The sequence below is a fragment of the Pseudophryne corroboree genome, chromosome 5 (genome assembly GCF_028390025.1).
Source record: "Pseudophryne corroboree isolate aPseCor3 chromosome 5, aPseCor3.hap2, whole genome shotgun sequence".
Classification (NCBI taxonomy): domain Eukaryota; kingdom Metazoa; phylum Chordata; class Amphibia; order Anura; family Myobatrachidae; genus Pseudophryne; species Pseudophryne corroboree.
The window spans coordinates 86,513,484-86,585,572 of record NC_086448.1 but is presented as its reverse complement, the minus strand read 5'-3'; the positions used below and the strand labels follow the sequence as shown (position 1 = coordinate 86,585,572).

The 72,089-nt window shown below is 45.7% G+C and overlaps 1 protein-coding gene across 1 annotated transcript; it reads left to right on the top strand.

Annotated features, from left to right (window-relative positions):
- The first annotated feature begins 30,209 nt into the window (after positions 1-30,209).
- LOC134928803 (uncharacterized) lies at positions 30,210-65,519 on the top strand. Its single transcript, XM_063924794.1, has 4 exons — positions 30,210-30,324; positions 63,858-63,917; positions 63,993-64,205; positions 64,820-65,519. Exon 4 carries the CDS (start codon positions 64,831-64,833, stop codon positions 65,485-65,487), a length of 657 nt encoding a protein of 218 aa, XP_063780864.1. The 5' UTR covers positions 30,210-30,324; positions 63,858-63,917; positions 63,993-64,205; positions 64,820-64,830; the 3' UTR covers positions 65,488-65,519.
- The last annotated feature ends 6,570 nt before the right edge of the window (positions 65,520-72,089 follow it).

Here is a 72,089-nt window from a genome sequence, read left to right as displayed (position 1 = left end):
TAGACAAGCCGATCATATCCAGCTCACTCTCTTCAACGATTCTCATCACTGATAATCGGGAGCTGGATATTCAGAAAGGCGCATGAGATCGTTCCCTTTGTGCGAAAGTTTTCTCCGCAATCATATTGTCTTTATTGTTATTGTGAGCCATATCTCTTTCTCTTTCTCTCTCTCTCTTTCTCTCTTTCTCTCTTTCTCTCTTTCGTATTGTATTTTCCTGTGTAGTTATCTGGTTAGTTAGTCTATGTTATATTGGTAGTGTATGACTTGTATTGTATTATTCTTTTGCAAATATAACGTTCATATAAGGTGTTAGAACCTAAGGTCGGTAACTGTGTATTTCTTATATTTCTAAGTATTCTCAGAGCGTCGGAGACGCTCGAACAGCTTTTAAGTTAATAAGGTTACACTGTGTTACATTTACACTCTATCACTACACCAAGGTTTACTGCATAATACACTGTTTTATGGTATAGTTATAAAGGTTTAACATCGTGAGCGTCTGCGCCGCTGGTGATCTCCTCGTGGTCCCGAGCGTCCGCTACGCTAATAGCGAACCATTACGTTAGTCGGCAGCCAATAGCATGCCTGCCTGTGATCTCTTGGCCGTGAGCGAACGTGACGCTTGAGCGTCTCGACTACGTCTAAGCGATTGTTACGCAACGTGCGTACCCTTACGGTATTCCATACGTCAATAACGTACAGTGTTCTTAGACCTCTTAAAGGGTTTTAAGTAAGATAAATATTTAGCTTTATCAATTGGCGGCTCGTCCGTCCTTCACATCTGTACTAGGTAATTACAGCAGACATTATCCATCAGCAAAGGGCGGGAGATCATATTCCTCGTAGTGCTGCCTGGATAAGCGTCTGCTTCGCTTAGTAAAGGGTGCTGAGGGAATCCGGAACCGGAGGTAAGAACAAAACGCTAGTGTCTTTTAAAACGGTTTATTTCTGTTTTGCGTACGCACGCACGCATATATCTGCATTTCTTTTCATTCGTGTGTTTTCATATCACTCTCCTGTTTGCCATTTTATAATTGATAAACGTGCTAAGAGAGATTTGTCGCTATTTAATAGTTAAAGAGTAAAAGTAATACATTAAGGTGTAAATTGTAAAGCACGCACACAGCTCTGCCTAAAGATACAAGGAGAGATCTGTGTGGTGCTCGGTAGATGATCAAGGATCGTCTACATTGATAAACGTGTAAATTGTATTACGGTGGATATCTGCATTGTGTACACGTGTCTCTAACAAAGGGCTGAGACTCGCGTGCGCAACCCAAAGGCCGACGCACGCAGCGTATATTACGCAACGGAGCGTCCGGGTACGCCCACGTAACTCAAATCACACGATAGTGTTATTTTAACAGGCGAAAAGGTGGCAACGCGATAAATAGCGCAAGTCGATTTTAGTGTCCGAAATTTAAGCTAATAGATCCTTCTCCAATTTACAACTCATCTGGTCTAAAGGAAAGAAATTTCTGCGCAGAAATAGAAATAGAAACAAAAGTGTACATGTGGTGAGTGAGTGTTTGCATATATAAGTTCTACAATTTTTGAGGTTGAACCACAAGAAGTCGAGTTCTCGTGAGGTACATACATGTAAGTGACGTACATGGTGGCTAGGGAGGCATCCCTTGTTAAACATAAAATTTGAGCATTAGAGTGTAGCAGACCAGGAGGTCATACTGTAGCAACAGACCAGGAGGTCTTATAACAAGACCAGGAGGTCCAGTTACAGCAGACTAAGAAGTCCGCTATAGAGACAAGTAGCACAACACCAGGAAGGGTTGGTGCGGAACCCATATAGGCCATAAAGCTCTGGCTGAAGGAATTTGCAGCCGAAATTTTCGATTCCGTTGGTCGCTCCGTACATAAGATTAGTTGCTTATGTACTGAACGATTGTACCGCACGTAATTGTGTGCATTAGTTAGTAATCTGACCTAGTGCCATTTGTGTACGAAAGGGGTCATAAACACTATTTGTACATTCTAACGTGATTTGTGTAATTTTTTTTATTTTAAGGGAAGTTCGCTGGTCACTAAAGAACTATCCAGCAACCAATAGTTACTGGAAAGAGTAAGTGCTCTGCGGATCACCCTCGCATGTTCCAGTAAATAGAGGTTCAGGTCGCAGGGGCCCTGGGTCGAGTACACCAGCACTAGGGCAGTGTGTAGGTCGTATTGGTCGGCGTGGGCGAGTGAGTGGGGTACTCGGTAAACCGCCACCGTCAGCCTATCTTGAACATTTTGGTTTTTGTAAGGGTTCGCTGAAGAAAGCAACACCTGCAGGTATGGGGGCCAATTGTTCAGGTAGGAGGCGATCAACCTCGGTTCGGGTTGATTCAGTAAACCGACCAATCGGGTCGGCAAGGTATGTAATGTGTGAAAAATACGGTTCACACACAGAGGTTTTATGTGATGAATGGGAGAGAATGACGGTACATGACGGGGAGAAGTTCCCAAGAGTAGGCAGCTTTAGCCCAGATGTGTTACTGAATCTAAGGAGGAGGATATGTCTCATTAAGTCAGCAAAGAGACGGATCAAACATTATGATTATTTGCAGTTATGGTAACAAGAGGGTGAAATACAGAGAGGATTGGCTCAGGCGGCGGGATCTAACCCTATCAGGAAACTGATAGACACGGCACCGCCGCCACCATATATATCGGGAGAGAAATTGGTTGCGGAGAATGACGCACTAGGGTGTAACAAACAAACACTTAGCAACTGTATAAATGTTAAAGATAATGTTAATAAGTTAACCAATGCAAATATTAACCCGTGCAAGTTGTACCCTGTTTTAAACTTTCCCCAGGAGTGTGATCAAGAGGACGAATCGGCAACAATATCGGCGCTCTCTCTAGCAGCCACCTTATCAGAAACAACAGTAGGCATGGCCCAACCCTTAAGATTAGTAGCAAAGGCCCCTAGCGGAGGGACAGGTGAGGTCGTATCAACGGGTAAGTACGGCACCTTACACTATTATGAAACCATTTCACCACAGGCTGTAGAATCTAATCAGAATGATGTTGTTAGGCTTAATCCCGTTAGGGTAATAGCTGCGCCAAATGGGAAAACTGACACTACAGGAGTCACTCCTATCAGAAACATTGCCATGTACAGCCCATTTTCCCGAATGGAATTAAGAACCATAGTGTCTGAATTCCCTGATCCTAGAAAAGATCTAGGCCCTCATTCCGAGTTGATCGCTCGCAAGGCGAATTTAGCAGAGTTGCTCATGCTAAGCCGCCGCCTACTGGGAGTGTATCTTAGCTTCTTAAAATTGCGAACGATGTATTCGCAATATTGCGATTACAAACTACTTAGCAGTTTCAGAGTAGCTTCAGACTTACTGGGCATCTGCGATCAGTTCAGTGCTTGTCGTTCCTGGTTTGACGTCACAAACACACCCAGCGTTCGCCCAGACACTCCCCCGTTTCTCCGGCCACTCCTGCGTTTTTTCCGGAAACTGTAGCGTTTTTATCCACACGCCCCTAAAACGCCGTGTTTCCGCCCAGTAACACCCATTTCCTGTCAATCACACTACGATCGCCGGAGCGAAGAAAAAGCCGTGAGTAAAAATACTATCTACATTGTAAAATTACTTGGCGCAGTCGCAGTGCGAATATTGCGCATGCGTACTAAGCGGAATTTCACTGCGATGCGATGAAAATTACCGAGCGAACGACTCGGAATGAGGGCCCTAGTTGCTAGCCAGAAATACATCAGAGACCTAGGGAACACTGTAGAGCCCAATAACAAAGACTGGCAGATATTGCTGAGGGCATGTTTACCCTCCAATGTCGACTCGGCTCAATTTTTAGCTGACTGTGGATTGGATCAGGATGTACCCCTTACAGATGTGTACAACCAAGACAATGTAAAAAGAATAAATTTACAGTTAAAAGAGTATTTTCCAGCTGTAGTTAAATGGAACAAAATTTTCACCATTAAACAAAAGGAGTCAGAAACAGCTGCAGAATATTTTCACAGGGCATTACTAGATATGGCTAAATACACAGGCATAGAGGACATTAAAACCAACATAAATCATAGAGAAGTAGCAGTATCTGTGCTAATGGATGGTTTAAAAGAAGCATTAAAGACAAGGGTACAGACCACGCAACCATGTTGGCGAGGTCTGTCGGTGGCTACTTTGAGAGAGGCAGCTATTGATCACGATCGGAATATCACCAGACACAGGGAATTACAAGGTGATAAGTTAATGGCCGTAAGTATACAGGCCCTGACCACAAGGCAGCCTTTGTATAAATCACCAAACCCTGTGGGTAAGTCAAATGTGGTAACTTGTTGTTCTTGTCATAGACAGGGACACATGGCACGAGACTGTAGAATGAAAAGTTCACAAAAATCATACCAACCCCCTAGACCACGACATGACACACGACATTGGGATCAGGGTCCGCAGAGACGGAGTTATGAGCCACATACAGGGGAAACAAAAAGATATCCCCCAAAAGGAGACTGGCAAGCTTCTGGCAGTTCCCAGTTAACCCCTTCACAAGTAGTTGCTGCCAGCGGGATTCAGGGAGGTCACCATACCCAATAGGGGTGTGGCCATACCTGTAATCTGCAGCCAGTAAAATTGATTGCAAGTCTTGGAAGTGAACCCGAAATTGCAATTAATGTAGCTGGTAAATCATTAAACTTTCTTGTAGATACGGGGGCGGCCAAATCAGTGATAAATTCGACAGTGGGCATGAGAACCACTGGTAAGACAATTCCAGCCATGGGAGTAACGGGAGTAGTCCAGCATTACCCTGTTAGCAAACCAGCAGAGATTACAATAGGGCCTTTACATACCAAGCATTCCTTTTTGCTGGCTGCATCGGCACCGACTAATCTCCTGGGAAGAGATTTATTGTGTAAAATGGGGTGCGTCATTTATTGTACTCCTGAAGGTGTATTCTTGGACATACCTGAGAATCACGCTCAGGAAGTGCGAGACATGTTAGACTCCCCATCAAAATTAATGACACATACCGTTATGACAAATAGGACTCCATCCCAAGTAGAAGAAATGACATCCCAAATACCAGAGTCACTTTGGACTAAAGATGGACAAGACACTGGATTAATGGCAAACGTAGCTCCGGTAGTTGTGCAAGTAAAAGATGGTAGGATAGCTCCAAAAATCCCACAGTACCCTCTGAAGCCAGAGGTAGAGTTAGGAGTGTATCCCGTAATAGAGCGCTTGCTACAACAGGGCATTCTGGTAAGAACATCCAGCACTGCCAATAGTCCCATCTTCCCTGTTAAAAAGAGTGGGGGGAGGGGTTACCAGCTAGTGCAGGATCTAAGGGGGATTAACAAAATAGTTGAGTCAGTTCCCCGTAGTGCCGAATCCAGCTGTCATCCTTATGCAAATCCCTCCCACTGCGAAATTTTTCACTGTTATTGACCTCTGCTCCGCTTTCTTCTCGGTACCTCTGCACCCTGACAGCCAATATTTGTTTGCATTTACATACAGAGGAGTCCAATACACATGGACTCGATTACCACAAGGTTTCATAGACAGTCCAAGTGTATTTTCCCAGGCTTTGCATGATTGTTTACAGTCTTTCCAACCAGAGAGTGGATCAATATTGATACAGTACGTGGATGATTTACTACTGTGTTCAGATTCATTGGAAGCGTCCCTGAAGGATACGAAACAGCTCCTGTTTCATCTTTCAGACACAGGACACAAGGTTTCCAAAGACAAATTACAATTATGCCAAACTAAAGTAAAATATTTAGGACACTGTCTAACACAAGGACTGAGACACCTGACCGCTGATAGAATTCAAGCAATTAGAGACATGACTCTGCCACAAACCCAGCAACAGATCAGAACGTTTTTAGGAATGTGTGGGTATTGCCGTAACTGGATCCCAGGATTTTCCATTCTAGCGTTACCTTTGCAGGAGATGGTCTCCTCAAACAAACCTGATCGGATTTCGCATACAGACGAGTCCGAGATGGCATTTGAGAGACTTAAACAGTGCCTAACGCAGGCACCAGCATTAGGTATGCCAGACTATGGGAAACCCTTTGAGCTGTACGGAACAGAAAGTGCTGGTTGCGCGGCAGGCGTCCTAACCCAAAAGCACGGTGATGCCAGCAGGCCGGTAGCATACTACAGCGCTCAGCTAGATACGGTAGCGCGATCCCTCCCCACATGCTTGCGAAGCGTTGCTGCGATAGCATTGCTAGTAACAAAAAGCGAAGATCTAGTGCTAGGTCACAACCTCACAATTCATACACCACATGCAGTGTCAGCCTTGCTAAATTCTGCCCAAACCAGACACGTCTCATCAGCGCGGTTTACAAGATGGGAATTGGCACTAATGGCCCCCGTAAACATCACCATAAGGAGATGCAGTGCATTAAATCCTGCAACATATCTCCCAGGTGTGCCTGGACAGGCACAAAGGGTGGAGGATGAGAGTGGTGGGGAAGGAGGATTTAATACAAAGGAGGACACACATGATTGTATGGAATATTTGACCCAAAATTTCACGGCAAGGCCTGACATCAGTGACAACCCACTGGAAGATGTAGATCTTACTTTCTACACCGACGGTAGTTGTCACAGACAGTCAGACTCGGGAGACATGTGTACTGGATACGCAGTCGTAGATGACCAAGGCACCATAGAAGCTGAACCGTTAGGCCCACCTCACTCAGCCCTGGTTGCTGAACTGGTGGCCCTAACCAGAGCATGTGAATTGGCTAAGGGCAAGTCAGCCAATATCTACACCGACTCTAGATACGCATTCGGGGTAGTCCATGATTTCGGAGCCCTATGGCGCCTCAGAAATTTCATGACGGCAGCTGGTACACCGGTAGCGATGCAGCTCACATCAAAAGGCTTCTAACAGCGATACAGGAACCCGACAGAGTGGCTGTTATCAAGTGTAAAGCACACACATATAGCCAGGACCCAGTATCACTTGGTAACAGCCGAGCAGACGAAGCTGCTAAGTTAGCAGCTGGTACCCCCAGACAGACAGACACCACACAATTGATGGTATTTAATACCATCAACACACAAAAGTTGTGTGAAATGCAAAATTTGTGTTCCACACAGGAAAAGGCAGTCTGGAAGGCAAAAGGATATGGCCAGGAGTCCTCAGGACTCTGGACGGATGGACAAGGTAAACCAGTGGGGCAGCACACGGGCTGACTCATCTGGGCAAGGAAGGAATGTGTAAGTTGGTAAGAGCATATTGGTGCGCCCCAGGATTTTCATCTCATGCAGGTAAAAGAGCAATGTCATGCCTTACCTGTTTGAGGAAGAATATCGGAAAGGCAATACCAACAGAACCATCTCGTATCCCACCTACAGGCGGCCCTTTTCAGGTAATACAGATTGACTTTATACAATTACCCCCTTGTCGAAATTTGAAATATGTACTTGTTTGTATAGATGTATTCTCAAATTGGGTCGAAGCATTTCCTGCGGCCACAAATACCGCTATGTTTACTGCTAAGAAAATTGTGCAGGAATTTGTATGTAGATACGGTATCCCTAGAATTATCGAAAGTGATAGGGGTACCCATTTTACAGGTGATGTCTTTCAAGGAATGTGTAAGTTGATGGGAATTGATAGTAAGCTGCACACTCCGTACCGCCCCCAGGCGAGTGCGAAGGTGGAAAGAGTGAACAGCACTATTAAAAATAAACTGAGCAAAGTTATGGCAGAGACAGGATTGACATGGCCAGAAGCTTTACCCATTGTACTATACAGCATCAGAACCACTCCCAGGTCCCCTCTTAATCTGTCTCCCTTTGAAATCTTGTTTGGTCGACAACCGCATGTTATGATTAACCCTCAGGATGATTTGAAGTGTAACAATGAAGTGACTGTAAAGTACCTGGTTAACATGAGTAAACAGCTAAGGAATCAAAATTATAATTTGAAGTTAGTGATTCCTGATTTACCAGATAGTAATTGTCATGACATTGAACCTGGGGATTATGTAATGATACGGAATTTTCTACGCTCAGGTTGCCTTATTGACAGATGGGAAGGACCATACCAAGTCTTATTGACTAGCACTACAGCATTGAAGGTTGCCGAGAGAGAGACTTGGGTTCATTCGTCCCACTGTAAGAAGGTTGCTGATCCAGAGGTCCCGTGATAAGGAACAGACGGTAGAGGAAGTTGTATCACTGGAGTGTCTGTTCCAAGAGGACTGAGGCGGCACCTGAGCATTGAAAATCATAAGATCAAAAGCAGTTGTCGATTTCCTGTTCCCTTTTATTGTTTTTCTCCACTTCCCATCCCCTCTCCCTCAACTATTTTATTCCCCCTTCTCATTCTTCTCCGTTTCCTCCTATAAGATGGACTTGCCCCAAGAGACTGTGATCCGGATTTTCCTGTTGACCATGATGTTGACCAGAGCAGTCTGTTCCGGCGAGAGTACCATGGAGGTCGAGAGAGGTTCTGGAATGGGTTCTGATGACAAAGATGGAGGCGTAGTTTTCCAAGAACAACTTAATCAACAAGTAAAGGCGAGTATCAGAAAACGATCCAATAGCATTGACAATAGAAGGAATTGTGAAGGATTGTTAGCTGAAGAAAACTGTATCTGTAGGCTCTGTGACAATGTAGTTGAGGATGGGTGTATCAAGAAATGCCAATCCAGTTTTAATATCCACATGGACCGGCATCCATTGAGTGACTATCACTCCTTAGTGGGTAATGTGCTAAATCAGACAGATTGTTGGGTATGCTCTCAAGTACCTCAAGGCCATAGCAAATCAGGGCTAGTACCTTTCCCTTTAACGGTAGGAGAGGTACTTGAGCTAAAGGGTGGGAGACCGGTGGACAGGAGGTTTAATATCTCCAGTCCTCCTAGTTTGAAGCTCCACCAATATCATGTGGATAAGTCCCTAATATGTTTTAACATTTCCAATCCCCGAAAGCCGGGAAATTGGGAAGTGTCGTGGAGTAACCAAACCATGACCTTTTCATATAGAGCAGATAGAATGCCTACAGATACAGAGCTTATACGCCACATAGCCAGTAGAGAAAAATCTTTCCGATATAGGTATACCCTAGGAAGCAGGATTACGAGAGTTGGAGAGGTATCACCAGGATACTGTGCACATATCATACAAACTGATACGTGTACTAGACAGATGGGAGAATTAGGGTTAGGAGATTTCACATGGAAGATGTGTAATATGGTTATGTCCTACTCCGTCCCATATGTTCTCCCCGATGATGCATATTTCATATGCGGGAGGAAGGCGCATAAGTGGCTTGCCCCAAACTCTGAAGGATTGTGTTATATTGGAAAAGTACTGCCTGAAGTAATGACTGTATCACATGCCAAAATGAAAGATATACACCGTGGTGCCCAAGCTCCTTATACTCACACCCATTACGAGCACGTAGTTAAAAGGCAACTGACAGAAAGGACAGAGCATTCGGCCTCTGACATGATCCATGAATCCACCGGGATTCAGGTTCTACTTGCGCTAGATTTCACTCGCACCGCTAGAGGAGTGCTGAACTATAGGTATATCTCTGCGCTTGCTAATTTGTTAGACAATATCACAGAAATGTATGATGACACTTTTAGGTATACTGGAAGAGAGCTTCAAGCTTATAAAACAGAACTGGTTCAGCATAGAATGGTTCTTAATTATCTCACAGCAGTGACAGGTGGATATTGTGTCACACTGGCAACGCAGTACGGCGTGAAATGCTGCACATATATTACGAATAGTACCGAGGATCCGGTCGAGGTCATAGACCAAAATATGGATGATATTCTCCAATTAAAGTGGGAATTTCGCAGGAGACACAATCTCACCCTTGCTGCTGTGGGTAATGAGCTGACTGGTTTGGTGTCATGGTTGAACCCGCGAAATTGGTTCTCTGGTTTAGGAGAATGGGCTCAAGGAGTCATAATGGATGTTGGGAAGTTTCTCCTATGTATCTTGGGTGTTGTCATATCGATTGGCTTGATATTTAGATGCGGTCAGGCTTTAATGAAGTGCAAACGTAGTACCAGGGTAATGAGTCTAAGGAGTGAGGAAATTGTAATTCCAATGGATTTGATTTATGACCCAACGGTAGAGACAATGGCCCTCATTCCGAGTCGTTCGCTCGGTAATTTTCATCGCATCGCAGTGAAATTTCGCTTAGTACGCATGCGCAATATTCGCACTGCGACTGCGCCAAGTAATTTTACAATGAAGATAGTATTTTTACTCACGGCTTTTTCTTCGCTCCGGCGATCGTAGTGTGATTGACAGGAAATGGGTGTTACTGGGCGGAAACACTGCGTTTTATGGGCGTGTGGTTAAAAACGCTACAGTTTCCGGAAAAAATGCAGGAGTGGCTGGAGAAACGGGGGAGTGTCTGGGCGAATGCTGGGTGTGTTTGTGACGTCAAACCAGCAACGACAAGCACTGAACTGATCGCAGATGCCGAGTAAGTCTGAAGCTACTCTGAAACTGCTAAGTAGTTTGTAATCGCAATATTGCGAATACATCGTTCGCAATTTTAAGAAGCTAAGATACACTCCCAGTAGGCGGCGGCTTAGTGTGAGCAACTCTGCTAAATTCGCCTTGCGAGCGATCAACTCGGAATGAGGGCCAATGATGTGATGAAAATGCGATTATACGGTCCGTTTCTTTCACCTGTTTTTCCGTTTTCTCCAAGGTAAAAAGACCCACTTGGACGAGGAATTTGATGATCCTGTATACAGACAACAGATGGATTAAAGAAGAAGTTTTGACAACCTTATACACAGATAATTGATGAACTATGCCATAGACCCCCAGTTTCCCTAGAAATTTTAAATTTACGCTAGCCCAACACTGTTGTAAGTCTATGGACATTGACAAAGCTTTTTGCCCACACTTTTTGGCAAAAGCCCAAAGAAGACTGCATTCAACAGACACCGAACAAGACTTCAACCGACAAATGTTCATTAACCTGACATAGAGTACCACTGCATTTACCATAATTGTTCTTTATCTTCATTTCTACAACCTTCAGGTAATGACACACATAGTCTATAGGGAATACAGGCACAGATATCAGCAATCACATATTCCCCCATTCATGTATCATCAACTAAAATGTGCTCCCCAATTTTGTTACAACTAAAAGCCAAAAAGAGCTCGGTAGAGTTTGACAGCCCATCCACAGACCCTTAATACGGGATAAGAAGGAATTCAAATGTATACTTCGCAATACCTCGAAGCTTGATTTACAACACGTACGGCACGATGATACATGACCCCCCAAACATGGATTCATACACACATGCTTCTGCTATCTCACTAGGTCATACATTTTTCACACCTTCCTCTCTCCTCCCTTACCCGACCATGGAAATGTATTTACACATGACATATATTTTTCTCTTTTTGAAATGTTTTAGGAAGTGGCAGTTATTGGTGACTGCCAAAGGGTGGACTGTCAAAGTCAGAAAAATATCATGATGCACACTGCCATATTTGCACCTCATACATGTCCGCGCTGCGCATGCGTGCGCTCACCCGTGCGTACGCATACCCGCTGTTACGTGCACCCGCAGGCGCACGGTATGCGCGTTTACGGTAGAGTTTGTGTGCCTAGCGTGCGACTCAATCGTTACATAATTTAACCATATAATGTATTTTGTAGATTATGGTCCCTTTGATAGAATCTGAAAGTTTAGTTAATGTAGCATGTTCATAAACAAAGAGATCCCTCTTTGTTTGATACGAAGGGTCAGACATGGGTTATACAGTGGTGTTTAGTATCCATCGGAAGAGTATTTAATTAGCAATATTCCGGTGTTGGTTTGAAGCGGATTAATCGCTCGTGCGAATAGTTATGAACATAAGAAGTTTATGTACTTTTACTATTATTTGCACTTACTTATCCATGCGGCGGGAAACCTAGTTTCCCACCCACCTGAGCAGTTGGAAATAGTCACAGCCCACCTGTATGAATCAACCTATGACCTTTCGTTATAATGCGAAGACGAATTCCTGTGTCCAATGAACAATGAGATTGTAGGGACCATTGAATTGTATTGTGTGTGGGGCATAAATAGACAAGCCGATCATATCCAGCTCACTCTCTTCAACGATTCTCATCACTGATAATCGGGAGCTGGATATTCAGAAAGGCGCATGCGATCGTTCCCTTTGTGCGTAAGTTTTCTCCGCAATCATATTGTCTTTATTGTTATTGTGAGCCATATCTCTCTCTCTCTCTCTTCTCTTTCTCTCTCATTCTCCCTTAAACGTAATTGTATTGTATTGTATTTCCTGTGTAGTTATCTGGTTAGTTAGTCTATGTTATATTGGTAGTGTATGACTTGTATTGTATTATTCTTTTGCAAATATAACGTTCATATAAGGTGTTAGAACCTAAGGTCGGTAACTGTGTATTTCTTATATTTCTAAGTATTCTCAGAGCGTCTGAGACGCTCGAACAGCTTTTAAGTTAATAAGGTTACACTGTGTTACATTTACACTCTATCACTACACCAAGGTTTACTGCATAATACACTGTTTTATGGTATAGTTATAAAGGTTTAACATCGTGAGCGTCTGCGCCACTGGTGATCTCCTCGTGGTCCCGAGCGTCCGCTACGCTAATAGCGAACCATTACGTTAGTCGGCAGCCAATAGCATGCCTGCCTGTGATCTCTTGGCCGTGAGCGAACGTGACGCTTGAGCGTCTCGACTACGGCTAAGCGATTGTTACGCAACGTGCGTACCCTTACGGTATTCCATACGTCAATAACGTACAGTGTTCTTAGACCTCTTAAAGGGTTTTAAGTAAGATAAATATTTAGCTTTATCACCATCTGCATGTGAGATGCGGATGTTGAAAAATATGTCCCTTAGTGAGGTTGCTGGTAAATTGTGTGATTAGTGAGATTGCCGGCATGCAGTATGGTTAGTGAGATTGCCGGCATGCAGTATGGTTAGTGAGATTGCCGGCATGCAGTATGGTTAGTGAGATTGCCGGCATGCAGTATGGTTAGTGAGATTGCTGGCATGCAGTATGGTAAGTGAGATTGTCGGCATGCGGTATGGTTAGTTAGATTGCCGACACAATATAATTAGTGAGATTGCCGGCATGCAGTACGGTTAGTGAGATTGCTGGCATGCAGTATGGTAAGTGAGATTGTCGGCATGCGGTATGGTTAGTTAGATTGCCGACACAATATAATTAGTGAGATTGCCGGCATGCAGTACGGTTAGTGAGATTTCCTGCACATGATAGTGATAAAGAAAAAGAGACATTTACTTTGTTGAATTCCCCTGGTGGCTCCTCCTTGCTCTTTAGCTATACATAGTCTTCTGCTTATTCCTTCTCCTCTTCCAGGCCTACAAGGATGATATTTCATGTATCCGCACACAGTTATGGAAGCCCTCCATGTATGATGTCCTCCAGGTGTATCATGGTCTACTGACACACCTGTTCTTTTAAAAGAGAGACTTTGATCGTGGGCTTTTACGGGGAATGGTGGCGCCCTATGCACAGGTACTGGGCAATGTCCAGGCTTGTGTGTAAAGTACTCGTTTAGGAAGCCCTGACACCAGCTAAAAGTAAGTCAGTTAAGAAAGGTCAAAATAGTTGTGTTCTAAATAAAAGACGGGAGTTGATAGATTTGAACTTAGAGTTTCCTATACAGACTCTTGGCAGGATGTTTTAAAATACATAGTTGGCATGCGGGGGGTCTCTGTCACCTCCCAACCATGTATGCCGGGAGGGTTGGCGTGAGCGGTGTGGGGTGGCGTAGAGTGGTGATAGTGGCAGGATGCGGTAAGAAGCCTATAGGCTTCTATAGGGTGTCAGTATAAAAAGATTCCGATACCCTCAGCGTCAAAAACCCAGCAGCCGGGGGTTAGTACATATGAAAATGGGGGTTTTACTGCAATTCCCTCTAGTAAAACTCCACCCTCCATCTTTAATGGCAAAAACTTTACTTTATGTAATCAAAACATAAGAAATATTCTGAAAGTAACCAAATAGATTGTTCCCATTACCTTCATAGTGTTGGAATGTATTTATATAAAATGTAGCTGTGTGACCTTCACAACACACAGAAAACAATAGATAAGGAGGAGTTTGCCAGGTGCAGAAGCCGAACTCCACCACATAGTTCTCGCACTAAGGGAGATGTGTGCTGAGTGGAAGTGAGGGGGCGGGGGGACGCTCACTTCACCGAGTGGTGAGGTGAGCAATCTAACTATATTGTGCCTGCATGCAGACCAATCTAGAGTCAGTGACAGCGACACGCGGGGCCACACATCACTATCGCTATGGGGCATGCACACGGAGGGATGTGTGCTTTTTTTCTAAGCAAGCTAGTCATCTGTATGAGTTTTCCTATAATGGGTGACTGTATGCCCAGTAAAGCCAGTGAATATTTGACACACAAACGATGGACTTGTGTAATTCACTGCGATTATCGATAAATAATGATGTCTTCTGAAATCATTCACCTTCATTTATTGCGCTTGCAGTAACAGATTCAACAACTTGCATTTTAGCGGGGGGAGGACCCGGCATGCGGGGTGGCCTCGCCCTGTGCTGGGCGGCCCCGCATTCTAGGTAACTGAGTTGTAGTTTTACTATTTCTTTTTCATCCACTAGGGGTCACTGGAGTACTCTTGGGATATGGACTGTTCCACTGGAACTAGACACTGAACAGTTAAACTTTGACTATATCTCCCCTCCATATCCCAGAGTACCTCAGTGTTTTTTCGGTGCTCACAGAGCAACTAGGCTTGTGGAAGTGGATCCACAATTATTGATTTTTTTCTTTGATTATTTTTTGAAAACATCCCTTTCCCCCTTCCAAGAAGGCGAGGGTTTGGGATAGTGAAAGCTGCTGTTGCAGCTGTGAGTGTCGGACCTCTCTAGAAGAGCTCCCTTACTTCCACGTGCAGGACACCTGCAGTAAAAGGCTGACAGTGCTTACAGGGTCCAGGTATGTTGTTTGGGGCGGTCAGCTCATGCTGCTGCCCCGCTGTGGGGTATTACTGTGTGTGTATTTGTGCCGCGCCGCTGCCCGCATCCGCCCGCCGCCGCTTCCAGCGCCGCTGTGTAATGTCTCTTCCGCTGCGCTGAGCCACGCTGGTCTTTGGAGGCCGCTCCACGCGGCATATCGTCTGCTCCGATGCACTTCTGGAGGGCGCACAAAGCTGGTTTCCATGTACAGAGTAGCGGTACACGGAGCACGGGAGAGAGGGGGAGACACACTTCTTTAAAAGTAGGTATGACCTAATACAGAGCCAGCAGCGCTGTATAGATAAGTAACAGGAATGGCATATATACATTTAAGTATAATCTGCTACATAGATTAATGTTTGCACTTTGTGATATTCTGTGAGCATGGGGACATATTAAACCATGCTTCCTGTTTTTTCCTGTTTCTTTTCAGAATTTCCTGTATACATCTCTCCACCATGGAAGGCGCTGGGGTGTTAGGTGGATTTTGGGATCAGACATATTACTGGCACATTTGGCCAGAAATATAGAGACACCTTAGTGCTATTTACTGAGTCGCACAGGTTCTTTGTCTTTTGTATTTGTATTTTTTTTTTTTTTTTGCATAATGAGTAAGACACCAGCAAAGTCCAAGAAGCAGGTTTACTGCAATGTCTAAGGGTGTATTACCTGATGGATTTACCACATGTAAAGTATGTGTTGTAAATTCTGAAACAAATACAATTCCTGTTTCGGTTTCAAATCCCATTTCAACCCCGGACCCGCCATGGGCTATATTAGTAGATGTTTTAGCTGGATTGCAATCAGAGTTGGCCGCCTCTCGGCAGGAGCGAGAGGCGGCAAGATCTGAATCTAGGGTGAGACCGCTAGAACTTCCTGAGGGGTCTCAGCCTTACCAAAGGTCCAGATCTTCTTTGACTAAAGGGGATAAGTTTTCCTATAAGCTACCGGTGGATTCATCTGTTTCTAAACTTACAAAGAAATTAACCATACCAGTACCAGCTGCAACTACACTCAAGGACCCTTCGGACCGTAAAATAGAGGTTATGCTGAAGTCCATGTATACAGCGGCAGGAGTGCTGCTTAGACCTGGGTTGAGTGGCATTTCGGTAAATAAAGTACTAATGGTATGGATAACAGAACTCAGATCTGCCTTAATTGATGATCATCTTATACTTCTCGCTGATCAAATCTGGGAAGCGGCTGACTATTTATGTACAGCTTCTACTGACGTCTGTCAGCTTACTTCTCGCCTTTCTTCATCACTAGTCACAGCACGACGTGCGCTCTGGCTACGCTCTTGGTGTTACGGTCTCCTGCCCTGTGCTGCCACGTCGTCATGGCAACCGGGAGACAAGTGCTAGCGGAGTAACCTGAGCGCAGCTGATACTCCGGTTCGGGTCTTTTGCTGTGCAGTGGTTATAGGCTCTGTGCACGGCAGGGGATCCGGTGCTGGTTTTTGTGCTCACAGTCTGTGAGGTCTGAGTGGGGCGTGGACAGCACCTGCTTTATAAGGCCTCTTTTCAGGTTAAACAGATGCTGCTGAATATTTGTTGGTTAGTCAGTTCCTGAAAGTTAGCCAGTACTGTGTAGCTTTGTATTTGTTTGTTGCTTAATGCAAATAGGCCTGGGGATTTGGTATTACACTCTGCCAATCCAGACCTAGCAGTAAGACTGGAGTCAGTCGTTTAGCTTGCTGGGGTTCTGTTACTACTCTGTGAACTTAGCAAGTTTGCGGCTGTATTCTAAGACTTGCCTGTCTAATCCTGTCTCACTGTGCTAGGTGTCAGGGGTCAGTTTAGTGGCAGTAAGCTGAACCTGTGCACTGCAAGTGAGAATTAGGATTGTGGAGACTCTCCTTGTGTCTATCATTCCATCTCTGACCAAGGAGTTTACTGCCACACCCGTTGGTAACCCTTTAGGGTTTTGCTGTTGTCCTTAGCAACAGCATTTCGGGTTCTCTACGTATTAAAACACAACATCTTGCTTTTCCCATCTGAGCATTTCTAATACAAGGGAGATACCCAGTTCCTTAGCCTCTGGGCTTCTCTGTTCACTTTGTGTGTATTTTGTTACCCTATCACCTTCTGTGTACGTTATGTCATATTCCCCAGTCTGTCTGTGAGTCCATTTGTTTTGCATAACAGTTCAAACACCAGTACATTCCTGCAGGCACTGGAGTGCATAACAGTTCTGACACCAGTACTTTCCTGCAGGCACTGGTGTGCATAACACTTGGCGAGCTGAGGCAGAGGTCAAAAAAGGAATAGAAGCATTATCTTATCAGGGCGAGAGGTTATTCGGTCCTGAATTGGACAAATGGGTTTCTGATGTCACGGGAGGAAAGTCGGTTTTCTTACCATTTCCTCCAACAGTGCCTAGAAAAAGATATTCTGGACCGGCGTTCAAATCTTTTACACCTCAGTCCTTTCGCGGGCGTGGCAGGGGAACGGCCACACCAGGTAGACGAGGTCGGGGACGTAGTTTCCAACGAGCCAATACCACTCATCAGGATACTAAAGTAATCGGTAAGCCAGTGGCATGACGGGCTCCCAGCCCATCTCGGATCTCCTATTGTAGGAGCACGTCTTCAGTCATTCCAGTTGGCGTGGCTTCAGACATCCACAGATGGGTGGATCCGCAATCTAGTTTTAACAGGTTACAAAATAGAGTTCGACTGTCTCCCGCCAATGCGGTTTTTCAGGACAGGACTGCCTCGGTCGGACGACAAGAGGGCGATTCTGCAGACTGCCATTCAGTCTTTGCTGGACGCAGCAGTTTTGGTTCCGGTCCCTGTGCACCAACAGGGTCAGGATTATTATTCCAGTCTGTTTGTACTACCGAAGCCGGATGGCTCGGTCAGGCCAATATTGAACTTAAAGGGCCTCAACCAGAACGTCACTTACTACAGATTCAAGATGGAATCTCTACGATCAGTAATTGCAGGTCTAGAGCCACAGGAGTTTATGATTGCGCTGGATCTCAAGGATGCGTACTTACACATTCCGATTTGGCTTCCTCATCAAAGGTTTTTGCGGTTTGCAATACGACAGAACCATTATCAGTTTCAGGCTCTACCGTTTGGCCTCTCGTCAGCACCTCGGGTATTCACCAAGGTGATGTCTGTGTTGATAGCTCATCTCGGATCTCTAGGAGTGATAATAGTTCCATACTTGGACGATCTGCTCATCAAAGCTCCGTCTCAACAAATACTCCTTCAACAGGCATTACTGACATACAATGTTCTGGTTCACCACGGTTGGATTGTCAACTTCAAGAAATCACATCTAGTTCCGTCCCAACGACTTCAATTCCTAGGTATGATTCTCGATACGGTAGACCAAAGGATTTACCTACCCGAACAGAAAGTACAGGTCATTCGTCATCTGGTACAATTAGTGCTCAAGCCACGCACAGTCTCAGTTCATTTGTGCATTCGCCTCTTAGGCACAATGGTGGCGGCTTTCGAAGCACTTCAGTTCCGAAGATTTCACTCACGTCCTTTTCAACTGGATGTGCTCGCACAGTGGTCGGGCTCGCACTTGCAGATTCACCACAGGGTAAGGTTGTCTCCAAGGAACAGTGTCTCTACGCTGGTAGCTCAGGGTACAGAATCTAACCGCAGGGAAAGAGTGCGGCACCTGGAATTTGATAATTCTCACGGCAGACACAAGTCTCAGAGGTTGGGGAGCCGTAGTTCAGAATCTTCAGCTCCAGGGTCTCTGGGCGGATCATGAAAGATTGCTGTCTTTAAATGTCCTGGAACTCCGGGCAATTTACAATGCGTTGCGACAGGCAGTGCACATGCTGCAGGTTTAGGCAGTCCAGGTGCAATCAGACAATGCGACGGTGGTCGCATACATCAACAAACAAGGTGGAACGAGAAGCCGCATGGCAATGCGGGAAGTAGCTCGAATCCTCAATTGGGCAGAATACCACCAGGTCATATTGTTGGCAGTGTTCATTCCGGGAGTGGACAACTGGGAGGCGGATTATCTCAGCTGTCTGGATTTTCATCCAGGAGAATGGGCATTAAATCCAGAAGTATTTCTCATGCTGGTCCAGAGGTGGGGTTACCCGCAGGTGGACTTGATGGCATCTCGCCACAATCATCAAACACCCCAGTATGTATCCAGAGCGAGAGATCCAGAGGCAGTGGCAGTGGATGCTCTCACGGTCAGGTGGCCATACAGTCTAGTATATCTGTTTCCACTGCTCCCTCTATTGCTAAAACGGATCAAAAGAGAGTTCGTCACAGTCATGCTAGTGGCGCCTCATTGGCCACGGAGAGCTTGGTTCTCGGATCTTCGCGGATTACTCGCAGACGATCCTTGGCCGCTCCCACTACGTCCGGACCTGTTACAACAGGGTCCGTTTCTTTACCCAGATTTAGCGCGGCTGCGTTTGACGGGGTGGCTGTTGAGACCGCCCTCTTAAGAAGAGAGGGCATTCCAGAATCAGTCATTCCAACCATGTTACGAGCTAGGAAGCCGGTTACGGCAGCTCATTATTACAGAATTTGGCGTGCCTATATAGGTTGGTGTGAAGATCGCAAATTTCCGACATCTTCTTTCAAGTTATCCCGTCTTTTGGTATTTTTACAGATGGGATTAGATGGAGGTCTACGTTTATCCACACTAAAAGTGCAGATATCTGCTTTGTCAATTTACTTTCAAAGACGATTGGCTCTTTTGCCATCAGTACACACCTTTATGCAGGGTGTCCTCAGAGTACAGCCTCCATTCATTCCACCTACAGCGCCATGGGACTTGAATCTGGTTTTAGATTTCTTACAGTCTTCATATTTTGAACCCTTACAACAAGTGGATATTAAATTTCTCACTTGGAAAACAATTTTTCTTCTAGCCTTGGCTTCAGCAAGGCGAGTTTCAGATTTGGGTGCCTTGTCATGCAAGCCACCATATTTGGTGTTTCATGATGACAGAGCGGAACTTCGGACGAATCCCGCTTTCTTACCAAAAGTAGTGTCATCTTTTCACATCAACCAACCAATAGTAGTTCCTGTGGGACATTCTGAAACTCTGGATGTGGTACGCGCTTTACGCGTTTGTGTCTCGAATGTCTACACTTCGTAAGAAGGATACGTTGTTTGTTCTCTATGATGCTGCCAAGAGGGGTTGGCCAGCCTCTAAGCAGACCTTATCCAGATGGATAAAACTGACCATACGTCAGGCTTATCTTCAGGCTAGGTTACAGCTGCCTACATCGGTAACAGCTCATTCCACACGTTCTGTTGGAACTTCATGGGCAGCTGGTCGTGGAGCCTCTACGACACAGCTTTGCCAGGCGGCTACATGGTCATCAGTGCACACGTTTGTGCGCTTTTATAAGTTTGATACTTTTGCGGCATCAGCATCTAGCATTGGCCGTTTAGTGTTGCAAGTGCCAGATAGCTCTCCCGCCCACGGGGGAAACTTTGGTACGTCCCAAGAGTACTCCAGTGACCCCTAGTGGATGAAAAAGAAAATAGGATTTTGGTACTTACAGGTTGAGTCTCCCTTATCCAAAATGCTTGGGACCAGAGGAATTTTGTATATGGGATTTTTCCGTATTTTGGAATAATTGCATACCATAATGAGATATCATGGTGATGGGACCTAAATCTAAGCACAGAATGCATTTATGTTACATATACACCTTATACACACAGCCTGAAGGTCATTTTAGCCAATATTTTTTATAACTTTGTGCATTAAACAAAGTGTGTCTACATTCACACAATTAATTTATGTTTCATATACACCTTATATACACAGCCTGAAGGTCATTTAATACAATATTTTTAATAACTTTGTGTATTAAACAAAGTTTGTGTACATTGAGACATCAAAAAACAAAGGTTTCACTATCTCACTCTCAGTCAAAAAAGTCCGTATTTCGGAATATTCCGTATTTCGGAATATATGGATATGGGATACTCAACCTGTACTAGATAAATCCTTTTCTTTGAATCCATAGGGGGCACTGGACGCCCACCCAGAGCAGTTGTTACCTGGTTGTGGTAAGTGCAGGGAATATTATGGTAACACACTCTTACCGACTGTTTCAAATTAGAAATTGTCGGGTTGGTGTCAACTGTTAGTTGTCATTTTTTGTTTGTGTCAACTTTTTATTGTTGTCCATTTTTTGTTATATGTATGTCTCCATTGTCAACCTCTATAGCTCCAGTTCGGCTCAGTAAAAAAACACTGAGGTACTCTGGGATATGGAGGGGAGATATAGTCAAAAGTTTAACTGTTCAGTGCCTAGTTCCAGTGGAACCGTCCATATCCCAAGAGTACTCCAGTGCCCCCTATGGATTCAAAGAAAATGATTTATCTGGTAAGTACCAATAATAAGAATTTACTTACCGATAATTCTATTTCTCGTAGTCCGTAGTGGATGCTGGGGACTCCGTCAGGACCATGGGGATTAGCGCTCCGCAGGAGACAGGGCACAAAAATAAAAGCTTTAGGACTAGGTGGTGTGCACTGGCTCCTCCCCCTATGACCCTCCTCCAAGCCTCAGTTAGGATACTGTGCCCGGACGAGCGTACACAATAAGGAAGGATTTTGAATCCCGGGTAAGACTCATACCAGCCACACCAATCACACTGTACAACTTGTGATCTGAACCCAGTTAACAGCATGACAACAGAGGAGCCTCTGAAAAGATGGCTCACAACAATAATAACCCGATTTTGTAACAATAACTATGTACAAGTATTGCAGACAATCCGCACTTGGGATGGGCGCCCAGCATCCACTACGGACTACGAGAAATAGAATTATCGGTAAGTAAATTCTTATTTTCTCTGACGTCCTAAGTGGATGCTGGGGACTCCGTCAGGACCATGGGGATTATACCAAAGCTCCCAAACGGGCGGGAGAGTGCGGATGACTCTGCAGCACCGAATGAGAGAACTCCAGGTCCTCTTCAGCCAGGGTATCAAATTTGTAGAATTTTTCAAACGTGTTTGCCCCTGACCAAGTAGCAGCTCGGCAAAGTTGTAAAGCCGAGACCCCTCGGGCAGCCGCCCAAGATGAGCCCACCTTCCTTGTGGAATGGGCATTTACAGATTTTGGCTGTGGCAGGCCTGCCACAGAATGTGCAAGCTGAATTGTACTACAAATCCAATGAGCAATCGTCTGCTTAGAAGCAGGAGCACCCAGCTTGTTGGGTGCATACAGGATAAACAGCGAGTCAGTTTTCCTGACTCCAGCCGTCCTGTAAACATATGTTTTCTGGGCCCTGACAACGTCAAGCAACTTGGAGTCCTCCAAGTCCCTAGTAGCCGCAGGCACCACAATAGGTTGGTTCAGGTGAAACGCTGACACCACCTTAGGGAGAAACTGGGGACGAGTCCGCAGTTCTGCCCTGTCCGAATGGAAAATCAGATATGGGCTTTTGTGAGACAAAGCCGCCAATTCTGACACTCGCCTGGCCGAGGCCAGGGCCAACAGCATGGTCACTTTCCATGTGAGATATTTCAAATCCACAGATTTGAGCGGTTCAAACCAATGTGATTTGAGGAATCCCAGAACTACGTTGAGATCCCACGGTGCCACTGGAGGCACAAAAGGGGGTTGTATATGCAGTACTCCCTTGACGAATGTTTGGACTTCAGGAACTGAAGCCAATTCTTTCTGGAAGAAAATCGACAGGGTCGAAATTTGAACCTTAATGGACCCCAATTTGAGGCCCATAGACACTCCTGTTTGCAGGAAATGCAGGAATCGACCGAGTTGAAATTCCTCCGTGGGGGCCTTCCTGGCCTCACACCACGCAACATATTTTCGCCAAATGCGGTGATAATGTTGTGCGGTCACCTCCTTCCTGGCTTTGACCAGGGTAGGTATGACCTCTTCCGGAATGCCTTTTTTCCCTTAGGATCCGGCGTTCAACCGCCATGCCGTCAAACGCAGCCGCGGTAAGTCTTGCAACAGACAGGGTCCTTGCTGAAGCAAGTCCCTTCTTAGCGGCAGAGGCCATGGGTCCTCTGTGAGCATCTCTTGAAGTTCCGGGAACCAAGTCCTTCTTGGCCAATCCGGAGCCACAAGTATAGTTCTTACTCCTCTCCGTCTTATGATTCTCAGTACCTTGGGTATGAGAGGCAGAGGAGGGAACACATACACTGACTGGTACACCCACGGTGTTACCAGAGCGTCCACAGCTATTGCCTGAGGGTCCCTTGACCTGGCGCAATACCTGTCCAGTTTTTTGTTGAGGCGGGACGCCATCATGTCCACCTTTGGTCTTTCCCAACGGTTCACAATCATGTGGAAGACTTCCGGATGAAGTCCCCACTCTCCCGGGTGGAGATCGTGCCTGCTGAGGAAGTCTGCTTCCCAGTTGTCCACTCCCGGAATGAACACTGCTGACAGTGCTATCACATGATTTTCCGCCCAGCGGAGAATCCTTGCAGCTTCTGCCATTGCCCTCCTGCTTCTTGTGCCGCCCTGTCTGTTTACGTGGGCGACTGCCGTGATGTTGTCCGACTGGATCAGCACCGGTTGACCTTGAAGCAGAGGTCTTGCTAGGCTTAGAGCATTGTAAATTGCCCTTAACTCCAGTATGTTTATGTGAAGTGAAGTCTACAGACTTGACCACACTCCCTGGAAATTTTTTTCCCTGTGTGACTGCTCCCCAGCCCCTCAGGCTGGCATCCGTGGTCACCAGGACCCAGTCCTGAATGCCGAATCTGCGGCCCTCTAGTAGATGAGCACTCTGCAGCCACCACAGAAGAGACACCCTTGTCCTTGGAGACAGGGTTATCCGCTGATGCATCTGAAGATGCGATCCGGACCATTTGTCCAGCAGATCCCACTGAAAAGTTCTTGCGTGAAATCTGCCGAATGGAATCGCTTCGTAGGAAGCCACCATTTTTTCCAGGACCCTTGTGCAATAATGCACTGACACTTTTCCTCGTTTTAGGAGGTTCCTGACTAGCTCGGATAACTCCCTGGCTTTCTCCTCCGGGAGAAACCCCTTTTTCTGGACTGTGTCCAGAATCATCCCTAGGAACAGCAGACGTGTCGTCGGGATCAGCTGCGATTTTGGAATATTTAGAATCCACCCGTGCTGTTGTAGCAGTATCCGAGATAGTGCTACTCCGACCTCCAACTGTTCCCTGGACTTTGCCCTTATCAGGAGATCGTCCAAGTAAGGGATAATTAAGACTCCTTTTCTTCGAAGAAGAATCATCATTTCGGCCATTACCTTGGTAAAGACCCGGGGTGCCGTGGACAATCCAAACGGCAGCGTCTGAAACTGATAGTGACAGTTCTGTACTACGAACCTGAGGTACCCTTGGTGAGAAGGGCAAATTGGGACATGGAGGAAAGCATCCTTGATGTCCAGGGACACCATATAGTCCCCTTCTTCCAGGTTCGCTATCACTGCTCTGAGTGACTCCATCTTGAATTTGAACCTTTGTATGTAAGTGTTCAAAGATTTCAGATTTAAAATAGGTCTCACCGAGCCGTCTGGCTTCGGTACCACAAATAGTGTGGAATAATACCCCTTTCCCTGTTGTAGGAGGGGTACTCTTATTATCACCTGCTGGGAATACAGCTTGTGAATTGCTTCCAATACTGCCTCCCTGTCGGAGGGAGACGTTGGTAAAGCAGACTTCAGGAACCTGCGAGGGGGAGACGTCTCGAATTCCAATTTGTACCCCTGGGATACTACCTGTAGGATCCAGGGGTCCACTTGCGAGTGAGCCCACTGCGCGCTGAAACTCTTGAGACGACCCCCCACCGTACCTGAGTCCGCTTGTAAGGCCCCAGCGTCATGCTGAGGACTTGGCAGAAGCGGTGGAGGGCTTCTGTTTCTGGGAAGGGCCTGCCTGCTGCAGTCTTTTTCCCTTTCCTCTACCCCGGGGCAGATATGAGTGGCCTTTTGCCCGCTTGCCCTTATGGGGACGAAAGGACTGAGGCTGAAAAGACGGTGTCTTTTTCTGCTGAGAGGTGACTTGGGGTAAAAAGGTGGATTTTCCAGCTGTTGCCGTGGCCACCAGGTCCGATAGACCGACCCCAAATAACCCCTCCCCTTTATACGGCAATACTTCCATGTGCCGTTTGGAATCCGCATCACCTGACCACTGTCGTGTCCATAAACATCTTCTGGCAGAAATGGACATCGCACTTACTCTTGATGCCAGAGTGCAAATGTCCCTCTGTGCATCACGCATATATAGAAATGCATCCTTTAAATGCTCTATAGTCAATAAAATACTGTCCCTGTCAAGGGTATCAATATTTTCAGTCAGAGATTCCGACCAAACCCCCCCAGCACTGCACATCCATGCTGGGGCGATTGCTGGTCGCAGTATAACATCAGTATGTGTGTATATACTTTTTAGAGTATTTTCCAGCCTCCTATCAGCTGGATCTTTGAGGGCGGCCGTATCAGGAGACGGTAACGCCACTTGTTTTGATAAGCGTGTGAGCGCCTTATCTACCCTAGGGGGTGTTTCCCAGCGCGCCCTAACCTCTGGCGGGAAAGGGTATAATGCCAATAACTTCTTTGAAATTAGCAACTTCCTATCGGGGGTAACCCACGCTTCATCACACACTTCAATCAATTTATCTGATTCTCAGAAATATGTAACGCCTCCTTCATTGCCGTGATTATGTAACGTGTGGCCCTACTGGAAAATACGTTTGTTTCTTCACCGTCGACACTGGAGTCAGTGTCCGTGTCTATGTCGACCGACTGAGGTAATGGGTGTTTTAAAGCCCCTGACGGTGTTTGAGACGCCTGGACAGGTACTAATTGGTTTGCCGGCCGTCTCATATCGTCAACCGACCTTGTAGCGTGTTGACACTATCACGTAATTCCATAAATAAAGCCATCCATTCCGGTGTCGACTCCCTAGGGGGTGACATCCCATTACAGGCAATTGCTCCGCCTCCACTAACATCGTCCTCATGCCTGTCAACACACACGTACCGACACACAGCACACACACAGGGAATGCTCTGATAGAGGACAGGACCCCACTAGCCCTTTGGGGAGACAGAGGGAGAGTTTGCCAGCACACACCAAGGCGCTATAATTATACAGGGACAACCTTATAGTAAGTGTTTTCCCTTATAGCAGCTTAATATATATTAATATCGCCAAAATATGCCCCCCCCTCTCTGTTTTAACCCTGTTTCTGTAGTGCAGTGCAGGGGAGAGCCTGGGAGCCTTCCCACCAGCGGATCTGTGTGGGAAAAATGGCGCTGTGTGCTGAGGAGATAGGCCCCGCCCCCTTCACGGCGGGCTCTTCTCCCGATTTTTTCTGTAATCCTGGCAGGGGTTAAATACATCCATATAGCCCAGGGGCTATATGTGATGTATTTTTAGCCAGTAAAGGTAATTACATTGCTGCCCAGGGCGCCCCCCCCCAGCGCCCTGCACCCTCAGTGACCGCGGTGTGAAGTGTGCTGAGAGCAATGGCGCACAGCTGCAGTGCTGTGCGCTACCTTAAGAAGACTGGGACGTCTTCAGCCGCCGATTTCTGGACCTCTTCTCTCTTCAGCATCTGTAAGGGGGCCGGCGGCGCGGCTCCGGTGACCCATCCAGGCTGTACCTGTGATCGTCCCTCTGGAGCTAGTGTCCAGTAGCCTAAGAAGCCAATCCATCCTGCACGCAGGTGAGTTCGCTTCTTCTCCCCTTAGTCCCGCGTTGCAGTGAGCCTGTTGCCAGCAGGACTCACTGAAAATAAAAAAAACCTAAGTCTAAACTTTTACTCTAAGCAGCTCAGGAGAGCCACCTAGATTGCACCCTTCTCGGCCGGGCACAAAAACCTAACTGAGGCTTGGAGGAGGGTCATAGGGGGAGGAGCCAGTGCACACCACCTAGTCCTAAAGCTTTTATTTTTGTGCCCTGTCTCCTGCGGAGCCGCTAATCCCCATGGTCCTGACGGAGTCCCCAGCATCCACTTAGGACGTCAGAGAAATCCTATTTTCTCGCAAAACTACTCAGGCTGAATTAGTCCTATAATAAATAGGAAATCTGGAAAAGAAACTTAATGAAGGTGCATAAACCAGATAAAGGGCAGGAGATCAAAGTGACTGTAATCTTGGTGTGTATATATATGTATATATAGTTACATTTAGAGAAAGCATAGTACAAAATTTGCAAAATATGATATCCTTTGAGCGGCTCCAAAAATCTAGATCTATCTTAGTAGTTTCCTAACTTAGTTTTAAGTACTAAGGACCTGACTAACCAAGTGTAATTTTTTTTTTCTTGCTTGCTTCCCTGCTCCATGTTCCGGCTCCATAGAAGACCTTCTTGGACTACGTGTGCCATGGCTTCCATTAGTCCAAATATAATATCCAATAAAACAGGAGGAAAAAAAATCAGTTTGTATATATTTCTGTTCATTTGTGTTAATTTTTATGTTTGTATATTTTTAACAATCTAGACACTTCCTTATTTCTAGGGTGTCATCTGACCCCAAAATAATATAGCGATGGTAGGTTTCTTATTTAAAATGATAAAAACTTAGAGAAAGGTATTAGCGACCACTGGTGTCCCTCCATAAAACATAGAAAATGAATCTGTGTCTTTAAAAAGAGACCATAAAAGTATTTGAGTTTAAAAACTGGAGATAACAATTTATTTAAAAAAAATCACACACTATTAAAAAGAGGAACCGTATATACTCGAGTATAAGTCGACCCGAATATAAGCCGAGGCACCTAATTTTACCACAAAAACCTGGGAAAACTTATTGGCTCGAGTATAAGCCTAGGGTGGGAAATGCAGCTCTAGCCGTACACAGCCCTCATACTGCCAGATATGCCCCTACAGTGCCAGATATGCCCTCATACTGCCAGATATGCCCCCTCAGTGCCAGATATGCCCTCATACTGCCAGATATGCTCCCACATTGCCAGATATGCCCCCACAGTGCCAGATATGCCCCCACAGATATGCCCCCACAGTGCCAGATATGCCCCCACAGTGCCAGATATGCCCCCACAGTGCCAGATATGCCCCCACAGTACCACATTTGCCCCCCCAAGTGCCAAATATGCTCCCCCAGTGCCGGTTACAACTTACCCTCTGCCGCTCTCATGCTATTTTGTGAAGAAGGGACACGGAGGGCACAGCACGCGCCTCTCCTGTGTCCCTCCTGTGTCTCTGGCGGCAGCGGCGTGTGTGTGTGTTAAATGAAGTGTTGGTTTGTGAGCCAATCAGAGCTCACGAAGAGAGACACAGGAGAGGCACGTGCTGTGCCCTCCATGTTCCTCCTTACCAATGACTCGAGTATAAGCCGAGGGGGCTTTTTCAGCACAAAAAAAAGTGCTGAAAAAGTCGGCTTATACTCGAGTATATACAGTAATTATAGCAGCACAAATACAAAAAAAGCCTCATATCTGGAGTCAGAGGTCAGTTCCGGCATCCCAATGCATTTCGTCAATCAGACTTCATCAAGGGGGGGGTGTAGTTTTGAAGGTCGACCACACTTAGGTCAACAGTGTCTAGATCAATCACTATTAGTCGACAGTAACTAGGTCGACCGGGACTTTAGGTCAACATGTCTAGGTCAACAGGTCAAAATGTCAACATTACTTTTTTTTTTTTTTTGGTGTCATTTTCACAGTATAGTGATCGGGAACCCCAATTAGTTAACTGCTTCGCTCGCCATGCTTCGGGCAGGTTACCATTCCCAATCATAGTGCACGTGGATCGTACAGTATGAAAAAGTTCAAAAAAAGAAAAAAATGTGAAAAACTCATGTCTACCTAGGACATGTCGATCTAGAGACCCTGTTGACCTAGAAACCCTGTCGACCAATAGTGGTCAACCTAGACACTGTCAACCTAAGTCTTGTCGACCTAGAGACCGGATACCATATATGCTATGATAATCTGTTTTGCAGAATGTGCCGGAAACCTCCATGGTTTCTAAACATTATGTCTGTGTGGAAAAATACCTGCCTTGTTCATACTAAAATTATTCTAGATATATATAGCCTACATGTTAGACTGATCAAATGCTGGGGGAGAATAGTATCAAGCTGTAACAGAGCAGTAATATAATGCTCAGAGGTTTCACTTCAATTATAGTTCATTTTAAAGAGAAATGTGTAACCCTGAGGTAAAACTTCTTCTAAATCTACTGCAGAGAGCGGTGCTCAGTGTGATATGTACACCCCATCACTATGTGATTCATTATGAAAATAAATATATCATGTATAAAATATACTGCAGCCACCTGCAGCTGTGATGGTACTAGTAACACACCTGTTATGGGGAGATGCACAGAGGCTAAAGTGAGGCGGAACTGTGTTCTGCCAGTTCCATTCCTCCGGCTCACCTAACCTAGAGAAATGCCGGGCGCCCACTAAAACTGTATTAGCAATGGGCGCCAGCTCTTTCCTCCTTAGCGCAGCCTCAAGCAAGAGCTCACTCCTAAGCTCTGGCTTCCGGCTCAGGCAGTGTGTGTGGCTGTGCGCTCTGAGCAGGGCCGTAACTACGTGTGTGCCAAGGGGGCTTGGCACACAGCGCAGTTGCCCTGGGGGTGCACGGCCAGCGGCATGTAATGAGTCAAATTGACTCATTACATGCCGCCTCTGAACTGCGCCGTGCGCCGCGCTGGAGGAGAGAAGACAGGAGCGCCGGGCAGCGGAGGAGGAGGGAGGGGGAGCAGGGAGCCGCAGCAGCGCTATTTGATTGGTAGTAAGCGCCGCTGCAGCATCCCCCTCTCCTTCTGTATTGGCTGCCTGGCGCTGCTGTGGATGCATCCCAGCATCCACAACAGCGCCGGGCAGCCAATACAGAAGGAGAGGGGGATGCTGCAGCGGCGCTTACTACCAATCAAATAGCGCTGCTGCGGCTCCCTGCTCCCCCTCCCTCCTCCTCCTTCTCAACTGACTTGAATCCTCCTGAGCTCCGTGTGTCTGTGGCTTTTGCTGCTGCTGCAGGGTGAGGTCTGTGCTCTGATTGGCTCTCTGAGTCAGTGAGAGCCAATCACAGCTAGCAGTGTTCCCTGTTGCCTAGCAGCAGCCTAGAGAGGGGAGGGAGTGAGAGGACTGGCTGAGCAGGCTCATGTGAAGCAGAGAGAGTGTCAGACAGCCTCTGAATGAACTTAGGAGCAGCAAGGGGAGGCATAGTTATTAGGAAATAGAAAAAACAAGACACCATCGGAACACCATCGAATGACTATCATTCGATGGTGAAAAACATCGGGAAGCCACTATTTAATGCTAAAAACACTACCATCGAAAGGAAAACATCGATGGTTCAGAAACATCGACCATCGATGTCCATCCCTACTTCACACTGCACAGAGAGGGAGATGCACGAGGAGCCTGTCAGCGGGGAGAAGGTAAGTATGTCTCTCTCTCTCCTGCAATGTGTAAAAAGGGGTCCCATCTGCTGCAATGTGTAAAAAGGGGTCCCATCTGCTGCAATGTGTATAAAGGGGTCCCGTCTGCCGCAATGTGTAAAAAGGGGTCCCGTCTGCCGCAATGTGTAAAAAGGGGTCCCGTCTGCCGCAATGTATAAAAAGGGGTCCCATCTGCTGCAATGTGTAAAAAGGGGTCCCATCTGCCGCAATGTGTATAAAGGGGGCCCGGCTGCCGCAATGTGTAAAAAGGGGTCCCGTCTGCCGCAATGTGTAAAAAGGGGGACTGGCTGCCGCAATGCGTAAAAAGGGGTCCCGACTGCCGCAATGCGTAAAAAGGGGTCCCATCTGCCGCAATGCGTAAAAAGGGGTCCCGTCTGCCGCAATGTGTAAAAAGGGGGCCTGGCTGCCGCAATGTGTAAAAAGGGGGACTGGCTGCCGCAATGTGTAAAAAGGGGGATGCTGTCTGCTGTAATGTATAAAAGGGGCTCTACCTGGTGTAGTGGCGCTACTGTGCAGCGTAATTTGAATAATGGAGACTACTGTGCACCGTAGTATGAATTGCTATTATTTTGTTGCCACGCCCCTTTCCGTGAAGCCACGCCCCTATATATTTTGCGCCTATCTTGTACGGGGGGGGGGGGGCGCCAATGTCAGTTCTTGCACACAGCGCTAAAATGCCTAGTTACGGCACTGGCTCTGAGAGAGATGTCATGTGTATTATGTGTCTGTATGGGAGATGTTACTGTATGTGTGTTGTGTATTATATGTCTGAGTGCGAAATCTTATGTATGTTTTGTATTATGTGTCTGTGTGTGAGATGTTATGTATGTTGTGTTTCTCCGTAGTGGATGTCTGTATGTTGGGGATTAGGAAGGGGGTCAGTTAGACTTAGTAGTCTAGTTCCTGAGCCCAATGCTGGACAATACATGGCTTAATAGCGTATGTAATCAACTTATGTTCACACAGTCCCTGGCTTGCATGGCAAAGCGAGAGATGACAAGACTTTTGCACACAGCAGTGAAGGCGTGGTTGGGGGAAGAGTATCAATTGTTAGTCACAAGTCACACCTTTTGTGGATGACTAAAACCCTCCACAGCTGGCCAGGTGCATCATGGGCTGGCCACACCCTCTCTAGCAGAATGTCATCTCAGAGGTGTAGTGTGCCCTCTACGTAATCCTGGATAGCAGGCACCATATACCAGTGATGGCCACAAGGCGCCCATCATAAATACAGTAATATACAAAGTGAGCAGGTTTTAACCTATGGTCTGAGCTTTTGTGGCTCCGGGCCTAGCGGGTGCAGGAAGACAGGGTAACAGCATGAATATTGAGGTCATGGAGAAGGGGAGAGTGATAAATGATACAAGGCTACAGAAAGTAATATAGGGGGGGGATATGGGGACACATGTGAGGCAAGGGGACAGTAGTCAGGGGCGGTTTAAGAGAGGAGAGGGCCTATGTGCAGACTCCATGCAGCCCCTCCTCACTGGTGGCACCACTATAGACTCTAGCAGCGGACTTTGTGCCAGAGTCTACTGCGCATGCACACATTTTCCCAGTGACTCCTGTCTGTAATGCTGGTGGCCACCATGGGACTCTGTAGTGACTATAATTATGTGGGTGTAGGGTGTGTGGTGTGGGCCCGTGTGTACCGCACATGCTGCACCCATTATAGTTATGCCAATGGCAGGAGGATTTGGAGGACAAGGGGCAGACAGAGATGAAGTAAAAGGGACTGTGACAGAAGAGACATAGGGATGAGGAAAGCAGGCAGCAGGCAGATTAGACCTGAGAGAGACAGGAGACATGGAGGCAGAGGAGACTGTCATCTCCAGATAATACAATGTTCTATATATCGTGTCTTTTTGTTATCCCCACACCCTGTGAGATATAAATGCTTATTTTGGTTTAATGTTAATGTTATTTCACTCATTAATAATATCTATATATTTAAAACACAGAACAAAAAAGGGTTGTTGTGAATCCCTAGCAAATGGCGCAAAAAAGAGCAGCCCGTAGGCCGGTTCACCACACAAGAACCTCACCAAAAAGTTCAAATAACACAATTTTTGAATACAAATGTGTGGGACACCAGAATAACAGGCGCTTAACAAATTTAAATATCAAAGTATACTTAGTAACACGTCCCTGGAATGTACAGGAAAGGTGGAGCTTCAAATTGTCGTGTAGATGGGCGTATTTCCCTTTTCTGAAGCGATTCTTTCTCCTCAACTCGATGTTAACATGAAAGAGATGGTATACATATACATGTGTAGTAATGTTTCAATAATGAATAAGTCTCTTTCAATGGCGGAAATATGCAACACAGGAAAGGCTATATTCATCCGTCGGTGAGGCGTACCCCAACTCACTTTCCAAACGAAAGAAGAAAGCCTATCAAGGTATCTTTTCCTATCCACCTCTGTGTTTGGAAATAACAGGTTTAAGTAGTGAACCCCTTTTACCAAGGAAATGAGCGTACCTCACTCACACAAAAAGAGGGTAGTTGACACACATAAAGGTATCTTTCATTCCTTGTATGTTAGATGTAAGGCGTACCCTACTCACGGAAGTAAAGATTATATTCAAGCACATCTGGGTTTCTTTCGATGATCAGACGTGTTAGTGATTAACACTAGTTTCCCTCATGTGTGGATAGTTCCCAAAATCAAAAAAGAAAATGGTTCACGATGTATCCACATGAAAAAGGTATGTATTTTATTAAAAAATGCCCCATACATAAGGGGTGAAGACAATGAACAACAATAAAAACTGTATACACAGTCCAATGGATATTATAGCAGCATGGACAATGTATCCAAAATCATAACATAAAAAAATTCTAAGTCCAAAATTTAAATAAAAAATATAGTAAAAACAATATCAGTTCATACCTAAATTGTATAATAGAAGGTCCACACTCTCAGCTGGTCAGCATGTTTCGGCCTGTGATAGGCCTTTTATCAAGATATACTGAGAGAGTGGAAAGACCAGTATTTTATATGTGGAGTGACCAATCAGAAGTTTCTTTAGTTATGATATCATCATTAAAGGACATTCTATCAGAGTAACAGAAAACCATTGTAAAATACAAAACAAAGTATATCACCAGGATTTGTAATGGTTAACAGAGTAATTGAAAACAAAACAGATTAAAAATGACTGAATTACACGCTTTTCATTGGAGGAATCTCCATGGCAACCACACGCGTCATACTTCATTTGGTGCCATGTTATTTGATGGTGGCTCCCAAACAGGCTACACTGAAATTAAGCCCCGCTTGATACTGCAGAGGTGTCTCCATATTGGTATCCGGACTCCAGGTCGACAGCACAAAGGTCGACACACTTTAGGTCGACGCTAATTGGTCGACACACCTTAGGTCGACATGGACAAAAGGTCGACAGGAACAAGGTCGACATGGAAAAATGTCGACATGAGATTTTCACGATTTTTTTCTTTTTTTGAACCTTTTCATACTTCGATCCACGTGGACTACGATTGGAACGGTAAAGTGTGCCGAGCAAAGCGGTAGTGGAGCGAAGGCACCATGCACGAAGCATGGCGAGCCATGCGAGGGGACGCAATGCACTAATTGGGGTTCCCGGTCACTCTACGAAGAAAACGACACCAAAAAACATTAAAAACTCATGTCGACCTTTTTTCCATGTCGACCTAAGGTGTGTCGACCAATTGACGTCGACCTAAAGTGTGTCGACCTTTGTGCTGTCGACCCTCAGTCCCAGACCCCTACATATTGGCCGCCCGCCGCGATTGTTAAGGACGGGGGTGTCACGACCGCTGTGTAATGAGATACGCGTCGTTGCCATGACTACGCGATCTCTAAACGCGGACTATGTACTATGACATTGGGCATCGGCCTTGGCAGACGACGTTGATGGAATTTCATCGTCTCGGCCATGACTAGTGGCAGCAGCTTCAGCACGAGGTGGAAGTGGATCTTGATCTTTCCCTATTTTTGGAACCTCAACATTTTTGTTCTCCATATTTTAATAGGCACAACTAAAAGGCACCTCAGGTAAACAATGGAGATGGATGGATACTAGTATACTTATGGATGACGAGTGACTGACGACACAGAGGTAGCTACAGCCGTGGACTACCGTACTGTGTCTGCTAGTATAGAGATGATAATGATATAAAAAATATATAGATATCACTACTGCAGGTATATATAATATATAATGACGGACCTGCTGGACACTGTCAGCAGACTGCTGAACTACTAGTATGAAGAAGATAGAAAAAAAAAACCCCACCACAGGTAGGTATACAATTATGGACGAGCACTGAAGACACAGAGGTAGCTACAGCCGTGGACTACCGTACTGTGTCTGCTAGTATAGAGATGATAATGATATAAAAAATATATATATATATCACTACTGCAGGTATATATAATTTCTCTGACGTCCTAGTGGATGCTGGGGACTCCGTAAAGACCATGGGGAATAGCGGCTCCGCAGGAGACTGGGCACAAAAGTAAAGCTTTAGGACTACCTGGTGTGCACTGGCTCCTCCCCCTATGACCCTCCTCCAAGCCTCAGTTAGATTTTTGTGCCCGAACGAGAAGGGTGCACACTAGGTGGCTCTCCTGAGCTGCTTAGTGAAAAGTTTAGTTTTAGGTTTTTTATTTTCAGTGAGACCTGCTGGCAACAGGCTCACTGCATCGAGGGACTAAGGGGAGAAGAAGCGAACTCACCTGCGTGCAGAGTGGATTGGGCTTCTTAGGCTACTGGACACCATTAGCTCCAGAGGGATCGAACACAGGCCCAGCCATGGAGTCCGGTCCCAGAGCCGCGCCGCCGGCCCCCTTACAGAGCCAGAAGCAAGAAGAGGTCCGGAAAATCGGCGGCAGAAGACATCCTGTCTTCACCAAGGTAGCGCACAGCACTGCAGCTGTGCGCCATTGCTCCTCAGCACACTTCACACTTCGGTCACTGAGGGTGCAGGCCGCTAGGGGGGGCGCCCTGAGCAGCAATAAAAACACCTTGGCTGGCGAAAATACATCACATATAGCCCCCAGGGCTATATGGATGAATTTTAACCCCTGCCAGAATCCATAAAAAAGCAGGAGAAAAGTCCGCGAAAAAGGGGCGGAGCCTATCTCCTCAGCACACTGGCACCATTTTCCCTCACAGCTCCGTTGGAGGGAAGCTCCCTGGCTCTCCCCTGCAGTCACTACACTACAGAAAGGGTTAAAAAAGAGAGGGGGGCACTAATTACGCGCAGTATTAACAATACAGCAGCTATAAGGGGAAAAACACTTATATAAGGTTATCCCTGTATATATATAGCGCTCTGGTGTGTGCTGGCAAACTCTCCCTCTGTCTCCCCAAAGGGCTAGTGGGGTCCTGTCCTCTATCAGAGCATTCCCTGTGTGTGTGCTGTGTGTCGGTACGTTTGTGTCGACATGTATGAGGAGGAAAATTATGTGGAGGCGGAGCAAATTGCCTGTAATAGGGATGTCACCCCCTAGGGGGTCGACACCTGAGTGGGTCAACTGTTGGAAGGAATTAACAGTGTCAGCTCTTTACAAAAGACAGTGGTTGACATGAGACAGCCGGCTACTCAGCTTGTGCCTGTCCAGACGTCTCATAGGCCGTCAGGGGCTCTAAAGCGCCCGTTACCTCAGATGGCAGATACAGACGCCGACACGGATACTGACTCCAGTGTCGACGGTGAAGAGACAAATGTGACTTCCAGTAGGGCCACACGTTACATGATTGAGGCAATGAAAAATGTTTTACACATTTCTGATAATACGAGTACCACCAAAAGGGGTATTATGTTCGGTGAGGAAAAACTACCTGTAGTTTTCCTGAATCTGAGAAATTAAATGAGGTGTGTGATGAAGCGTGGGTTTCCCCCGATAAAAACTGATAATTTCTAAAAAGTTATTGGCATTATATCCTTTCCCGCCGGAGGTTAGGGTGCGTTGGGAAACACCCCCTAGGGTGGATAAAGCGCTCACACGCTTGTCAAAACAAGGGCTCTACCCTCTCCTGAGATGGCCGCCCTTAAGGATCCTGCTGATAGAAAGCAGGAGGGTATCCTAAAATGTATTTACACACATACTGGTGTTATACTGCGACCAGCAATCGCCTCAGCCTGGATGTGCAGTGCTGGGTTGGCGTGGTCGGATTCCCTGACTGAAAATATTGATACCCTAGATAGGGACAGTATATTATTGCCTATAGAGCATTTAAAAGATGCATTTCTATATATGCGTGATGCACAGCGGAATATTTGCCGACTGGCATCAAGAGTAAGTGCGTTGTCCATTTCTGCCAGAAGAGGGTTATGGACACGACAGTGGTCAGGTGATGCGGATTCCAAACGGCATATGGAAGTATTGCCTTATAAAGGGGAGGAGTTATTTGGGGTCGGTCTTTCAGACCTGGTGGCCACGGCAACAGCTGGGAAATCCACGTTTTTACCCCAGGTCGCCTCTCAACATAAAAAGACGCCGTATTATCAGGCGCAGTCCTTTCGTTCCCATAAGGACAAGCGGGCAAAAGGTTCCTCATTTCTGCCCCGTGACAGAGGGAGAGGAAAAAGGCTGCAGAAATCAGCCAGTTCCCAGGAACAGAAGCCCTCTCCCGCCTCTGCCAAGCCCTCAGCATGACGCTGGGGCTTTACAAGCGGACTCAGGCACGGTGGGGGCCCGTCTCAAGAATTTCAGCGCGCAGTGGGCCCACTCGCAAGTAGACCCCTGGATCCTTCAGGTGGTATCTCAGGGGTACAAATTGGAATTCGAGACGTCTCCCCCTCACCGTTTCCTAAAGTCGGCTTTACCGACGTCTCCCTCCGACAGGGAGGCAGTTTTGGAAGCCATTCACAAGCTGTATTCCCAGCAGGTGATAATCAAGGTACCCCTCCTGCAACAGGGAAAGGGGTATTATTCCACACTGTTGTGGTACCGAAGCCGGACGGCTCGGTGAGACCGATTTTAAATCTAAAATCTTTGAACACTTACATACAGAAGTTCAAATTCAAGATGGAGTCACTCAGAGCAGTGATTGCGAACCTGGAAGAAGGGGACTACATGGAGTCTCTGGACATCAAGGATGCTTACCTTCATGTCCCAATTTACCCTTCTCACCAAGGGTACCTCAGGTTTGTGGTACAGAACTGTCACTATCAGTTTCAGATGCTGCCGTTTGGATGGTCCACGGCACCCCGGGTCTTTACCAAGGTAATGGCCGAAATGATGATACTCCTTCGAAGGAAGGGAGTTTTAGTTATCCCTTACTTGGACGATCTCCTGATAAGGGTAAGATCCAGAGAACAGTTGGAGGTCGGAGTATCACTATCTCAGGTAGTGTTGCGGCAGCACGGTTGGATTCTCAATATTCCAAAATCGCAGCTGGTTCCGACGACTCGTCTTCTGTTCCTAGGGATGATCCTGGACACAGTCCAGAAAAAGGTGTTTCTCCCGGAGGAGAAAGCCAGGGAGTTATCCGAGCTAGTCAGGAACCTCCTAAAAAACCGAGCCAAGTCTCAGTGCATCAATGCACAAGGGTTCTGGGAAAAATGGTGGCTTCCTACGAAGCAATCCCATTCGGCAGATTCCACGCAAGAACTTTCCAGTGGGACCTGCTGGACAAATGGTCCGGGTCGCATCTTCAGATGCATCAGCGGATAACCCTGTCACCAAGGACAAGGGTGTCCCTCCTGTGGTGGTTGCAGAGTGCTCATCTTCTAGAGGGCCGCAGATTCGGCATTCAGGACTGGGTCCTGGTGACCACGGATGCCAGCCTGCGAGGCTGGGGAGCAGTCACACAGGGAAGGAATTTCCAGGGCTTATGGTCAAGCCTGGAGACATCACTTCACATAAATATCCTGAAGCTAAGGGCCATTTACAATGCTCTAAGCTTAGCAAGACCTCTGCTTCAAGGTCAGCCGGTGTTGATCCAGTCGGACAACATCACGGCAGTCACCCACGTAAACAGACAGGGTGGCACAAGAAGCAGGAGGGCAATGGCAGAAGCTGCAAGGATTCTTCGCTGGGCGGAAAATCATGTGATAGCACTGTCAGCAGTATTCATTCCGGGAGTGGACAACTGGGAAGCAGACTTCCTCAGCAGACACGACCTCCACCCGGGAGAGTGGGGACTTCACCCAGAAGTCTTCCACATGATTATAAACCGTTGGGAAAAACTCGACAGGTATTGCGCCAGGTCAAGGGACCCTCAGGCAATAGCTGTAGACGCTCTGGTAACACCGTGGGTGTACCAGTCAGTGTATGTGTTCCCTCCTCTGCCTCTCATACCCAAGGTACTGAGAATTATAAGATGGAGAGGAGTAAGCACTATATTCGTGGCTCCGGATTGGCCAAGAAGGACTTGGTAACCGGAACTTCAAGAGATGCTCACGGAGGATCCGTGGCCTCTACCTCTAAGAAGGGACCTGCTCCAGCAAGGACCCTGTCTGTTCCAAGACTTACCGCGGCTGCGTTTGACGGAATGGCGGTTGAACGCCGGATCCTGAAGGAAAAAGGCATTCCGGATTAAGTCATCCCTATCCTGATCAAAGCCAGGAAGGATGTAACCGCAAAACATTATCACCGCATTTGGCGAAAATATGTTGCGTGGTGCGAGGCCAGTAAGGCCCGACGGAGGAAATTCAACTGGGTCGATTCCTACATTTCCTGCAAACAGGAGTGTCTATGGGCCTGAAATTGGGTCCATTAAGGTTCAAATTTCGGCCCTGTAAATTTTCTTCCAAAAAGAACTAGCTTCAGTCCCTGAAGTTCAGACGTTTGTAAAAGGGGTACTGCATATACAGCCTCCTTTTGTGCCTCCAGTGGCACCTTGGGATCTCAATGTAGTTTTTGGGTTCCAAAAGTCACATTGGTTTGAACCACTTAAATCTGTGGAGTTAAAATATCTCACATGGAAAGTGGTCATGCGGTTGGCCCTGGCCTGGGCCAGGCGCGTGTCAGAATTGGTGGCTTTATCCTGTAAAAGCCCTTATCTGATTTTCCATTCGGACAGGGCGGAATTGAGGACTCGTCCTCAGTTTCTCCCTAAGGTGGTTTCAGCGTTTCACCTGAACCAACCTATTGTGGTGCCTGCGGCTACTAGGGACTTGGAGGACTCCAGGTTGCTAGACGTTGTCAGGGCCCTGAAAATATATGTTTCCAGGACGGCTGGAGTCAGAAAATCTGACTCGCTGTTTATCCTGTATGCACCCAACAAGCTGGGTGCTCCTGCTTCTAAGCAGACTATTGCTCGTTGGATTTGTAGTACAATTCAGCTTGCACATTCTGTGGCAGGCCTGCCACAGCCAAAAATCTGTAAATGCCCACTCCACAAGGAAGGTGGGCTCATCTTGGGCGGCTGCCCGAGGGGTCTCGGCTTTACAACTTTGCCGAGCAGCTACTTGGTCAGGAGCAAATACGTTTGTAAAATTCTACAAATTTGATACCCTGGCTGAGGAGGACCTGGAGTTCTCTCATTTGGTGCTGCAGAGTCATCCGCACTCTCCCGCCCGTTTGGGAGCTTTGGTATAATCCCCATGGTCCTTACGGAGTCCCCAGCATCCACTAGGACGTCAGAGAAAATAAGAATTTACTTACCGATAATTCTATTTCTCGTAGTCCGTAGTGGATGCTGGGCGCCCATCCCAAGTGCGGATTGTCTGCAATACTTGTACATAGTTATTGTTACCAAAAATCGGGTTATTGCTGTAGTGAGCCATCTTTTCTAGAGGCTCCTCTGTTATCATGCTGTTAACTGGGTTTAGATCACAAGTTATACGGTGTGATTGGTGTGGCTGGTATGAGTCTTACCCGGGATTCAAAATCCTTCCTTATTGTGTACGCTCGTCCGGGCACAGTATCCTAACTGAGGCTTGGAGGAGGGTCATAGGGGGAGGAGCCAGTGCACACCAGGTAGTCCTAAAGCTTTACTTTTGTGGCCCAGTCTCCTGCGGAGCCGCTATTCCCCATGGTCCTTACGGAGTCCCCAGCATCCACTACGGACTACGAGAAATAGAATTATCGGTAAGTAAATTCTTATTATATAATGACGGACCTGCTGGACACTGTCAGCAGACTGCTGAACTACTAGTATGAAGAAGATAGAAAAAAAAAAAACCCCACCACAGGTAGGTATACAATTATGGACAAGCACTGACGACACAGAGGTAGCTACAGCCGTGGACTACCGTACTGTGTCTGCTAGTATAGAGATGATAATGATATAACAAATATATATATATCACTACTGCAGGTATATATAATATATAATGACGGACCTGCTGGACACTGTCAGCAGACTGCTGAACTACTAGTATTAAGAAGATAGAAAAAAAAAACCCCCACCACAGGTAGGTATACAATTATGGACGAGCACTGTGACGACACAGAGGTAGCTACAGCCGTGGACTGCCGTACTGTGTCTGCTAGTATAGAGATGATAATGATATAAAAAATATATATATCACTACTGCAGGTATATATAATATATAATGACGGACCTGCTGGACACTGTCAGCAGACTGCTGAACTACTAGTATGAAGAAGATAGAAAAAAAAAACCCCACCACATGTAGGTATACAATTATGGACGAGCACTGTGACAACACAGAGGTAGCTACAGCCGTGGACTACCGTACTGTGTTTGCTAGTATAGAGATGATAATGATATAAAAAATATATATATATCACTACTGCAGGTATATATAATATATAATGACGGACCTGCTTGACACTGTCAGCAGACTGCTGAACTACTAGTATGAAGAAGATAGAAAAAAAAAACCCACCACAGGTAGGTATACAATTATGGACGAGCACTGTGACGACACAGAGGTAGCTACAGCCGTGGACTACCGTACTGTGTCTGCTAGTATAGAGATGATAATGATATAAAAAAAATATATATATCACTACTGCAGGTATATGTAATATATAATGACGGACCTGCTGGACACTGTCAGCAGACTGCTGAACTACTAGTATGAAGAAGATATATAAAAAAAAACCACCACAGGTAGGTATACAATTATGGACGAGCACTGTGACGACACAGAGGTAGCTACAGCCGTGGACTACCGTACTGTGTCTGCTAGTATAGAGATGATAATGATATAAAATATATATATATATATATATCACTACTGCAGGTATATATAATATATAATGACGGACCTGCTGGACACTGTCAGCAGACTGCTGAACTACTAGTATGAAGAAGATAGAAAAAAAAAAACCCACCACAGGTAGGTATACAATTATGGACGAGCACTGATGACACAGAGGTAGCTACAGCCGTGGACTACCGTACTGTGTCTGCTAGTATAGAGATGATAATGATAGAAAAATTATATATATATCACTACTGCAGGTATATATAATATATAATGACGGACCTGCTGGACACTGTCAGCAGACTCCTAAACTACTAGTATGAAGAAGATAGAAAAAAAAACCCCACCACAGGTAGGTAGGTAGGTATACAATTATGGACGAGCACTGACGACACAGAGATAGCCACAGCCGTGGACTACCGTACTGCGTCTGCTAATATAGAGATGATAAAGATGATAGAGATTAACAAAAAAAATATAACACTACTGCAGGTAAATATTTATATAATATAATGAATGACGGACCTGCTGGACACTGTCAGCAGAATGCGTTTATAGAATAAATAAAAAAACACCACAGGAGTGTTTGTTTAACTTTTTCAGGCAGACAATATATACTGGTGGTCAGTCACACTGGCAGCAAAAGTGTGCACTGTACTCCTGCTATAATAACTGCTCCCCAGTCTCCCCCACAATTAAGCTGTGTGAGCAGTGAGCACTCAGCACAGTCAGATATACATAGATGATATATCACATGCAGCACACTGAGGCTGAGCACAGATATGGTATGTGACTGTGTATCGTTTTTTTTCAGGCAGAGAACGGATTATAAATAATAAATAAAACTGGTGGTCACTAACTAACTATCAGCAAAACTCTGCACTCTGAGTACTCCTAAAATGCTCCCCAAAATTACTAAATTAGTAGTATATCAAGTGTCTCTAAGTCTAAACGGAGAGGACGCCAGCCACGTCCTCTCCCTATCAATCTCAATGCACGTGTGAAAATGGCGGCGACGCGCGGCTCCTTATATAGAATCCGAGTCTCGCGATAGAATCCGAGTCTCGCGAGAATCCGACAGCGGGATGATGACGTTCGGGCGCGCTCGGGTTAACCGAGCAAGGCGGGAGGATCCGAGCCTGCTCTGACCCGTGGAAAAAAAGCTGAAGTTCGGGCGGGTTCGGATTCCGAGGAACCGAACCCGCTCATCTCTAGTCCCCACACTGAGACCTTTTCTGATGAATGGACACGAATGACTGTGGAGGATAGGTACTTTTGACTCAGAGGTATTGCATAATCTAAGAAGAAGGATATGTCTGATAAAATCCGGGAAGCAACGGATTAGACATTATGATTATTTACAGTTATGGCAACAGGAAGGTGAGATACAAAGAGGATTAGCTCAAGCAGCTGGTTCCAACACTGGCAGGAAACTGATGGCAACTGGAGAAGCAATGGCTACAGAGAATGGCATACTGGGATATGATGATAATAGTGCACTTAAATGTATTAATGATGATAATAGTAAACGTAATGGATGTGTTGATAACGATAGGAGTAAAACTGATAAATGTACAAATTCTAACCCGTGCAAGTTGCACCCCATGTTAAACTTCCCTCAGGATTACAAGCAAGAAAGTGAGCCCAGTACTTTTTCCAGCAGCCATCATACGAGACACCCAGGTGGGCACGGCCCAATCGGTAAAGGCAGTAGTAAAGCCCCCTTACGGAGGGTCAGGTGAGGTCGCGTCCACAGGTAAGTACGGTATTGTATGTTATGCACAGACAATTGCGCCTCACATTGTAGAGTATAGAGAGGTAGCGGTTTCTGTATTAATGGATGGTTTAAAGGAAGTGTTGAGAACAAGGGTACAGACCACTCAACCTAATTGGAAAGGTATGTCGGTGGCTGCTTTGAGAGAGACCGCTATTGAACATCGTCGGAACATCATAAGACACAGGGAGTCACAGGGCGGTAAGCAAATGACAATAAGTAGACAGGCCCTGACAACTAAGCCACATCAGCTTAAGCCCCAGACCCCTTTGGGTAAGTCGAATGTGATAAAATTTTATAACTGCCAGAGGGAAGGGCATTATGCACGGAGTTGTATGTTTAGAGACCCACATAAGGTATATCAACCCCCTAGACAACGACATAACGCACGTAATTGTAAGCAGGGATCATATAGAAAACATTTTGGGCCGCACCTGTAATTTGCAGCCAGTGAAGTTGATTGTTAGCCTTGGTAGTAAGCCTGAGGTTACAATCAATGTAATTGGTAGGTCATTCCTTGTAGACACAAGGGCGGCCAGGTAAACTCTGTGATTTATCTTTAAATATTTCCTTTTCATCTCTGACGTTCACCAGCAGAACTACAGCTCAAACGTCACATGACTACGTGGTCTTTTCAGAGGTCTACCCAACCCCAGTGTATCTTACCAACATCGGTTTGTCTGGCCAAACACAAAGGGTGGAGAGTGGAAATACTGGTGGGGGAGACTGTGCAGAGATACCGATGGACATGTTGGTGTGACAGCCTGATGGTGAACGGAAATCTGACAATGTTTCTTTTCTATTGTTCTCTCTCTTTGTTCTTTCATGTTTTACGGATGGTATGTCACACAACAGTTAGACAAATGGTAATGCAAGATTTATGCTCCTTACAGAAAGATTGCTGAGTCGGAAAGAATATTGTATCACCGGAGTGTTCGTTTTGGGAAGACTGAGAGACAGCACCTTTGAGACGACAACTGAGCACGAAGAACAAGACTAGAGGACAAATTATCATAACAAGTTTTTTTTCCCTTCAATTATTTTCTGTACCCCCATTACAACTTTCTCTTTCTCCTCCTGTAAGATGGACTCGCCCCAAGAGACTGCAATCTGTGTTTTCCTGTTGACCCTGTTGTTGACCAGAGCAGTCTGTTTCGGTGAGAGTACCAGTGAGGTCGAGAAAGGATCTGGAATGGGTTCTGATGATCAGGATGGAGGCGTAGAATTCCAAGAGCAACACAATCCCCGAGCAAAGGCGAGTATCAGAAAACGATCTGGTAGCCATGACACTAGTAGACATTGTGAAGGATTGTTAGCTTAAGAGAATTGTATCTGTAGTAATTGTGAAAACATAGTTGAGGACAGGTGCATCCAGAGATGTCAGTCCAGCCTTAATATCAACATGGACCGTCATCCATTGAGTGACTATCACTCATTAGTGGGAAAGGTTTTAAACCAAATGGAATACTGGGTGTGCTCACAAGTACCTCAAGGTCATAGAAAGTCAGGACTAGTGCCATACTCTTTAACGATAGATGAGGTACTTGAATTAAGGGGTGGGAGACCGGTGGACAAGAAATTTAATATTTCTAGACCTCCTAGTTTGAAGCTCCACCAATATCATGTGGATAGGTCCTTAATATGTTTTAACATTTCCAATCCCCGAAAGCCGGGAAATTGGGAAGTGACATGAAACAACCGAACCATGACATTCTCACACAGAGCCAATAGAATGCCCGTAGACTCAGAACTTATACGCCAAATAGCCAACAGTGGGAGATATTTCCAATATAGGTACACATTAGGAAGTAGGCCCATGCGAGTTGGAGAAGTATCACCAGGATACTGTGCGCATATCATACAACCTGATACGTGTACTAGACAAATGAAAGAGTTAGGGATAGGATTTTTCACCTGGAAGGTTTGTAATATGGTGATGTCATTTTCTGTCTCATATGTCCTCCCCGATGATGCATATTTCATATGTGGGAGGAAGGCGTATAAGTGGCTTGCCCCAAACTCAGAGGGATTGTGTTACATTGGAAGAGTGTTGCCGGAAGTAATGACCATTACCCATGATAAAATGAAAGACGTTCACCGCAATGCTGAAGCTCCTTACACTCACACTCACTACGAACACATTGTAAAGAGACACCTTATAGATAGGACAGAGCATGCAGCCTCTGATTTGATCCACGAATCCACCGGGATTCAATTCCTACTCACGTTAGATATCACCCGTACCGCCAGAGGAGTTATAAATTTTAGGTATATTACCGCGCTAGCGAACCTGATAGACAATATCACCGAGATGTATGATGACACCTTCAGGTATACTGGGAGAGAATTGCAAGCTTACAAAACGGAACTGATCCAGCACAGGATGGTTCTCAATTACATCACAGCAGTGACAGGAGGGTATTGTGTCACCCTAGCAACTCAGTATGGTGTGAAATGTTGTACGTATATCACAAACTGCACTGAGGCCCCAATAGAGGTCATAGATCAAAAGATGGGCGATATCTTGCAATTGAAGTGGGAGTTCCGAAGGAGACACAACCTTATCCTTACTTCTGTGGGTAATGAACTGACCGGCTGGGTATCATGGTTGAACCCACGCAATTGGTTCTCAGGTTTAGGAGAATGGGCTCAAAATGTTATCGTTGCTTTAGGAAAATTTCTCTTATGTATCCTAGGAGTTGTCATAATGATTGGTCTGATATTCAGATGTGTTCGAATTTTAATGAATTTCAAGCGAAGTACCAAATTGATGAGTTTGAGGAGCCAGGGCATTGTAACAACAACTAGTTTAATTTATGACCCATCAATCGAGACAATGTTGTGATAAGACGTGATTCCACGGTCCGTTTCTTTCAACCGTTTCTCCTTTGTTTTTCTCCAAGGTACAAAGACATCCACTTGGAAAAAGAATTTGATGACCCTTCATACAGACCACTGATGAACTGTTTCACCGACACTTGATGAGCTTTTAGAGACTTTAATTTTTTTTATGGACACTTGAAGAGCTTTGCTTGCCACTTACAGCAAAGATACAGCAAAGATACAACAATCCGGACAAGACATCGACAAGACGTCAACAAGACACCCAAAGACGACCACACATAATCATACGAATGCATTTATAACGCATGTTTCTTATCTTCATCTCTACTATCTTCAGGTAGTGGCACACATAGTCGACAGGTGATATAGACACATATATTAGCACTCACATATTCTCCCCCTTCAGGTATCATCAACTAATATGCACCCCATTTGTTGGAACTAAAAAGCCGAAAAGAGCTCGGTAGAGTTTGTTAGCCCATTTACAGACCCTTAATACGGGATGAGAAGGATTCAATGTATACTTCGCAATACCTCGAAGCTTATTTTAGAACATGTACGGCACGATGATACTTGACCCCTCAGATATGGATTTCATACACACATGCTTTAACTATCCCACTAGGTCATACATTTCCCACCTCCTCCTCTCCTCCCTACTCCCAATTATAATAAGGTATTTCATGGTAACATATGTATTTTTCTGCTTGAATTGTTTAGAAAGTGGCAGTTATTGTTGACTGTCAAAGTCGAAAAATATCATGATTCACAATGCCTTGTACTAAACCCAATGCACGTGCCTGCTGCTCATGCACCCACTCCCCCGTGCGTACGCATCCCCTCAGGTTGCGTAGGGGACGCTCCGACGTCTCCTGCGCATGGAGATGTGTATTTACGGCGGAGTTCGTGAGCGTCTAGCGAGCTACTCGATCGCAACATATTTAACCAACATAGTGTGTTTTATAGATAATATTCCCCTTAACAATGTCAGCAAGTATGTTTAGTGTAAACGGTTCGTGGACAGAGGGATTCCTCTTTGCATGATAGGAAGGGTCAGATAAAGGTTGAACGGTGGTGTCTAGTATCAAGCTGTAGAGTATTTTAATAGTAACATTTCGGTGTTGGTTAGGAAGTGTTAAGCACACCAGTGCTAATAGGAGTATACCGGTGTATGAACAGAGAGGGATGCGAAGCAAACGGACTCACAGACAGTATAACATGACATACACAGGAGGTGATGGAATAACTAATAAACACAAAGTGAACGGAGAAGCCCAAAGGCTCAGGAACTGGGTGTCTCCCTAGTGTCAGGAATGCTCAGATGGAATAGAGCGGACAATGAAGCAAGATGTAGTGATTTAACATGTGGAGCACCCGAAATGATGTTGCTAAGAGCAACAGAAAAAACCCCAAAGGGTTACCAACGGGTGTGGGAATAAACTCCTTGGTCAGAGATAGAAATATAGACACAAGGAGAGTATCCACAATCCTAACCCCCACTTGCAGGGCACAGGTTCAGCTTACTGCCACTAAACTGACACCTGGACGCCCTGCACAGTGAGGGAGGATTAAGCAAGCAGGGGTTCTTTTGCTATTCTGTGAACCCAGCAGGTTAAACAACTGACTCCAGTCTTACTGCTAGGTCCGGATTGGCAGAATGAAGTACCGAATCCCAAGGCCTATTTGCAGTAAGCAACAAGTAAATACAAAGTCACACAGTACTAGCTAACTCTCTGGAACTGACTAACAAACAAAGATTCAGCAGCATTTGCCTAGCCTGGGAGGATGGTTTATATAGCAGGTGCTGTCCACGCCCCACTCAGACCTCACAGACTGTGAGCACAAAACCAGCGCCGGATTCCCTGCCGTGCACAGAGCCTGTAACCACTGCACAGTAAAAACCCGGACCGGAGTATCAGCTCCGCTCAGGTTACCTCGCTAACACTTGCCTCCCGGTTGCCATGGCGACGTGGCAGCACAGAGCAGGAGATCCTAACAGGAAGAGATCGCTCGCTCCTGCGCATAGTTATGTACAAAAGTAGTTTATGGACATTAATTGTATTTTGCTGTTTATTACACATGCGGGGGGAATCCAGAGGATACCACCCACTACAGCAGTTGTGGAGAGACACAGCCCACCTGTTCGAACCCACCTATGACCTTTTGTTATAAAGCAGAGACACATTCCTGTATCCAATGAACAATGAGATTATAGGGACCATTGAATTGTAACTGTATGCTGTGTATATAAAGACCACTATTGCTGGACCAGCACTCACTCTCTGCAAGGATTTCACATTGAAGGCTGGATGCTGGATCCAGGATGCGCTTGCGAATCCTTCCCACGTGTGTAAGTTCTCTGTAGCCATTTTGTTCGCCATTGCTCATGTTAGTCTCTGTTATTGTGTTAGATTTTGATGTTAGTTTGTAGTGTATGATATGTATTGTTTAAACTTTTATTAGAATCTATCCACAGTGGCCTTAGAACCATATGGTTTTCAAATACAAATCAGTGCTGTGTTGTCACTTTCCTGCCAGGGCTTTCAAAGTGGTTTAACCTGTTTAAGCATTGTTAAGGTGTATAAGCACTGTTAAGGTGTATGCACTGGTGATACTTTGTATCACCAGCGCTACTTAAAGTTTAAAGGTATAGTGCTTTGCTGCTAAGGTTTAAAGTATAAGCATATCCTTACACTGTTTCATTACTTAAGGCTTACTGTATATCATTCTGTGAGCGTCTGTGCCGCTCGTGTCTCGCGCCCACGGCCTAGCGTCTGCTACGCTAAGCGCGTACCCTTACGGTACTCACTGCGCCAATTGCGTACTTAGTCCATAATAAGTATATAGCTTACGTTTAAAGGTAATATTTGACATTGTCATTAGTTAAATTGCCGGCATGCAGTACGGTACGTTAGATTGCCGGCATGCAGTATGGTTAGTTAGATTGCCGGCATGCAGTATGGTTAGTTAGATTGCCTGCATGCAGTATGGTTAGTGAGATTGCTGGCATGCAGTATGGTTAGTTAGATTGCCTGCATGCAGTATGGTTAGTGAGATTGCCGGCATGCAGTACGGTACGTTAGATTGCCGGCATGCAGTATGGTTAGTTAGATTGCCGGCATGCAGTATGGTTAGTGAGATTGCCGGCATGCAGTAGGGTACGTTAGATTGCCGGCATGCAGTATGGTTAGTTAGATTGCCGGCATGCAGTATGGTTAGTGAAATTGCCGGCATGCAGTACGGTACGTTAGATTGACGGCATGCAGTATGGTTAGTTAGATTCCCTGCATGCAGTATGGTTAGTGAGATTGCCGGCATGCAGTATGGTTAGATAGATTGCCTGCATGCAGTATGGTTAGTGAGATTGCTGGCATGCAGTACGGTACGTTAGATTGTCGGCATGCAGTATGGTTAGTTAGATTGCCGGCATGCAGTATGGTTAGTGAGATTGCCGGCATGCAGTAGGGTTCGTTAGATTGCCGGCATGCAATAGGGTTAGTTAGATTGCCGGCATGCAGTATGGTTAGTTAGATTGCCGACACAGTATAATTAGTGAGATTGCCGGCATGCAGTACGGTTAGTGAGATTGCCTGCATATGATAGTGATAAAGAAAAAGAGACATTTACTTTGTTGAATTCCCCTGGTGGCTTCTCCTTGCTCTTTAGCTAAACGTAGTCTTCTGCTTATTCCTTCTCCTCTTCCAGGCCTACAAGGATGATATTTCATGTATCCGCACACAGTTATGGAAGCCCTCCATGTATAACGTCCTCATGTGCCGCCTTCAGGTGTATCATGCTCTACTGACACACTTGTTCTTTTAAAAGAGAGACTGGGATTGTGGGCTTATACGGGGAATGGTGGCGCCCTATGCACAGGTACTGGGCTATGTCCGGGTTTGTGTGTAAAGTACTCATAATTTAGAAAGCCCTGACACCAGCTAAAAGTAAGTCAGTTAAGAAAGGTCAAAATAGTTGTGTTCTAAATAAAAGATGAGAGTTGATAGATCTGATCTTAGAGTTTCCTATACAGACTCTGGACAGGATGTATTAAAATACATTGCTGCCCCTCGCCAACCCACTGCAGCAATGCTAATCGCATATGTACTAGCATATACGATTAACATCACAATGCAATGACAGAGGCCCCCGTGATACCTGTGAGAAGGCATGCCGGGGGTCTCCATCATCTCCCAGGGGTCTCTGTCACCTCCCAGACCCAAAAAGGTGATGACAGCAGTCAGTCCCAGGCTCCCCCTCCCTGCAGCCGAAAGGACCTCCAGCTGTATTACTGGGGGAAGAGGAGTTTAGGTTCCGGGACCATGGTCTTGCCTGCACACATGTATGTCAGGAGGGTCGACGTGAGCGGTGTGGGGTGGCACAGAGTGGTGATGGTGGCCCATAATTGCCTACTTTTAAAAACTAAAATCAGGGAGATTACAGTAGCATGTGCCGTGCAAAGCGCGGTGTGCCGCCATGGGGGCGTGTCAAACTCTACCCAAAGGGCGTTTCTAGTTCCACAAATAGGCGTGCCTATGCTTAAATGCTTGTTGTTGCAAGATATTTCTATATAACATTAGTAACAATATATTTTGGGAAGTTTTGCAAGTATTGATACTAACATTACTGCCTGAAATACAGGGTTTCTTATTTGCAATATGTTTTCGCTGTGATATTTATTTTCTTCTCACTCAGCACAATATGCATGGTAAATGTGATCCTTCTAGCACAATAAAAGACAAATTCCTGACATTATTGAACAAACATCACCTCCAAGGGGGACTAGAAAAGGAGAAATTTGACTATGTGAACATCGACAATCCTGTCACCCCCACCATATACATATTACCTAAGGTCCACAAAAGTTTAGTGAATCCACCAGGCAGGCCGATTATAGCCGGAGTTGGTAGTCTCACATCCAATCTATCATCTTTAGTGGACTCCATTCTGCAACCTCTTGTCATCTCTAACCCCTCCTATATAAAAGACACCGGTGATGCCATTAACAAGCTACAGGATATTTGCTGGCAAGAAGGGATGTGCATGGCCTCTGCGGATGTCACATCTCTCTATACCTGTATTAAACATGAACAAGGTTTGGAAGCAACATCATGGTTTTTGGAGAAAACGGACCTCAAACAAGAAAGAAAGGATTTTGTCTTAGAAGCCATCGAATTTATTTTAAAAAATAATTACTTCTTCTTTAATGGAGAGTTCTATCTGCAAAGAAATGGCACAGCCATGGGCACTAAATTTGCCCCAAGCTATGCCAACCTGTTCATGAGCTACTGGGAGAACAACACCATATACGGTGGCATAGCTTGGGGCAGGTCCCTCTCACATTGGTACAGGTATATTGATGACGTACTTTTATTCTGGACTAGTACTGAGGAGGACTTACGAGAGTTTTTTGAACAACTAAATGAGAACAACAAGAATTTGAAGTTTACCCTCACCAGCAGTCAAGAGAAAATCAACTTTCTCGATCTTACCATCTACCAGGAAGATAACAAACTGAACACAATGACGTACCATAAGCCTACTGATGTAAACACATACATCCCTAGAGACAGCCAACACCACAACATATGGCTGAAAGGAGTCCCCAAAAGCCAATTCATGAGAGTACGAAGAAACTGTACGGAAAACCAAGTCTTCAAACAACAAACACTAGAAATGAGAAAAAACTTAATTGATAAAGGATACGATAAAGAAGACCTGGATAAAGCTATTATGGCGGTAGAATCAATCGACCGCACAACTCTTCTACAGCGGAACACAAAAGAGAGAGAAGACTCATCCTATGACCAATTAAAATGGGCATTTATAACGCAATACGATGCCCAACACAAACAAGTTGAAAAGATTATCACAAAAAATTGGTACCTCCTTACGAAAGATCCCATTTTAAAAACAATTATACCTAATAAACCGAAATTTATATACAGAAAATCCAGAAACCTCAAGAACCAACTTGTCAGAAGCGCACTACCTATACAGACCCGTAACCTTACAAGGACTAAGGGGTTCCACAGATGTGGACTATGCATTGGAATCAGAAATATAAAAGATCCAACAAGTAAACACTGTGAGATAACCATTAATGATACACGTTTTAGAATCAAAGACTTTATAACATGTAACACTGCCAACGTCATTTATATGATAGAATGCACATGTGGCCTAAATTACATCGGAAGGACCACTAGACCGTTGAAGACAAGAATAGGAGAACATTTGCGTAATGTGAAAAAAGGAGTGGAAACCCATCATCTTTCTAATCACTTCAAGAATAAACACGATTGTTCTACGAAACATATAACTAAATTCGTTGGACTAAAGCATGTCAAGTCAACATGGAGAGACAAGAACATCGAAAAGAATTTAGCTATTCTTGAAATGAAAACAATATTCTCATTGAATACTCTTACTCCAAATGGTTTAAACCATGACTTCGAGTTGAAATGGTTTCTGTAAATGAACCCCCTTTTTTATGCACCTCCTTCCAAGCACTTTCACTTGGCTAAAAGTCATCCACATAATTCACACTATAACGTCTAACTGTTGTATATTTTGCTGGAATGACTCAACGTATGTTTCCTTTACAGACACAATATAATATGTCATATCATTCTCCATTTAGACATAGAAGCAAAATGTGACCTATCATAACCCTTGTATATAAATATAAAAATAAAAATCCAGACCGCCTCACCGGTTTTTTACTAGCCATTGAGCTAAGTTTACAGTTTTAGAAAGAGAATTGAGCAATTATTAGAGATATATTATTATTCTTAGTTATTTTTAGCCATTTTAATTTTATTATTAGCTATCTAAACCAGTTAGATTTAAGTTTTATGGTTTTTTTCTTTTTAGATACTTATTCCAACCACTATCCTTAGAATATCGTCACTTCCGGTAATTGGGATTCTGCATTGATTGCATAGATAGAACTACGTTTCCCAGGACACCCGTTTCCGGATGTTATGACCTTTCATCCCAACAACAAGTAAACTACATCACCCAGAATGCCTCCGTTTCCGGTGACGACTAACTACATATAAACAAGAAAGAATATAAGAGAGAGACTATTCAAGCACTGCTAGTGTATGAGAGATACCTAAGAAACCAGCGGAGACCTTAAAAAACATGTGACTAAAGTATAAATATCGCGGCCCGTGTACTTCCGGTCGCGGCCCGTGCACTTCCGGTTGCGGCCCGCGTGCTTCCGGTCGCGGACCACGTACTTCCGGTTAGGTTTGCGGAACAGGAAGCGCATCCTTTAGTGATCATACACATTGCTATATAAAGCCCTGAGATGGGCCTTTCCCCTCATGCCTTGAAAAAGGGTCCCCAGAGACCCGAAACGCGTTGGCCAAGAGGGGACACTATACTGGTGGATTTGGGTGCGGCACTCTGAAGGAAGGTAGGAAACCAACGTTTTACATATATTTATATTTATTGGGATTCAGAGTTGGCCACTGTTGGTCCCAAGAGGTTCCTACTTCACTCAGAGCTTTCCACACCCCCATGCAATATAGTTCTCTATGTTGTTAAATTTACATTTTGTTATATATTTTTGTACCGAATAAACACATATTTTTTATGAATATGGTCGAAATGATGTCCAAAGAAACCGCTATGGGAGGATCTGAACCATTTGAACTGTGAGTGCTAGATACGCTGCTACCTGTCTTATTTCCTTTGGTCCATCGTATATCCGTTGATATTGACCGGCTCGATTTGAGCCGTGACGGTGAAAAAGATACCCTTATAAGCTTATAAAGCACCTTTTCTGTGTAAGTCAGGTGTGTCTTTTGGGATAAGATCCCCTCCAACCTAAGGACATTTTTTGCTCACTGGTACTATTGCGAGTGGGTTTAACATTACCCCCCAACAATACTTTGTGAAATCATAACAGTACTACACATATTGTGTTTTGTATTATATTTTTCCACATATACCTGAGCGTTCAATCAAACCATCGCATCAGGGTGAGAGAACTTGTGTGCCTCGATCGCCGTCCAAAGAAACCGCTATATGAGGATCACAACAGCCCTAACTGTGAGTGCCAGGTATATAATCACCTGTCGACGTTTCTTATAGACAACTGCTTTCAAAATTCTCACCACATTGGCTCATATAGTTGGGGAAATATCAAGAAAGATACCGTTATAGGTTTTCTTACACCTTTGCTTGTTGTAAGTAAGGTGTGTTTTCATCAGCCCCTTATTATTTGTGGTACACATACCCTGGGTTGATCATTCACGTTATAAGTGAATAAATCCCTTACAGTATATCAAAAACATTACCATTTGTTTAAAAAAAAACCTTACTACACATTGTTTTCTTTTACATTTTTTTTTTTTTTCTCCACGCGTACTGGAGTATCCTGACTGGTTACTAGGAGCGGAATATCTTAGACCTCAACTATAAGCTAAGTAAACTTTTTTCTCGCTCCCTCCACCTTCACCACTTGAACGGTAGCGCCATCTAGTCCACACAACCACAGATTTTTCTATGGTAAATGTGATGCCTACTGTATGCAATCAATTCCAAATGCAAGTTGACCGCGTATGAATTCATCCCTAAACATATAAGTAAATGATTATTTTGGTGTTGTAGATGTTATTTTTATTGGGAACACTGGATTGTCTGCATCTTGTAGGCACAGCCTATATTTATTGGATGTGCTATTTTCCATTCCATTGCAGCATTAACCAAATCATTACCGATACCAGCTACTCTAATTAAACAAATGTGTTTAACTACAGAAAGATTATACTAACAACAATTCTTACACCACCACCAGCAGAGGCATGCTATGGGTCAGTGTACACCAGCACAGATAAGAGGAGTGTGTGATCAGGTACTGCTATCTCTCACTCTCTCTCTCTCTCAGGGGATACACAAGGGGGGTAATGAGAGCCGTCAGCAGTGATTCCTGAGCAGCTACAGCAACTCACTGTTCTTGCAAAGAAACTCCTTAGTGTCACCCCTGACAGAATCTGAAGAATCTGGGAGAATTGACCTATAAAGCAGGGGATCAGGAGATTTATGGCTGAAACGGGAGGCTCCCGCAGGATGCGGGAGGGTAGGCAACTATGACTCAGACTGTCAGTGAGTCCGGCAGGTGGTTTTCCTGCTGGGCTACCCGGCTCTTCGGTGGCGGTGTCAGGTACATACAGAAAAGCGCCAGCGCAGCGACATGCATAATGATGGCAATACAGCACAGACCACAGGGACTGGACAAAGTGATGGGGTAAAAGGAGGGGGGAGGGTTTAGGGAGGCTGTTAATTGTATTCCAACTTAAATTGAGCAGTTAGAGCATATACTTTAAAAAGCAATATTGGCTCTGTTCCTTGGGGACCTGCACAAGTGTCCCGATTGTCCCCCCCTGTCGCCGGACCTGATCACTATATATATGACAGCAAAGTGCAGCACAGAACTTGAGAAGCTCATATACCGCTTATTAAGTCTTTAAATGCACCATGGAAATGTGCCCCAGGTTTATGGCCAGTGCAGATTATTCATATAAATATGGCCACCTGTGTCTGTATACCACTATCAGCGACACGGCTGTGACCCTTCAATAACACGATTATAAGATGAACCATCTCTGTATGTCTTCTTAGCCACCTCTCTGTCATTGTCCAGAAATGCCCAATACATTCTCCTCAGATTTCTTAGACCATGTGTCTCCAGTGTGCCTCACTCACAGTTGGGGCCGTGACTCTTTGGGGCCAATTCAATTGTTGGTTGCCCCAGCAGCCACTAGATGGTGCCCAACAGAGCAATTCATTTGCTGCTTTGCATGCAGCCAGGGGGTACACTTTATACACTTTATATGTTAATGGACTGTGGAATGGCATACCTCCCAACATGACCCTCTCCAGGAAGGAGACAGAATGCTCTGCTCCTGGACTTCCCTCTTAATGTATGATTGCCATCACCTGTGCTGACACACCTTTCTTATCCATTAACCTGGTCAGCACAGGTGCCGGCAATCATAAATTAAGAGGTAAGTTCCGGAGCAGAGCATTCTGTCCCTCCTGGAGAGGGTCATGTTGGGAGGTATGGAATGAGGTTGTAGTTGGCATCCCAACAATTACAGTGCCGGTGGTCAGAAGACCGGTGCCGGAACCCAGACATCTGTCAGAATCCCGACATCGGAACGCCAACAGTCAAAATGCAGAATGTAAGTATGCTTGGGAGGTTAGGGTTAGGCACTAGGGGGAGGGCTAGGGTTAGGCTGCAGGAGAGAAGGTTAGGGTTAGGCAGTAGCGGAAGGCTTAGGGTCAGTCTACATGATGGGAGGGTTAAGGTGCATACACACGGTGCAATGTAACCTTGTGATTTTGACTATATAGTCAAAGGGGTACATTTACTAAGATTCGTATTTTCCAAAATCATGTCCAAGTTCAATCACGAATGACATCGACAGTGTAAAATTGCAACTTTTTGAATTGATTACGACTAATTTACTAAGCTGTCGTATTCGTATTTTTCGTTTCTTCCGATGTCGATGTCATTCGTGCTTTTCTGATGTAGATTGCGGCCGCGTTTGCTATTTCGCGGCCGCGTTGTTGGTTTTTTTTACGACTGCGTCACAAGTCTGTTACGGCAGTGATTTGGAAATTGCTGCCGCGTTTTTACTTTTACGTCACGCGGCCGTGATTGGTTGTATTCGTGAAGGAGGAGTGTCTGTGCATATTACTATAAAACCGCCCCAAACACTCCGCACCTCGTGGGTTTAGCTAGTGGAGAGGAGAGAGGAAGGTGTATTTGGAGTTGGTGAGTTTGGTGGAGTTTTTGGTGGATTTGGAGAGGAGTTTGGTGATTGTTGAGTGCTGTACTGTGTGTGTAAGTAGTCTTGTCATATTTGTAGTATTGTTTTTTCACAGTTTGTCAATTTTTTAGTCCTTGTTTTTTTTTTACAGTCTTTTGTCATTGTTTGTGAGTGAGTGAGTGAGTGAGTGAGCGTGGTGTGTAGTAGTAGGAGTAGTGGAGGAGTGTGTTTTGTGTTTTGATTTTTCAGTGTTTTTTGTTGTTTGTCATGTCCGACTCAGAGGTCAGTGTGGTGGCGGAGGTTAGTGAGGTGGAGGCTGGTAGTGAGGTGGAGGCTGGTAGTGAGGTGGAGGCTGGTAGTGAGGTGGAGGGGGGTAGTGAGAGGGAGGAGGTTAGTGAGGAGGAGGAGGAGGAGGAGGGGGTGCCTGTTGCTGTATTTTCCAGTGATAGTGATGGTGTTGTGGCTCCGCAGCCACGCACCACTACCAAGACTGGCAGGAATATAAAGTTCAGCTATGCTGAAAACATGGCTTTGGTGCGTGAGCTGATGAAGCACCATCGCCAATTGTTTGGTCAGGATGCTGGCAAGGTGTCCTCCCGCAGGAAGTCTGTCCTGTGGGGTCAAGTAATACTTGCTGTGAATAGTGAGGGTGTGGTGAGGCGGACTGAGGACACGTGCCGCAAGCGTTTTTATGATATTAAGCGGCGTGTCATGGCCAAGATGGCCAAAGAGGCCAAATCTGCACGTAAAACCGGAGGTGGCCCACCTTTCCGTGCAAGCTATCGGGACTGGGAGGAGCCTGTGCGGGCATTGATTCCTGCAGAAGTGGTGTCTGCTACTCATGTCCGGGATTCGGACCGACCCACGCAGGATGGTAAGTTTGATTTGGTATATTGTTTTAAAAATGTCCGCTAAATGTTGTAAATGTCATTTTTAAAGGGTAAAGGATGCATATATTGTTTCTCTATCGTCCTAGTGGATGCTGGGGTTCCTGAAAGGACCAAGGGGGAACAGCGGCTCCGCAGGAGACAGGACACAAAAAGTAAAGCTTTAGGATCAGGTGGTGTGCACTGGCTCCTCCCCCTATGACCCTCCTCCAAGCCTCAGTTAGATTTTTGTGCCCGGCCGAGAAGGGTGCAATCTAGGTGGCTCTCCTAAAGAGCTGCTTAGAAAAGTTTAGCTTAGGTTTTTTATTTTACAGTGAGTCCTGCTGGCAACAGGATCACTGCAACGAGGGACTTAGGGGAGAAGAAGTGAACTCACCTGCGTGCAGGATGGATTGGCTTCTTGGCTACTGGACATTAGCTCCAGAGGGACGATCACAGGTACAGCCTGGATGGTCACCGGAGCCTCGCCGCCGGCCCCCTTGCAGATGCTGAAACGAGAAGAGGTCCAGAATCGGCGGCAGAAGACTCCTCAGTCTTCTTAAGGTAGCGCACAGCACTGCAGCTGTGCGCCATTTTCCTCTCAGCACACTTCACACGGCAGTCACTGAGGGTGCAGGGCGCTGGGAGGGGGGCGCCCTGGGAGGCAAATGAAAACCTTTTTTGGCTAAAAATACCTCACATATAGCCTCCGGGGGCTATATGGAGATATTTAACCCCTGCCAGAATCCGTTAAGAGCGGGAGACGAGGCCGCCGAAAAAGGGGCGGGGCCTATCTCCTCAGCACACAGCGCCATTTTCCCTCACAGAAAGGCTGGAGGGAAGGCTCCCAGGCTCTCCCCTGCACTGTACTACAGAAACAGGGTTAAAACAGAGAGGGGGGGCACTAATTTGGCGTTAGAAATATATAAAAAAGATGCTATAAGGGAAAACACTTATATAAGGTTGTCCCTATATAATTATAGCGTTTTTGGTGTGTGCTGGCAAACTCTCCCTCTGTCTCTCCAAAGGGCTAGTAGGTCCTGTCCTCTATCAGAGCATTCCCTGTGTGTGTGCTGTGTGTCGGTACGTGTGTGTCGACATGTATGAGGACGATGTTGGTGAGGAGGCGGAGCAATTGCCTGTAATGGTGATGTCACTCTCTAGGGAGTCGACACCAGAATGGATGGCTTATTTAGGGAATTACGTGATAATGTCAACACGTGCCAAGGTCGGTTGACGACATGAGACGGCCGACAAACAATTAGTACCGGTCCAGACGTCTCAAAAACACCGTCAGGGGTTTTAAAACGCCCGTTTACTTTAGTCGGTCGACACAGACACAGACAGGGACACTGAATCCAGTGTCGACGGTGAATAAACAAACGTATTCCTTATTAGGGCCACACGTTAAGGGCAATGAAGGAGGTGTTACATATTTCTGATACTACAAGTACCACAAAAGAGGGTATTATGTGGGATGTGAAAAAACTACCGTAGTTTTTCCTGAATCAGAAAAATTAAATGAAGTGTGTGATGATGCGTGGGTTCCCCCCGATAGAAAATATGGGCGGTATACCCTTTCCCGCCAGAAGTTAGGGCGCGTTGGGAAACACCCCTTAGGGTGGATAAGGCGCTCACACGCTTATCAGAACAAGTGGCGGTACCGTCTATAGATAGGGCCGTCCTCAAGGAGCCAGCTGACAGGAGGCTGGAAAAATATCATAAAAAGTATATACACACATACTGGTGTTATACTGCGACCAGCGATCGCCTCAGCCTGGATGTGCAGAGCTGGGGTGGCTTGGTCGGATTCCCTGACTAAAAATATTGATACCCTTGACAGGGACAGTATTTTATTGACTATAGAGCATTTAAAGGATGTATTTCTATATATGCGAGATGCACAGAGGGATATTTGCACTCTGGCATCAAGAGTAAGTGCGATGTCCATATCTGCCAGAAGATGTTTATGGACACGACAGTGGTCAGGTGATGCAGATTCCAAACGGCACAAAGGTGTATTGCCGTATAAAGGAAGAGGAGTTATTTGGGGTCGGTCCATCGGACCTGGTGGCCACGGCAACTGCTGGAAAATCCACCGTTTTTACCCTAAGTCACATCTCTGCAGAAAAAGACACCGTCTTTTCAGCTTCAGTCCTTTCGTCCCTATAAGAGTCATATCTGCCCAGGGATAGAGGAAAGGGAAGAAGACTGCAGCAGGCAGCCCATTCCCAGGAACAGAAGCGTTCCACCGCTTCTGACAAGCTCTCAGCATGACGCTGAGACCGTACAGGACCCCTGGATCCTACAAGTAGTATCCCAGGGGTACAGTTTGGAATGTCGAGACGTTTCCCCTGCGCAGGCTCCTGAAGGCTGCTTTACCAAGGTCTCCCTCCGACAAGGAGGCAGTATGGGAAAAAATTCACGAGCTGTATTCCCAGCAGGTGATAATTAAAATTACCCCTCCTACAACAAGAAAAGGGGTATTATTCCACACTATATTGTGGTACTGAAGCCAGAAGGCTAGGTGAGACCTATTCTAAATCTAAAAAAATTTGAACACTTACAAAGGTTCAAATCAAGATGGAGTCACTCAGAGCAGTGATAACGAACCGGGAAGAAGGGGACTATCTGGTGTCCCGAGACATCAGGGATGCTTACCTCCATGTCCCAAATTTGCCCTTATCACTAAGGGTACCTCAGGTTCGTGGTATAAAACTGTCACTATCAGTTTCAGACGCTGCCGTTTGGATTGTCTACGGCACCCCGGGTCTTTACCAAGGTAATGGCCGAAATGATGGTTCTTCTTCGAAGAAAAGGCGTCTTAATTATCCCTTACTTGGACGATCTCCCGATAAAGGCAAAGTCCAGGGAACAGTTGGAGGTCGGAGTAGCACTATCTCGGATACTGTTACAACAGCAGGGGTGGATTCTAAAGATTCCAAAATCGCAGCTGATCCCGACAACAAGTCTCCTGTGCTTAGGGATGAGTCTGGACACAGTCCAGAAAAAGGTGTTTCTCCCGGAAGAGAAAGCCAGGGAGTTATCCGAGCTAGTCAGGAACCTCCTAAAATCAGTGCATCATTGCACAAGGGCCATGGTAAAAAAAAATGGTGACTTCCTTCGAAGCAATTCCAGTCGGCAGATTTCATGCAAGAACTTTTCAGTGGGATCTGCTGGACAAATGGTCCGGATCGCATCTTCAGATGCATCAGCGGATAACCCTATATCCAAGGACAAGGGTGTCTCTCCTGTGGTGGTTACAGAGTGCTCATCTTCTAGAGGGCCGCAGATTCGGCATTCAGTTTTGGATGTTGGTGACCACGGAGGCCAGCCCGAGAGGCTGGGGAGCAGTCACACAAGGAAAAAATTTCCAGGGAGTGTGATCAAGTCTGGAGATTTTTCTCCACATAAATATAGCTAAGGGTAAATTTATAATGCTCTAAGCTTAGCAAGACCTCTGCTTCAAGGTCAGCCGGTATTGATCCAGTGGGATAAAACATCACGGCAGTCGCCCACGTAAATAGACAGGGCGGCACAAGAAGCAGGAGGGCAGTGGCAAAAACTGCAAGGACTTTTCGCTGGGCGGAAAATCATGTGATAGCACTGTCAGCAGTGTTTCATTCCGGGAATGGAAACTGGGAAGCAGACTTCCTCAGTAGGCACGACCTCCACCCGGCAGAGTGGGAACTTCATGGGGAAGTTTTCCACATAATTGTAAACCGTTGGGAATTACCAAAGGTGGACATGATGGCGTCCCGTCTGAACAAAAAACGGGACAGGTATTGCGCCAGGTTAAGAGACCCTCAGGCAATAGCTGTGGACGTTTCTGGTAACACCGTGGGTGTACCAGTCGGTGTATGTGTTCCATCCTCTGCTTTTCATACCTAAGGTACTGAGAATTATAAGACGTAGAGGAGTAAGAACTATACTCATGGCTCCGGATTGGCCAAGAAGGACTTGGTACCCGGAACTTCAAGAGATGCTCACAGAGGACTTATGGCCTCTGCCGCTAAGAAGGGACTTGTTTCAGCAAGTACCATGTCTGTTCCAAGACTTACCGCAGCTGCGTTTGACGGCATGGCGGTGGAACGCCGGATCCTAAGGGAAAAGGCATTCAGGAAGAGGTCATTCCTACCCTGGTCAAAGCCAGAAAGGAGGTGACCGCACAACATTATCACCACATGTGGCGAAAATATGTTGCGTGGTGTGAGGCCAGGAAGGCCCCACGAAGAAATCTCAACTCGGTCGATTCCTGCATTTCTTGCAAACAGGAGTGTCTATGGGCCTCAAATTGGGGTCCATTAAGGTTCAAATTTCGGCCCTGTCGATTTTTCTTCCAGAAAGAATTGGCTTCAGTTTCCTGAAGTCCAGAAGTTTGTCAAGGGAGTATTGCATATACAACCCCCTTTTGTGCCTCCAGTGGCACTGTGGGATCTCAACGTAGTTCTGGGATTCCTCAAAACACATTGGTTTAAAACCAGTCAAATCTGTGGATTTGAAGCATCTCACATGAAAAGTGAACATGCTCTTGGACCTGGCCTGGATCAGGCGAGTGTCAAATTGGTGGTTTTTTTCTCAAAAAAGCCCATATCTGTTTGTCCATTCGGACAGGGCAGAGCTGCGGACTCGTCCCCAGTTCTCTCCCTAAGGTGGTGTCAGTGTTTCTCCTGAACCAGCTTATTGTGGTGTCTTGCGCCTACTAGGGACTTGGAGGACTCCAAGTTGCTAGATGTGGTCAGGGCCCTGAAAATATAGGTTCCAGGACGGCTGAAGTCAGGAGAACTGACTTGCTGTTATCCTGTATGCACCCAACAAATGGGTGCTCTTGCTTTTAAGCAGACTTTTGCTAGTTGGATGTGTAATACAATTCAGCTTGCACATTCTGTGGCAGGCCTGCCACAGCCAAAATATGTAAATGCCCATTCCACAAGGAAGGTGGGCTCATCTTGGGCGGCTGCCCGAGGGGTCTCGGCTTTACAACTTTGCCGAGCGGCTATTTAATCAGGGGCAAACACGTTTGTAAAATCCTACAAATTTGATACCCTGGCTAAGGAGGACCTGGAGTTCTCTCATTCGGTGCTGCAGAGTCATCCGCACTCTCCCGCCCGTTTGGGAGCTTTGGTATAATCCCCATGGTCCTTTCAGGAACCCCAGCATCCACTAGGACGATAGAGAAAATAAGAATTTACTTACCGATAATTCTATTTCTCGGAGTCCGTAGTGGATGCTGGGCGCCCATCCCAAGTGCGGATTATCTGCATTACTTGTACATAGTTGCAAAAATCGGGTTATTATTGTTGTGAGCCATCTTTTCAGAGGCTCCGCTGTTATCATACTGTTAACTGGGTTCAGATCACAGGTTGTACAGTGTGATTGGTGTGGCTGGTATGAGTCTTACCCGGGATTCATAAATCCTTCCTTATTGTGTACGCTCGTCCGGGCACAGTACCTAACTGAGGCTTGGAGGAGGGTCATAGGGGGAGGAGCCAGTGCACACCACCTGATCCTAAAGCTTTACTTTTTGTGCCCTGTCTCCTGCGGAGCCGCTGTTCCCCCTTGGTCCTTTCAGGAACCCCAGCATCCACTACGGACTCCGAGAAATAGAATTATCGGTAAGTAAATTCTTATTTTTTCACATATTGCAGGCCTATGCTCCCTTAAGGTGTGTTTGTGTTTAGAATGTGCTTTTTTCACCTTGCATAGGCTATTTCTTAAATTAAATATTGTTCAAAAACATGTGCACTGTTTTTTATAAATTTAAACTCAAAGATATTTTTTTTTGGCGTTAATGCTTGGACATGTGTGTTGTCTGCTTTTTAAAAAATGTTTTGTTTTGTTTTTTTCTTCTGAAAAGCGTTGCAATTTTTGCAACATTACATTTTTAAAACATTTGCAAGTAGTGAATCTCTGCAATATCTGAGGCATAATTCAAAAATGTAACATATTTATTGTGTGCCACATCATGTACATTTGTATATCCAACTCAAAATAATGAAGCTAGAAGCTCTTAAGCTGAAATTATTTGTTTAACCTAATAGATGGTTACAGTACAATAAGGCTTTGCAGTGGTTGTTTTTACACAAAGCATGGTAATAATGTTTGGTCCACTTTTTCTACAGTCACACAGACCAGCCGGCCAGACAGGCCTCAGACAAGTCAGGATGAGGCTGGGATTGCAGGTAAGTCTTCACTGTAGTCACATATTCTGAAAACACATAGAAGTACAAAATATTAATGTTTTTATTTTCACATAGGTTCTGCTTCTGGAAGCCGACCTCCTGTAAGGCGCCCATCACAGGGCTTGGGCCACTTACCCAGGAGGCCAAGTTCGACACGGCGTCTTGCCTCGGAATCTGCGGCTCCATCATCCCCACCCAGGCGACGACTTTCGGCAGTGTCACCCCAGCCACCACTGGCACTATTGGCGAGTTCTCAGAGTGATGAGCCCCGATCACCTCAGTTATCTGGTGAGTAAAAACAGAAATTAAACACATAAGCAATAATATACACAGTACAGTTAATATGTTGTTAGTTGGTTTGGAGATTACATGTTTTCCAGAACAAGCAATGTGTTGTTCCGTCTTCAATTTCTAAAGGTGAAAAAAAATTATTATATAAGGTCTTAGTGGATGTTCTCGACAACATCATTTTTTAAAAATTTCAGATTTTTTTTAAAATTGAGCCCACACACGTGCACATTTATTAAAAATATGAATACAATTAAATATAAAAAACAGTATCCACAACATTATAGTGTTCACACATCTCCCCTGTCCAGTATGTAGATGGCTTACTTGCTCGGCTCCTCTGGACTATCCAGGTAAGTAGTCTATATCGTGGTCAGGGGAGGGAATCTAACAGTGTAATGCTGTGGAGGGGAGTTAGTTAGGTGAGGATTATGCAAATCTGTCTATGTTTCCGCCTGTGTTGGTATATATGTTTTTTTACCTAAAAAACATTATAAGTTGATAAAATCAACTGTAAAAAGTGTAAAAATGGAGTATTATGAATGTAGTAATGTGTAGCATTAGCCTTGAAAAAAATATACAAATAAACATTGCATGTTGCCCACCCCATACAGAGCACAGCTTGATGGCTGACGTGGACCAGCAGGGCCAAGACCAACAGCCAACCATCACACTGCAACTTACACCTGTTGACCCAAGCCAGCCAATACAGTTGCAGGATATCCCCCAAGCATCCATCAGTCCACAACTGGCACAAGCTCCGCCCCCAAGCCAAATACCAGATGATTTTTGGGCCAGTTGGACAAGCCAACAGGCCCAAAGCAATGCCAGCCTGACCGCACATACACAACACCTTGCCAGTCTGCCCCATCATCTACCGCGTATTAGTCGCAACTCGGGCAGACTGATAGTACAAGTAGGGCGAATGGCTACCTCAATGGAGCAAATTAGGGCTGACAACAGCCAAATGCTTGCACATTTATCCCGCATCATAGATGAGCAACAGCGCCATCAGCAGGCTCTCGTTCAGCTCATTCAGCACAACCAAGTGGTGAATGAGTCGTTATCCAGGATTGTAGCCAGCCACACTGCTACCAACACTCAGCTGATTGCAAGCCTAAATAATTTGAGCAGCAATATTTCACTGATGGGAGCTCACCAAGTAACCTCCAGCTCGGGGACCACGACCCCTATCCAAACGCCAGTAACCTCCCCTGTTCGGCGTTCCTCAAGAGCACGTGCCAGTGAGCCAGCACCCAGCACACACAAGCGCAAAAAATAACAACAATGTTATTTGAAAAATAAAAATTTGAATTTGACAAACACACAACTTCCTGTGTCCGTCTCCAACATTGTCGAAGCTGCTCTGTATGTATGTATGTTTTTCATGGGTAATGACTGAAAATGTATTTTTAGCATAAACTAAGCACAATGTACACACCACTATAAACAACAAACAGTAAGTAACAAAACACACAATAGAAAGTAGCGCAAAGTGTTTAGTCAAGGACAATTACAGCCTAATAAAACTGACCTGAAAAATATCGCAGGATCACTTCTTGCCGTACCTGCCTCCCTACATTTGTACTCACACTGTCACCAGATGCTTCTAACTCCTCTGCTTGCTGACTGCTTTCTCCCTCATCATGTGCCAGATGTTGACTTAAACACAGATTATGGAGAAAACAGCAGCAGAACACAATTCTAGTCACCTTTGAGGGACTATACAACAAAAGGCCGGCAGATTTATCCAGACACCGAAACCGTGACTTCAGCACACCAAAACATCTTTCTATCACATTCCGCGTAGCCTTATGTGCATGATTGTAACTGTGTTCAGCAGGAGAATCAGGTTGGGACAATGGAGTAAGGAGCCAAGAGTAGCAGCCGTAACCCCCATCACCTGAAAAACATATATAGTCAACATTAGTACATATGTTAGATTATTCTTTCACCTCATCCAAACTCTAGTTTGTGGTTAAAATACATACACACAAAACATTTTAAACATACCCAACAGCCAGCCATCAGGCATTTGTCCGTCCTCAAATTTATCGAAGAGCGATGACTGACTGAGGATGAAGGAGTCATGGCAGCCACCAGGGTAACCTGCAACAACACTCATAATTTTTATGTTTGCATCACAGACCACCTGGACATTAGTTGATTGTGCCAGATGCCTATTAGTATATATATATTGGCGGCCCTTAGGTGATCTCAGCTGAACGTGTGTGCAATCTATGGCCCCCAGCACATTGGGCATGCCAGCAAGCTCATAGAAAGCTACCCTGACAGCACTCCACTCCGACTCCTCGGTAGGGAAGCAGATTGAGGCTTTAATGTGTGGCTCCAACACATCCAAAACCTGAGTGGACATTAAAGAAGCTAAGGTGAGTGTCATGTTAGGTATTCTCTACAATACTGTGTTGTTTCAACTTCCAGAAGCAACACTTAGACATAACCGCATATGTATTTTTAGACTCACCTGCATCAAATATCTTGAAAAGGTGGGCTGTGAGATACCAATGACGTCGCCTGCCACAGCCTGGAAGCTCCCAGTAGCCATAAAGTGTAACACAGCCAGGAGTTTGTGTAGGCCTGAGACAGAGCGAGAGCGTGCTGTCTCAGGGTCTATGCCCAGTTTGACAAGGTCATACAGGTGGAAAATGTTGGTTCTATTTAGGCGGAACATCTGTATGACCCTATCATCGGACAATGCATTTAAGTTTAAACGCCCTCTAAAAAAACGAGGCTGGCGCAGCCTCCGCGGTACCTGGACAACCTGTTGACCATGTTCACTTACCTGGGCCTGATTCCTGGAAGCCTCATGGAGCAGTCTAAGGTATCCCACAGCAAACAAAAAATCATTGCCACACACCACAGCCGCCATTTCAGAGTGAGAGAAGTTCAGAATGTGCCTGAAACACTTTTATAGGGCCAAACATTCAGGTGTGAGTAATGGATAATTGAGTACACATGTAAACGCGGTTTTCAAAGGCTGGCGCGTTTTTTTTTAGGAAAAAATTACGAATTGTAATTTTTCGCGGCCGCGAATGCATTTTCGCGGCAGCAATTACAATTACGAATGGTTAGTAAATGACCGAGATTCATATCTAAACAGGCGTAATTTGACCGATGGTGTATTCATTCGTAATTTTTTACTTGGACTTGCAAAAAATTACGAATGCCCTCATCACTGCCGTGATTAGTGTTTAGTAAATTACCGAGATGACACTTTGAAGAAAAAACGCCATCTCGGTCAAAATCGGGACCTTAGTAAATTTACCCCAAAGTCGTAAGGAAAGTTAGTGCAAATTGCACTGTGTGTACACAGCTCGTGATACCGATGCACACTTCCAGTTTTGCAGGGAGAGATAGACTGGGCAGACAAGTCAGTCTTGGCTATATTGTGTACAATCTAGTACATAGTATAGTCAAAATTGTCACTTAGTCAAAATCTCACATAGTCAAAATCTCAAGTAAAGTCAATATCAGTGGTTCAGCGCTCCGGGGAGTTCAGGGGAAATCGCAAAGTCAAAATCGAAGATAGTGAAAATTTCACCATGTGTATGCACGTTTAGAGTAAGGGGTAGAGTTATGGAGAGGGTAAGGGGTAGGGTTAGGTTACTTATGAAGAAGTGTCAGGACTGTCTGTCAAGATGCCACTGACGGTATTCTGACCATCAGCATCCAGACTGTCCGGATCTCGTACCCAACGTATAGTTATAAATAATACTTATAGAGGAAGTAATAAATTAAATGCTACATATTTGTAAAAAACATTAATTTTATTTTACTTTGAGAATTTTACCAGGAATAAATACATTGAGCGTAACCTGTCAATTATGTTCTGTAAATAAACAGCCGCAACCCTATTACAGAGAAAAGACATTAAGCATGACAATCACAAACACGTTTACAGTGGCAAATGATGGAAGCTTTGAAAGGTGTCAGACAGGCGTCAGATTTAAATGTCCCAGGTAAGTTGCTCCACATATGGGGACCCATTAAAGGAAGATAGAGCATCTCAGCTGCACACTGAATTTAGGAAACATTAGTAGGTATCTGGAAGTAGATCTTATGTGGTAAATGGTTATAGTTACAGGGGTAAGGCCAAAATGTATCTGATGGAGATACAGACAAAAACAAGAATTTACTCACCGGTAATTCTGTTTCTCGTAGTCCGTAGTGGATGCTGGGAACTCCATAAGGACCATGGGGAATAGCGGGCTCCGCAGGAGACTAGGCACTCTAAAGAAAGATTAGGTACTATCTGGTGTGCACTGGCTCCTCCCTCTATGCCCCTCCTCCAGACCTCAGTTAGGGAAACTGTGCCCGGAAGAGCTGACATTACAAGGAAAGGATTTTTGGAATCCAGGGTAAGACTCATACCAGCCACACCAATCACACCGTACAACTTGTGATAACCTTACCCAGTTAACAGTATGAACAACAACTGAGCCTCACTCAACGGAAGGCTCATAACAATAACCCTTATTAAGCAATAACTATATACGCGTATTGCAGAAAGTCCGCACTGGGACAGGCGCCCAGCATCCACTACGGACTACGAGAAATAGAATTACCGGTGAGTAAATTCTTATTTTCTCTGATGTCCTAGTGGATGCTGGGAACTCCGTAAGGACCATGGGGATTATACCAAGGCTCCCAAACGGGCGGGAGAGTGCGGATGACTCTGCAGCACCGAATGAGCAAACACAAGGTCCTCCTCAGCCAGGGTATCAAACTTGCAGAACTTTGCAAAGGTGTTTGAACCCGACCAAGTAGCCGCTCGGCAAAACTGTAAAGCCGAGACCCCTCGGGCAGCCGCCCAAGAAGAGCCCACCTTCCTTGTGGAATGGGCTTTTACTGATTTTGGATGCGGCAGTCCAGCCGCATAATGCGCCAGCTGAATCGTGCTACAGATCCAGCGAGCAATAGATTGCTTTGAAGCAGGAGCACCCAGCTTGTTGGGTGCATGCAGGATAAACAGCGAGTCAGTTTTTCTGACTCCAGCCGTCCAGGCTACATAGATTTTCAAAGCCCTGACTACATCAAGTAACTTGGAGTCCTCCAAGTCCCGAGTAGCCGCAGGCACCACAATAGGTTGGTTCAAATGAAACGATGATACCACCTTTGGGAGAAATTGGGGACGAGTCCTCAATTCTGCCCTGTCCATAAGGAAAATCAGATATGGGCTTTTACATGACAAAGCCGTCAATTCTGACACACGCCTAGCCGATGCTAAGGCCAACAACATGACCACCGTCCACGTGAGATACTTTAGTTCCACGGTCTTAAGTGGCTCAAACCAGTGGGATTTCAGGAAATCCAACACCACGTTAAGATCCCAAGGTGCCACTGGTGGCACAAAAGGAGGCTGAATATGCAGCACTCCGTTAACAAACGTCTGAACTTCAGGCAGTGAAGCCAGTTCCTTTTGAAAGAAAATGGATAGGGACGAAATCTTGACCGTTATGGATCCTAATTTTAGGCCCATAGTCACTCCTGACTGTAGGAAGTGCAGGAATCGACACAGCTGGAATTCCTCTGTAGGGGCCTTCCTGGCCTCACACCAAGCAACCTATTTTCGCCATATACAGTGAAAATGTTTTGCTGTCACGTCTTTCCTAGCCTTTATCAGCGTAGGAATAACTTCATCCGGAATGCCCTTTTCCGCTAGGATCCGGCGTTCAACCGCCATGCCGTCAAATGCAGCCGCGGTAAGTCTTGGAACAGACAGGGCCCCTGTTGCAACAGGTCCTGTCTGAGAGGCAGAGGCCATGGGTCCTCTGAGAGCATTTCTTGCAGTTCCGGGTACCGAGTCCTTCTTGGCCAATCCGGAGCAATGAATATTGTACTCACTCCTCTTTTCCTTACAATTCTCAGCACCTTGGGTAGGAGAGGAAGAGGAGGACATACATAGACCGACTGGAACACCCACGGTGTTACCAGTGCGTCCACAGCTATCGCCTGAGGTTCCCTTGACCTGGCGTAAAACCTTTTTAGCTTTTTGTTGAGGTGGGACGCCATCATGTCCACCTGTGGCATTTCCCATCAATTTGCAATCTGCGTGAAGACTTCCTGATAAAGTCCCCACTCTCCCGGGTGGAGGTCGTGCCTGCTGAGGAGGTCTGCTTCCCAGTTGTCCACTCCCGGAATGAACACTGCTGACAGTGCGCTTACTTGATTCTCCGCCCAGCAAAGAATTCTGGTAGCTTCCCCCATCGCCACCCTGCTCCTTGTGCCGCCTTGGCGGTTTACATGAGCTACTGCGGTCTGACTGGATCAGAACCGGTTGGTCGCGAAGCAGAATCTCTGCTTGACTTAGGGCGTTGTATATGGCCCTTAGTTCCAGGATATTGATGTTAAGGCAAGTCTCCTGACTTGACCACAGACCTTGGAAATTTCTTTCCTGTGTGACTGCCCCCTACCCTCGGAGGCTTGCATCCGTGGTCACCAGGACCCAGTCCTGAATGCCGAATCTGCGGCCCTCGAGAAGGTGAGCACTCTGCAGCCACCACAGGAGAGACACCCTGGCCCTGGGGGATAGGGTGATTAACCGATGCATCTGAAGATGTGATCCGGACCCATTGTCCAGTAAGTCCCATTGGAAGGTCCTCGCATGGAACCTGCCGCAGGGAATGGCCTCGCATGATGCCACCATCCTTCCCAGGACTAGAGTGCAGTGATGCACTGACACCTGTTTTGGTTTCAATAGATTCCTGACCAGTGTCACGAGCTCCTGAGCTCTCTCTATCGGGAGATAAACCCTTTTCTGATCTGTGTCTAGGATCATGCCTAGGAGAGACAGATGAGCTGTAAGAACCAACTGCGACTTTGGAATACATAGAATCCAGCCGTGTTGCCGTTTCACTTCCAGAGAAAGTGATACGCTGTTCAGCAGCTGCTCTCGTGATCTCGTTTTTATGAGGAGATCGTCCGTGATAATATTGACACCCTGCATCCGCAGGAGCACCATCATTTCTGCCATTACCGTGGCGATATTCTCAAGGCCGTGGAGAGACCAAACGGCAACGTCTGAAATTGGTAATGACAATCCCGTATCTCAATTCTGAGGTACGCCTGATGAGGTGGATAAATGGGGACATGAAGGTATGCATCCCTTATGTCCCGATTCACGATAAAGTCTCCCCCTTTCAGGCTTGCAATGACCGCTCTTAGCGATTCCATCTTGAACTTGAACCTTTTCAGGTATATGTTCAGGGATTTTAATTCAATATGGGTCTGACCGAACCGTCTGGTTTCGGGACTACAACATGGTCTAATAATAACCCCCTCATGTTGAAGGAGGGGAACCTTGACCACCACCTGTTGAAGATACAATTTGTGAATTGCAGTTAACACTGGTTCCCTCTCTTGGGGGGAAGCCGGCAGGGCCGTCGGTGAGGGGGCATCTTCTCACAGTCCAGCTTGTATCCCTGAGATACAATATCTATTGCCCAGGGATCTAACAGGGAGTGAACCCACTTGTGGCTGAACTTACGAAGGCGTGTCCCCACCGGGCCTAGCTCCGCCTGTGGAGCCCCAGCGACATGCGGTGGATTTTTGTGGAGGCCGGGGAGGACTTCTGTTCCTGGGAACTAGCTGTGTTGTGCAGCTTCTTTCCTCTGGCCCCGCCTCTGACAAGAAAGTACGCACCTCAGACTTTCTTGTTTCTCTATTCGAAAGGCTGCATTTGATAATGTCGTGCTTACCTAGGCTGTGCAGGAATATAAGGCAAAATATCAGAATTACCAGCTATAGCTGTGGAGACCAGGCCCGAGAACCCTTCTCCACACAATCCTCAGCCTTCCATATGCCTCTTAAGTCGGCATCATCTGTCCATTGCATATTACTACAGGACACGTCAAGCAGAAATCG

Bases quoted from the DNA above. Each gene is read 5' to 3' on its own strand.
- LOC134928803 (XM_063924794.1), top strand. From the start codon at position 64,831: ATGGCTGACGTGGACCAGCAGGGCCAAGACCAACAGCCAACCATCACA.